This window comes from Microcaecilia unicolor, chromosome 7 (assembly GCF_901765095.1).
Source record: "Microcaecilia unicolor chromosome 7, aMicUni1.1, whole genome shotgun sequence".
NCBI lineage: Eukaryota > Metazoa > Chordata > Amphibia > Gymnophiona > Siphonopidae > Microcaecilia > Microcaecilia unicolor.
The window spans coordinates 82,466,575-82,527,522 of NC_044037.1; the positions used below are offsets into that span (position 1 = coordinate 82,466,575).

The 60,948-nt window shown below is 42.3% G+C and overlaps 2 protein-coding genes across 2 annotated transcripts; one reads left to right on the plus strand and one right to left on the minus strand.

Moving 5' to 3' along the window:
* The first annotated feature begins 3,344 nt into the window (after nt 1-3,344).
* Nucleotides 3,345-17,358, plus strand: LOC115474379 (probable alpha-ketoglutarate-dependent hypophosphite dioxygenase). The gene is made up of 6 exons (XM_030209825.1): nt 3,345-3,523; nt 7,954-8,170; nt 13,026-13,117; nt 14,003-14,142; nt 15,277-15,381; nt 17,113-17,358. The coding sequence occupies exons 1-6, from the start codon at nt 3,394-3,396 to the stop codon at nt 17,218-17,220; spliced, it is 792 nt and encodes a 263-aa protein (XP_030065685.1). The 5' UTR covers nt 3,345-3,393; the 3' UTR covers nt 17,221-17,358.
* Nucleotides 17,359-49,774: 32,416 nt separating this feature from the next.
* GLOD5 (glyoxalase domain containing 5) lies at nt 49,775-60,712 on the minus strand. Its single transcript, XM_030209176.1, has 4 exons — nt 60,529-60,712; nt 53,254-53,418; nt 51,063-51,218; nt 49,775-50,429 (listed from the first exon to the last, which is right to left on the minus strand). The coding sequence occupies exons 1-4, from the start codon at nt 60,592-60,594 to the stop codon at nt 50,283-50,285; spliced, it is 534 nt and encodes a 177-aa protein (XP_030065036.1). The 5' UTR covers nt 60,595-60,712; the 3' UTR covers nt 49,775-50,282.
* Nucleotides 60,713-60,948: the final 236 nt, after the last annotated feature.

Here is a 60,948-nt window from a genome sequence, read left to right on the forward strand (position 1 = left end):
TACTCTTTTCATAACTGAAACTGTGCATGCAATATTTATAAGACTACTGGCAAAGTGATGCCATAAGTATGTTTTCAGTTAGAAGTAATGTACTTCTTAAAACAGGGGGAAAAAACTATCTAACAATCTGAGGGTGGAATTTCTAGTTTCAGTTGTCACAAATATCTAGATTGTACAAGCTGTTTTCCTGCATTTCTTCTCACCTCTCTCCTACCTCTCCTTCTTTAGGCTATTTCTAGTATCATATTAGCTGTGTCTGAACTTGTTTTTGCTTTCAGATTTTCCTCAAAGTTAATTTGATCATTGCTTTTCATATAAAATCTAAAGATAGAAACCTTTCATCACTTTGAATGGGCTGTGTCAGCATTACCGCATTGGCCGCCACTAGTGCAGCTTTGTAAAAGGGGGCACATCTGTTTATTTTTCCTAATCTGTCGTGGAGGGGCATAATTGAACAAAAACGTCTATCTCCATGGGCATTTATCTCCGAGAACGGGTCCGTGAAGGGGCGGACCGAACCGTATTTTCGAGAAAAATAGACGTCCATGTTTTATTCGACAATTTGTGAGCTGGGCGTTTTTGTTTTTCAGTGATAATGGAAAATGAAAGCACCCAGCTCAAAAACGAATAAATCCAAGGCATTTGTTCGTGGGAGAGGCCAGGAGTCGTAGTGCACTGGTCCCCCTCACATGCCAGGACACCAACCGGGCACTCTAGGGGGCACTTTTACAAAAACAAAAAAAAAAGGTAAAAGAGCTCCCAGGTGCATAGCACCCTTCCCTTGTGTGTTGAGCCCCCCAAATCCCCCTCAAAACCCACTGCCCACAAGTCTACACCATTACTATAGCCCTAAGGGGTGAAGGGGGGCACCTACATGTGGGTACAGTGGGTTTGGGGGGGTTGGACGACTAAGCATTAAGCAGCACAATTGTAACAGGTAGGGGGGGATGGGCCTGGGTCCACCTGCCTGAAGTCCACTGCACCCCCTAACAACTGCTCCAGGGACCTGCATACTGCTGCCAGGGAGGTGGGTATGACATTTGAGGGTGAAAATAAAAAGTTGTGAAACATCATTTTTTGTGGTGGGAGGGGGTTAGTGACCACTGGGGGAGTCAGGGGAGGTCATCCCCGATTCCCTCTGGGGGTAATCTGGTCATTTAGGGCACTTTTGGGGGCCTTATTCGTGAAAAAACAGGGTCCAGGAAAAGTGCCCTAAATTCTAGCTACAAACGCATACTTTTTTTCCATTATCGGCGAAAGGCGCCCATCTCTCCTCGGCCGATAACCACGCCCCAGTTCCACCTTCGCCACGCCTCCGACACACCCCCGTCAACTTTGTACGCTTCCGCGATGGAGTGCAGTTGAAAACGTCCAAAATCGGCTTTCCATTATACCGATTTATTCGTTTTTGTGAGATAAACGTCTATCTCCCGATTTGGGTCAAAATCTAGGCGTTTTTCTCTTTCAATTATAAGGTGGATAGTGTTTGATGTCTTTTGTCAGTTTTGCATTCAGAGATGATATCAACTACTGGGGATTCAGGGGTCAGTTCCCCCTACTCTCTCCAGTGGTATGCTGCTCAGCGTGAGCATTTTTCTGAAACCTAGACAAACTGAGTAGCACGTGAAAATCCCAATGTAAGTATTATTGGACACAGATGTGCATTCCCCTTCTGAAATGGAGAATACATGTTTATATTTTAGGTCTACCATAGCTCCATCTAAAGACACAAGTCTAAAAGCCGATTAGAACGTCTGAAATAAGCACCATACTCCAGAGTTTCTTTTACAGACGGTCAGTAGGAATAAATTGCAGCGGAATGTGATGCTTAGATTAAATAATTTACCACAAAGCTCATCTTCAAAAAATCTACCATTGTTGGGAATGTTTTTTGTTAATTATTAGCCTTTTGAACTCTGAGCTCAAACTGAATTATCTAATGGTATGATAGATCCCCCACCCTTCCTTTTATGTACATTAATATAAGTTATGAGTTTCATTATTAAATAGACTGCATTAAGGATAATGAAGCTTACATTAAATAATGTGTTCTAACTCACAATAATGTGCATTCACACGGGATAGAAAATGATGCTATTAGTTTTGTATCTGAGCCAATAGAGAGTGAAGTGAAATGCCCCAGATCACAAGAAATGCCAGAAGGATTTGAACACTGGCTTTCCTAGTTCTGAGCCCAGCACTCTAACCACCAGGCTATTCCTTCACTAATAGATTCTACTAGCGAAAAGTTACACCGTTTACGAAGGAAAAAGGGCATGCTACTGTATTTTTATGACTGTTAGCTAAGTGATGCTGTAAATAGCTTTATGTTTCAACTTAAGTTTCAATTTAAAATAATTTACTTCTTAAAATGGGAAAAAAGAACCTCTATAAATCTGGGGGTGAAGTTACTTAAAAGTACAGTCTGCTGGCTTCAATTGTCATAATTCCTCAGGGCCCCTTTTACTAAGCTGAGTAGGCACCTATGCATGCCCAACGCACGCCAAATTGGAGTTACTGCCTGATTACCGCGTGGCCCTTGCGGTAATTTCAATTTTGGCGCATATCCACTACGCGTGTCTGAAAACTATTTTTTATTTTCTGGCGTGCATAGCGGACGCATGGCAAGTGGCATCTGGCAAGCATAGGACATTACCACCCAAATTCTTTACCGCTAGGTCTATGGCTGGCAGTAAGGTTTCAGACCCAAAATGGATGTGCGGCAATTTTGATTTTGCCGCATATCCATTTTCAGCAAAAAAAAGGCCTTTTTTACAGGTGTGCTGAAAAATGATTCTGCGCGCGCCCAAAACCCATGCCTACACTACCGTAAGCCAATTTTCAATGTGCCTTTGTACAGATTATACTCAGTGGAGTGATCTGCGTTTTCTCGCACCTCTCTCCCATCTCTCATTTTTTATGCTACTTTTAATATTACAGTAGCTTTTTCTAAAATGTTTTGTTTGTTTTCAGAATTTCCTCAAAGTTAATTCCATCATTGTTTTTTTCCTTATACTTAATTCCTCATTGCTTTTCACATCAAATCTAAAGATAGAAACTTTCCATCATGACATGTCTTTCAAGGTATTTTTGAATAATTTGACTTCCTGCTATAACGTCACAGCACGAGAAGTAGAACTCTTTAGGATTATGAAATGCAGGATTCAACGTCACCTTTGATCCATGTCAAGTAATCATGTATTTTGCATACCTGAAGAAAGGTTGAAATAAAAACAAAATTTCCAAGGAATTGAGTCACTGAAAAAGAGGCAGGGAAATTAGTGCTGAAGTGGTATAAAAGGTTCTTCATCAACAGGGAGAAAAACAGCAGAAGTAGCAGCGGCAGCAGCATAAACAGGCTTAAAGAGTCCATACTACATCTCATTCTGTACAATGAAGATCAGTTCTGAGCAGATGAAGTCACACTATGATACACAGGGTTTTCTTACAGAAATCTCTGTCCTAGACACCGAAGAGCTGGAGGAGGCAAAAAGAGCTTTCGAAAAACTGGAGGAGGAATTGGGTAAGTTTTTAAAGATATAATAACATAGAACTGAATCTTCAGCAATGCAATGACCACACAAGTTTAGATAGATAGATGTGGATTTTCAGTGATCCTAACTATGGTTCAGATCACTAAAAATATATGCATAACTTAGTATGAATAACTTATCCCTATGAAGTTATACCTGCCATTTCTGCAGTCCAGCGTTTACCCACAGGGGCTATTTTAGAAGTTATGTGCCATTTTCACATATATAAAAGGTATTTACATGCAAAAAAATCATCATGCATGCATAAGTAGAAAATATGATGCAGAATGCAACGTTTTAAAGGAGGTTTGTTCTGAGCATCCTTTAGGTGGTTCTCAAAGTGTACATGTATTCCATATTTTATAATTCAATACAGATTTATCCTCATAATTCTATATCAGCAATTACGTCTATTTAAAGGAACACATACACTGATTTTCAGTTAACTTCTCATTTGAACCTGGGGTTTGGATAAGTGATTGGGGGTGGGGGGAGTTATATTTACTTGCCTCAACTTGCAAAATGTGTTTCAGAAGCTATCAACATAATTAGCTCCTCGCAGATGTGCAGATTTCCAAAATTCATCACTTACACAGATAAGGGAAGATTCTATATATGGTGCCTAAAATTTCAGTGCTGACTAAGTCTAGATTTAGGCGCTGATTATAGAATATTCTTAGTTGATATTTCAATGCCTAAATCTAAGTAGATCCATTTACACCAATGAAAATGTGGCGTAAATCCCAGTGCATAGATTTAGGCACACTGGGCCATATTCTATAACTAGATGTGTAAATTTCAGAACGCCCATGAAATGCCTATTTCCCTGCCCATAACCATGCCCCTTCTTGCCTGCGCACGTTACAAGTTCGGTGCATGTCGTTACAGAAAATACTTAGTGAGCTGTGCACTTAAATTCTATTCAGTGCCAATTAGTGCTCATTATTGCTTGTTAAGTACTGTTATTAGCGCTCATTAGTTTTTTAAACTTGTTAAATTAAACGCATTGTTATAGAATCCATATCAATTCTGGTGCCAATCTGTTGGCTTACTATATAGAACCCGTGAGGATATGGGTCCTTTTTCTAAGGTGCGTGAGGGATAACATGCAGGTAGTGCATGCCAAATCAGGCTGGCGCTTGTGCCTGACGGTAATTCTGAGTTTGGTGCTCACCGAATCCCACTGTAGAAAATAATTTTTTATTTTCTACCACAGGGGCATTCCTGGCGGTAATCAGCAGTTGGCATGTGCTGCATGGTTACCGCACAGGTAGCACATGAGCCCTTAGCACTAGGTCAATGGGTGGTGGTAAGGGCTCAAGCCATAAATAGGCGGAAATTAGTTTTAATTTCACTGCACACCCATTTCCAGGCCCATTAAAAAAGCCCGTTTTCCCAGTTGCGGTATAAAAATGGCCTAGTGCGTGCCTAAAACACGTGCCCATACTACCACAGGCCACTTTTTACTGTGGCTTAGGAAAAGGACCCCATGAGTTGCAAAATGTCGGCTTCTAACTGTAGGTAATGCTGCATTCATGTGCAAACCCCATTAGTAATACTCCTAGGGGCCCTTTTACTAAGCTTCGTGTCTACGTGCACCCAATGTGCGCCAAAATGGAGTTACCGCCCGGCTACTGCATGGCTTTTGCGGTAAATTTCATTTTTGATGCACATCCGATACGCGTGTCCGAAAAATAATTTTTATTGTTAGATGCGCGTATCAGACATGTGCCAAGTGGCATTTGACGTGCCTAGGTCATTACTGCCCAGTTACCATATGAGACTTTACTGCTAGGTCAATGGCTGGTGGTCTCAGACCCAAAATGGATGCGTATCAATTTTCATTTTGCCGTATGTCTATTTTTGGCAAAAATTTTAAAAGGGCATTTTTTACAGGTTTGAGATGGTTGGCATCGGTTTTCACCGATAATGGAAACCGATGCCGGGAATCTCAAACACGGCCAAATCCAAGGCATTTGGTCATGGGAGGGGCCAGCATTTGTAGTGCACTGGTCCCCCTGACATGCCAGGACACCAACCGGGCACCCTAGGGGGCACTGCAGTGGACTTCATAAATTGCTCCCAGGTGCATACCTCCCTTACCTTGTGTGCTGAGCCTCCCAAAACCACCCCAAAACCCACTACCCACAACTCTATACCACTACCCTAGCCCTTATGGGTGAAGGGGGGCACCTACATGTGGGTACAGTGGGCTTTGGGGGGGGGTGGAGGGCTCCCACTTACCACCACAAGTGTAACAGGTAGGGGGGGGTGGGCTTGGGTCTACTTGCCTGAAGTGCACTGCACTGACAAAAAACTGCTCCAGGGACCCGTATACTGCTGTCATTGAGCTGGGTATGACATTGGAGGCTGGCATAGAGGCTGCCAAAAAAATATTTTTCTTTTTTTTGGGGGGTGGGAGGGGGTTGGTGACCACTGGGGGAGTAAGGGGAGGTCATCCCCGATTCCTTCCGGTGGTCATTTGGTCAGTTGGGGCACCTTTTTGAAGCTTGGTCCTGAAAAAAAAGGGACCAAATCACTCCTTATACCACCCAAATGCTTTAAAACACCCCTCACACGACCTTACCTAACACCTTCTAACTTATTCCTCTTCTACCTCCAGCTTATCACCGACTGTATCTAATATTATGTAATGACTATATCTTATTAACACCCTGTAAGCGACATTGGGCCTGCAAAAAGGTGGGATAATGTGGGGTACAAATGCAATAAATAAATAAAAATAATAAATAAATAATAAATAAATAAAATAAAATAAAAATAAATAAATAAATAATAAAATAAAGCCGGCGAAATGCTCGTCAAGGCCGGCTTTCTTTTTTCCATTATCGGGCGAAGCCAGCCATCTCGTACCACACCCCCATCCCGCTTTCGCTACCCTACCGACACGCCCCCTTGAAGTTTGGCCGGCTCCATGACGGAAAGCAGTTGGCGCCGGCCAAAATCGGCTTTTGATTATACAGATTTGGCCGGGTTCAGGAGATCGCCAGCCATCTCCTGATTTGTGTCCGAAGATGGCCGGCGATCTCCATCGAAAATAAGCTGGATAGGTACCTACTCGTGTCCTACTCACATTAATTTTGAACTGCCACCCAGCTACCACATGGCCCGGGCGGTAATTTAATTTTTACGTGCATCCACTAAACATGCCGGAAATGTTCCGGCACGTGGTGCTAACCGGGCGGTAATCGGCATTGTACGCACGTAGACCATTACCGCCTGGTTAACGTGTGAGACCTTACCGCTAGGTTAATGGGTGGCAGTAAGGTCTCAGGCCCAAAATGGATGCACGCTAATTTTTATTTTGCCACACGTCCATTTTCGGCCAAAAAAAGGCCTTTCTTGCAGGTGCGTTGAAAAATGGACCTGCACGTGTCCAATACACGTGTGTACACCAGCACAATCCATTTTTCAGTGCACCTTAGTAAAAGGAACCCTTAGCTTTTTCAAATTACATATATTCAGCAGTGCTACCTGCTTATAAGGTGCCATTGAAAACATTAATGTAACTTGAATTGTCCAAGTTAGAAAATGCAACTTCTACCTGTTCTTTGTGCAGCCTATTTAGCCATCTAATTTATGCATTTAAGGGCTGATCACCATTTAAGTTTTACATTTCAGTTGTACCTCCCATGGAATGCCCTTTTATTAAGCAGAGAATTTTGATCATGTAATAATTTATACATCCAAAGTTATCTGTTCATTGGGCCAGATGTTGTTTATGCCCATTGACCATATAAGTATCTTTCAATGGTTTTCTTGAACACTCAAACATAAACATCCATTTTCCAAGCTACATGACTTCTACAAAATTACTCTCTTTACCTATTTAGATAGTGACTATATATCACCATTACACTTAGAAATGTTGGTCCCATCACAAGAATGCTCTTGGCCTCTCCCATTTTAATTTGCACAAATATTGGTACAAAGGAGTCCTTTTACTAAGCTATGGCAAAACAATAATACTCTCAAAAATATTGAATAGAACCAATCCCAGAAACAACTGAGGCACTCCACTTATCACGAATCTTTCCACAGATGAATTCAATTTACCTCTTTTAGTCTATCATTAAACCAATTTCTAATCCAGTCATTTTAAATTTTATTGATAATAGAAGTCACAGTTGCATTACAAAAGTGAATCAACATTTTCTGGGTCATTTTTTATTTTAATCAGACTACAACCTATATGAATAAATTTTCATTAAAGGTCTATTCTGTCAGATGTTGCAATTTATATCAGAAAGATATTGTGATCTTATCTAGAAAAGAAGATGCCATTCATATGGTTTTAAAGTGATATAACATAGCAAACACATTATGGATTTTTTATTAATAAAAAGTTTTCTTTTTGCCTTATTAACAATAAATAATTTACTTAAATATTGTTTTGTAGGGAAGGAATACACTCAGTACAACCTACATAACAGTCATCTAGAGCATGAATGGGTTATGAACTTAGCAGCTCATCCTCGGGTACTGGAAACTATGACAGCCATCTTGGGACCCAATGTTATTCTCCTGGATTCCAGATTTATCTGTAAATACCCATTTTCTGAGGTTCCTCACACAGACAACGTAGCTCCTTATGTAGCCTGGCATCAGGATATCAAGTAAGAAAATGAATGATTTAATAATTATGTTCTTATGACTTCATCCATATTTTTGTACATACATTCAGAATAAAATGGTGTTTTGTTCTGGGGTTCAGAGACCCCTAGGTTCTGTCTGGTACTGGAGTTCAGCTGTCCAGTGGCAGGGAGAACCTCCAAGAAGGCTGGATTGACCTCAAATCTAACTTCATCTCTAAATAGAATAATTCACTAGTACTGAGGTAATCAAGAAGCTGTGAAGTTCTAAAAGGAATTGCCACTGAGAGAGACATTAGGTTTAAGGGACCCGCATTAGTCCGCCTCTCAGCACTGGCAAGGAAAAGATACCAGTCTCATGACAAACTGGATTTAGGCTACAGGTTATACAATGCGGTGAAAGAAAGCCTGATAGAGCAGAAACAATTATACTTACAGCCTTTGATCATTAAGTGAAGCCCACAGAACATCATTTGGGATGAGTTTATTTGCCAAGATACGAGTCAAATCAGTGATTGACAACAGGCATGTACAATCAATTAGTTATAGGAATATAATAATCCAGCTGCAAACAGGTGCTATCTGAATCTTAGTCTTTTATAATTTCTTTTACCAATCAAAAGGTTTTACATGGGAAAGCAATTAGGTAATTTGTCAATTCTGCTGGTCACATTGATTTCCCCTGGAGAGAGTGAGTGGCAACCCTTCTCTCTAGCTTAAACCAGGAAATACACTAACTTTTATAGGTTCATAAAGGATATCAGTAATATGACAGTAAGCCCATCTGATTGGATCTAATTTATGTCATGGTTGTCACTGATTGGCTTATGCTAATAAGTAGCTTCATCTCGTGAACATGTTCTCATCTTTAGCTTGCTTAACCACAAACTTAAGCACGACCTTACACCTAGTTTGAGGAGCCATCTGTATCCTGTTTATGAGGTTTTCTGCACCCTAACTTCTTCCTCATTCTGCTGCATGGTCCTTCCTCATTTAGCTCAGGAGCTTGCTGGAACTTCTCGGCTAAAGGCCTGTACTTTTCTTGTCATTTTTAGAGCCTGAACCTAAATCTCAGGTCTGGGCTTCCAAATAATTATACAATGGTCAAGACAGAGAAAATGTAAATGTAATTTTTCAATCTTGTTTCATTAAGTCTAGTGGTACAGGTTCAGCACACTAAGCTCCACTAAATGATACATGAGCAGACCAATTTCTAAACCACTGGAAAACTCGTACACTTGCAGGTACTATGTACCCAAGGGTCTGCCCACTAAATTTCAGTAGGAAACGTCCCAGGTAGTTCCCCTCTGAAAATCTGTTGGTTAGCTAGAACATGAATGACATAAGTACCCACTAGGTATATGCATCCCCCAAATTTTTGTTTTCTTTGGTTTTCCTGAGGGGCCCTTTTACAGAGCAGCAGTAAACCCAACGTGGGCTTACCACTCGCTCTTCCAGGACTACTGCCGACCCAACGCGGCCACCAGCAGTAGTCCCGCCCCAAGTGTGCACCATTTTCAGGAGAAAAAGAAAAAAAACCTCGAAAATGGCTTGTGCGGTGGTAACCCATGTACTAAAAAATATTTTGTAATTTTTCTGGGAGTGAGCTTGCCTGGAGCAGAGAGTGGGCATATCTGAGCTAGTCAGTTAGAACATCTACTTTATCGCGTGCTAACTATTAGCACAGGTTTAGCACATGAGCCCTTACTGTCTACAAATTAGGTGTTGGTAAGTGCTCATTCACTAATTTTTTAAGGGCCACACTCTAATGGCAAAATTAACACATTGCCATTAATTCAGAAAATAGGAAAATCAGCCATTTTTCAGCCGCAGTAAAAATGGCTTTAGCTCATGGGAAAGAGTCACATAAGAGTGCGCTGAGGCCCCAAAGTCAGTTTCTAAGACAAGAGATGGGGGCTACTGGCTGTTTAATTAAGGGGTCCTTTTACTAAGCTGCAGTATAAGACTGGCCTGCGGTAGTGTAGCCGCATATTTTTGGTGCACACAGTTTTTACCGCGGCTGGGGAAAAAGGCTATTTTACTGGCCGTGTGCTATAATTAAAAGTAGCTCACGGCTATATACTGCCTGAGCCCTTACCACCACCCATTGACCTTGCGGTAAGGGCTTACATGCTACACGCTCGGTACTCATGCAGCTCATGCCAATGTGGCCATGCTGCTGATTACCACTGAGAATGGCCCCCATGATAGAAAATAGAAACATATTTTCTACTGTGGGAAACAGCATGTGCCAACTTTGAAATTACCACTGGGTGGGCGCATTAACTAGGCGATAGTGTCAATTTGGCGCATGCTACACACACAGTAGCCCTACTGCTGCGTTGTAAAGTGGCCCCTAAGTATAGTACCTACTAAGCTCACTTATCCAGGATAGCATGTAACAAATGAGACGAAACCAAAAACTGATATGAATGAGAATATCCTACAAGGGATCAAGATTCTGTAGCTTGCAACTGGGGTATACCTTCAGTAATGGAGAACCAAATCATTGAGCAGAAATGATGGGTCATTTGGTCTCTTGATGAAGGCTTTGCTCTAATCTCTATCAGTGCATTACTTCACTTCCCTGCACTCTAATATTATGATTAATATTTCTAACCCTCAGGGCAAATGCTGAGAATTCTACGAAAGATTGCATCATGAGTATTCGTGGAGAAATTCATTTTGCAGTTGCAAATTGAACAATTATCTGAAGGAAGAAAAAGAAGCATTTAGAAAGCAAATTAAGATAGCTATTAGTTTAAAATGGAATGTGGTATAAATTTGGAAGTGCTATGGTTTACTACAGTCTGCTTCAGAAGCATTTTATATCTTTGAAATGAAATAGCTATTAAAGGACTGTAGCTTTGGGACGGAGTAACAGGAAAATGAAGAGAAAGGTAGATAAAGAGTGAAAATCTTGCTCTAAAATGAGTAAAAGTAGTACTTTAGAAGTCAAGTATAAAAACTGCATGCATACATTTATGTACATTATAAGAAGGTAGCAATATCTATGATGCAATTGTATTATCAAGCAATCTTACATAGAATGTTGAATGTCTTTTAAAATGCCAGTAGTTAATTTCCTAGTAGAAGGACTTCTTGGCATAAAGAAGTAAAACCATAGTACATAAGTATTGCCACACTGAGACAGACGTGGAGGGGCATAATCGAAAGGGACGTCCTCGTTCCGATTTGGTCGCCCTCGCAAAACGTCCCTATCCAGGGGCGGAGAAGCCCATATTTTCGAAACAAGATGGACGTCCATCTTTCGTTTTGATAATACGGTCAGGGACGCCCAAATCCTGAAATTTGGTCGTCCTTAGAGATGGTCGTCCCTAGACTTGGTCATTTCTGATTTTCGGCAATAATCGAAACCAAGGACATCCATCTCAGAAACGACCAATGCAAGCCATTTGGTTGTGGGAGGAGACAGCATTTGTAGTGCACTGGTCTCCCTGACATGCCAGGACACCAACCGGTCACCCTAGGGGGCACTGCAGTGGACTTAATAAATTGCTCCCAGGTACATAGCTCCCTTACCTTGTGTACTGAGCCCCCCAAAACCCACTCACCATAACTGTACACCACTACCATAGCCTTTATGGGTGAAGGGGGGCACCTAGATGTGGGTACAGTGGGTTTCTGGTGGGTTTTGGAGGACTCACTGTTTCCTCCACAAATGTAACAGATAGGGGGTATGGGCCTGGATCCGCCTGCCTGAAGTACACTGCACCCACTAAAACTGCTCCAGGTACCTGCATAGTGCTGTGATGGACCTGAGTATGACATCTGAGGCTGTCATAGAGGCTGCCAATCAATCTTTTTAAAGATGTTTTTTGAGGGTGGGAGGGGATTAGTGACCACTGGGGGAGTAAGGGGAGGTCATCCCCGATTCTCTCTGATGGTCATTTGGTCATTTCGGGCACCTTTTTGTGCCTTGGTTGTAAGAAAAACGCGTCCAAGAGTTTGTCATGGACATCCTTGTTTCTTTCGATTATGGGTTAGGCATGCTCAGGTTACGCCTTCGCTATGCCTCCAATATGCCCTCTTGAACTTTGGCTGTTCCTGCGACGGAAAGCAGTTGAGGACATCCAAAATTGGATTTCGATTATACCAATTTGGACGACCCTGTGAGAAGGACGCCCATCTTCCGATTTATGTTGAAAGATGGGCGTCCTTCTCTTTTGAAAATGAACCCACAAAGGTCCATCAAACCCAGCATCCTGTTTCCAACAATGGCCAATCCATGTCACAAATACCTGGCAAGATCCCGAAAAAGTTCAATACAATTTATGCTGGTTATCCCAGAAATAGGCAGTGTATTTTCTCCAAGTCATTTAATAATGGTCTATGGACTTTTCCTTTAGGAAGCCATCCAGACCCTTTTTAAACCCCTCTAAGCTAACCACCTTTACCACATTCTCTGGCAACGAATTCCAGAGTTTAATTACACGTTGAGTGAAGAAAATGTTTCTCTAATTCGTATTAATAATAATTAATAGTACTGACTTCAAAGTCAAGGACAGCACTACTAGGAATAAATTAATTTCTTAAGATGGTACACACTACAATGAAAAATAAGAACTTACAGTTCCACCAAACCATGAGCGCATAATCATCTTCTCTGACCTGCTAACCAAACAAGCTAAATACAACGATATAGGTAGCTGAAATGACCCACATCCTAAAGGAGTGAGATTTCAGATTTAGTGATGTTTTGGAATTACAATAGGCCATTCCTGAATCAGAACCTCTCCATTAAATGATATAGGGTGATAAGAACCATTTCTGTAGGTGGAAGTCCATAATCTTAATTTGCAGATCCAGATCCAGGGATTGATGCCTTTTCTTCTCTCTCTTCTTTCCTTCTTCCTAGGTATTGGGGATTTGAGGGAGGTCCTGTGGCCTCAGTATGGCTTGCCCTGGATGAAGTAAACACAGAAAATGGAGTGCTGCAGGTTATTCCAGGTACAATAGCTTTAAGAACATTATTACTTTTTTAGGAGAGACCCAATACTATGGATAGTTAGTAGATTTAAATTCTCTCTCTTACCCCCTGTTTACTAAGCTGTGCTTTGAATGGTCTGTGTCAGTATTGCCACGTGGCTTAATAAACAGGGAGATTAGTTCTGTATGGTTGTCTAGAAAATTGCCATTCGAACAGATGTAACTAAGGGGTCCTTTTACAAAGGCACACTGAAAAATGGCTTGCGGTAGTGTAGGAGCAGGTTTTGGGCGCACAGATCCACTTTTCAGCGCGCCTGCAAAAAATGCCTGTTTTGTTTTCTGCCAAAAATGGATGTGTGGCAAAATCAAAATTGCCACATGTCTATGTTGGGTCTGAGACCGTACCGCCAGCCATAAACCTAGCGGTAAAGAATTTGGGTGGTAATGACCTATGCGTGTCAGATGTCACTCGGCATGTGTCCGCTATGCGCGCCAGAAAATAAAAAATATTTTTCAGACGCACGCCAAAATTGAAATTACCGCCAGGGCCACATGGTAACTGGGTGTTACTCCAATTTGGCGCGTGTTTGGCGCACATAGGCGCCTATGCGGCTTAGTAAAAGGGGCCCTAAGTGAACCTAATCAACTTTACTTCTTTCAAAGGAAAAATACAATGAAATTCCTAACATTTTATGCATTTTGAATTGCATATATAACAATTGAATTCTCAGAATATCCATGGCTAATTTCCATAAGAATGTTACAAGAACAACAATTTTTATTCCCAGAGATTTTGGGAAGTTCATACATATATATCCCAGACATTGGTAAAACTGTTTTTGAAGGAATGCAGGACAAAGGAAACCAAAGTGTGAAAAATAAATCTGAATCTCTTTGTCTTTGTAGAAAGCCATAAGCAAGGCATTTTGGAACATCATACAGCAATCATCCCTGGGAACATGTTAACCGCAAACCAAGAGATACCACGGCACCTGGTTGAGGCAGAGAAGGCTGTTGAATGCCCGCTCAAAGCTGGGCAAATGTCGGTCAGTAAAACAGTTAACTATTAAAGCTAGAGAATGAGACCATATAGTAACATAGTAAATGACGGCAGATAAAGACCTGTATGGTCCATCCAGTCTGCCCAACAAGATAAACTCATTTTACATGGTATGTGATACTTTATATGTATATCCGAGTTTGATTTGTCCTTGCCTTTCTCAGGGCACAGACCGTAGAAGTCTGCCCAGTACTTCCTGACATTAGTCCTGAGTCTTCCCCCCTTCAACCTCAATTCACGTCCTCTAGTTCTACTGCCTTCCTGTCTCCGAAAAAGGTTCATTTGCGGATTAATACCTTTCAAATATTTGAATGTCTGTATCATGTCACCCCTGTTTCTCCTTTCCTCCAAGGTATACATGTTCAGGTCAGCAAGTCTCTCCTCGTACGGTTTGCAACGCAAATATGATAGAAGAGATAATAAATCAACAGACTACTGTAAAAAAAACAACTAAATTTACAATCATTATCAGAAAGCAACTAGAGATCACATTAGTCATGGTTACTGATCCCATCATAACAGATATGACTAAATAGTCTCCTGAATTTTCACTCATATTAAGGAGTTGCCAAACAATAGGATACATAATCTTCAATGGAAATTAACATCAGCCAATATTATACTGATTTAATGTAACAAGAAATGAATTTATATTTAGGGATCTTCATGGCCTGATGAACAGAATCACTATTGTAATAACCCAACAAATTCTTATGAGATGGTTGCAATTGTAATCATATCATTTCGATGAAATTCATTGCCAATGTAACTTGATTGATATGACCTTGCTGGAAAAAAAGAGTGTATCTTGAATATGAGAAGCAAATTATCAATTAAATTAAGCTAATTAGAATCATGATTAGCCAAATTAATTGATAATTACCATTTAATGTTCAAGTTTATTCCAATTTGACATGACGGATGTGTACTAAAAACAGAACCATATCCATCTGTAACCCAGCATACAGAATGGAAGTGGGTTTCTCAGTAGAAAGGGGAAAGAGTTTGCTTTGATAACCTTCCTATAGACAACTGAAATCTTATCTTTCTCATAAATAAAAAAATATATATTATTCCCCACCAACATTTTACCACATAATGTTCCCTTTCTTTTTTTCAGATCCATGATGGACTGACAGTCCACGCCAGTGAGCCAAATATGTCTGACAGGAGGAGATGTGGTTTTGTCATTCGTTACGTACCCACTACTGCCTACCCTATAGAGGTTTGTTTTTAATTCATTATCATTAATAAAAAGGACAATTTTTGCCTTCATATAGTGCTTTCTGGACTGTGGGTACAAAGTAGCATGCGGTTTATTTGGGACACAGCAGAATAAAGCATGTCTTTAAGGGCCAGATTTACTAAATGTTTCTTCCCCATTGATACAGTAAGAAAAAAATAGTCTGAATAAATCAGGCTGTAATGGGGACTTTTACAAAGGCATGCTGGCATTTTGGCATGCACTAAAAATTCACATGCATTAAATGCTAAGATGTCCATAGGAATATAATGGGCGTCTTAGCATTTAGAACATGCTAATTTTTAGTGTGCATTAAAAACTCTAGTGTGCCTTCACAAAAGGGACCCTAAAATAGATACTGTGGATTCAGGCATGGTACTTCTTAGCTTCTAAGGGAGTCTTTTACTTAGGTGCGCTGGCTAAACGCTAAAGACGCCCATAGAAATACATTGGCATCTTTAGTGTTTAGCGCACATCTATTTTTAGTGCGTGCAAAAAACACCAGCGTGCCTTAGTTCAAGACCCCCCAAGTCTCAGGTCCATGTGCTTGTTTCATTAGTAGATCCATTCATTGGCAAAATCTAACAAAAGAAAAAGATCTCCAAAATAGAATTCATGAAGACAATTACAAGTTCCTCCAACACACACATCCAACCCAGCTATATCCCCTCTCTCCTACGAAAAGCAAATGTTATTTAACCAACAAGCCATATAGATTTACGTAAAGATATGCCAGAAAACTGTAGTATGAGATTATGATCTAAACCTCTGTTTATAATCTGGGTATTTATTGTACAGCGAGATTCAACAAATCCCAGTCTGAAATCAAGGAGAGATAGTCCAATAAAATCAGAAAAGAAATAACAAGATCTCCAACATGAGACCTGTTAGAGATGAAGATAAAAAGTTCAAGTGACTATTAACTGAACCAAGCATAACCTGGAAAGGCAGAAATGCCTTTTTAATCCTGATTCCTTCTGCTTTATAGACCAACTTTTACAAAGTAGACATTACAAATCCCAGAAAGCAAACCCACAACAATTAAGAAGAAAGTATTGGAAGAGTGAGGGAAGCCATCATTACACCTCTTCCCTCTTTCTCATCTACATTTTTAGAAATAAATCTAAACTAGTTAACAAATATTCTGCCTAAGGGGCCCTTTTACTAAAGTATGCTGAAAAATGGCCTGCGCTAGGGTAGGTGCATGTTTTGGGCGCATGCAGATCCATTTTTCAGCACGCCTGCAAAAAGGGCCTTTTAAATTTTTTTGTCGAAAATGGACGTCCGGCAAAATAAAAATTGGCACACGTCCATTTTGGGTCTGAGACCTTACCGCCAGCCATTGACTTAGCGGTGAGGTTTCACACGGTAACCGTGTGGTAATCATCTACACACATAGAATGACGATTACTGCCCAGTTTCTGCCGCACGCCAGAAAATAAAAATTATTTTCCTGCGTGCATAGCAGGCATGTGTCAAAAATGAAATTACATCAAAGGTCACGCGGTAGCCGGGTGGTAACTCCAAATTGCTGCGCTTTGGGTGTGCATAGGCACCTACACGGCTTGGTAAGAGGGCCTCTAAAAGTCTTGTTACTGTTGCTCAGCATTAAAAAACAAAAAAAACAAGCAAACACATTTTCATCAACAGATCAAGCATCTTTACTCCATTGTTAAGGTTTCTCATGTTATTCATTCCTTTTTTCAATGTCAGGACCCTGAACGCCCTCGTACTTTCCCAGCCACTGTGCTGGTTGCCGGGACAGACGAGTTTCAGTATTTTGCAGACCATGCCCCAAGCTTCTTCACCAAGATGTTCTGAGCCAGGACAGTGGCAACGGCCTTTCAGTCCTCACCACAACTCAGAGTCAAGGCTCAACACCCAGGGCACAACGTGTCAGAGTTATTTCCTGCCTATGTACTGCACTTTATTGTAAATATACCATGCTATTAAAGAATGTTATGTGTCACTTTAATTGTTTAATAATATATTTAAGAGCAATAAAATCTCTATACAAACCTTATACATTGTCATGCTTTTCTCTACAGAGTATTACAATGAGTTTAAAATTATAGAAGGGCATTTTTTTATATGATGTCTAAGTCTGAATTGAGACGTTTTGCTAAAAAAAAGTCTCAAAGAAACATATAGCTCACAGCCATAACCAAACCAGAAAACATCTACATTTCTGGTTTAGTTATGGCTTAGAGCTAGGAAGTTTTCATGCTCAACATGTCCAGCTGAGTGGACTTCACATAAAGAAACCCAGGTACAAATCCCACCTAAATGCCTTCATATTGTATGGTGAGCTCTCCAGGAACAGAGAAAACCTACTATAGCTAAAGGTCTACTACTACAATAGACCCTCAGGCTTGCAGGTCACTTATAAATTTAAGTACAGGAGGTATTTCTGTTGTTCCAAGAGGGCTTACATATTTTTACTGAAATGAAAGAGTTACAGTGGGAATTGAACCTGGATCTCATTGTTCACTGTCCTGACCGCTACTGTCCTCTTGCTTGCTGCTTTCTTAGGAATGGCCATAATATCTGGAGCTATCATACAGCTTGATATCTACTGTCACTGTCACATCTTTGGGGGATGGGAGGGGGGTCAGTGATCATTGGGGAATTAAGAGGGGGTCATGGCTTAATTCCTCCAGTGGTCAGCTAGTCAGTTAGGGTACCCTTTTCTGACTTAGTTGTGAATGAAACAGGAATAGATAAAAATGTACTTCTTTTTTTTCCTGGACCTTTTTTTCTTTTCCATTATCTCTCAAAAATGTCCAGATTGCAAGTCCACCAAAGGCCCAGCCAAATCATGCCTCCAACATGCCCTATCTATTTGGATGAACTTGGTGAAAAAAGTCCCATTTCTACCTTTTTGCAAATCACAATTTAGACATATTGAGAAGAAAACCATCCATCTGCCACTTTGTGCTGCTTTTGAGAGAGTTTTCTCTTTTGAAAATGAGATCCACAGGCAGTCCAATGGCATTACACATTTTCATATTTAGAGAATAAAACATTGCAAAATATATAGAACTGGATTTTCAGTCAGAACAGTGACTTTGGGGCTCATTTTTGAAAGAGAAAAACATTTAAAAAGTGGCATAAAGCAGCATGTGGACGTTTTGTTCACCAAAACGTTCAAATCACTATTTTGAAACCTATTTTCTAAATGTTTTCTTTAATGCTGTTAATCCGCAGTGCATTCAGATCACAAGGGGGCATGTAGGGGGCCGGTTAAGGGTGGGATTTGGGCAAAACAAAAACTTTCAGCACTAAAACTAAGACAGTTTGATCTAGACTAGTTTTAATATCGAATAAGCCACAAAGAATGCCCTAAATAACCAGATGTCCACTGGAGGAATAAATTACCTCCATTACCCCACTAGTGGTCACTGACCCTCTCCCACTCCCCAAAGATATGAAAGAAACAGTACATACCAGCCTCTATGACAGCTTCTGATGTTATGGCCAGTCCTATTAGAGCAGCAAGCAGGTCCCTGGAGTAACCTAGTGGTTGGTGCAGTTCACTGTGGAGAAGGGGACCCAGGCCCATAATCCACTCTAACTGTTAAACTTGTTGTGGAAAGTGTCAGCCACCCCAAACCAATCAAAACTCTACTGTACGCACATATAAGTACATAAGTAATGCCATACTGGGAAAAGACCAAGGGTCCATCGAGCCCAGCATCTTGTCCACGACAGCGGCCAATCCAGGCCAAGGGCACCTGGCAAGCTTCCCAAACGTACAAACATTCTATACATGTTATTCCTGGGATTTTGGATTTTTCCAAGTCCGTTTAGTAGCGGTTTATGGACTTGTCCTTTAGGAAACCGTCCAACCCCTTTTTAAACTCTGCTAAGCTAACTGCCGTCACCACATTTTCCGGCAATGAATTCCAGAGTTTAATTACACGTTGGGTGAAGAAAACTTTTCTCCGATTTGTTTTAAATTTACTACACTGTAATTTAATCGCATGCCCCCTAGTCTTAGTATTTTTGGAAAGCGTGAACAGACGCTTCACATCCACCTGTTCCACTCCACTCATTATTTTATATACCTCTATCATGTCTCCCCTCAGCCGTCTCTTCTCCAAGCTGAATAGCCCTAGCCTCCTTAGTCTTTCTTCATAGGGAAGTCGTCCCATCCCCGCTATCATTTTAGTTGCCCTTCGCTGCACCTTTTCCAATTCTACTATATCTTTCTTGAGATGTGGCGACCAGAATTGAACACAATACTCAAGGTGCGGTCGCACCATGGAGCGATACAACGGCATTATAACATCGTCACACCTGTTTTCCATACCTTTCCTAATAATACCCAACATTTCATTCACTTTCCTAGCCGCAGCAGCACACTGAGCAGAAGGTTTCAGTGTGTTATCGACGACGACACCCAGATCCCTTTCTTGGTCCGTAACTCCTAACGTGGAACCTTGCATGACGTAGCTATAATTCGGGTTCTTTTTTCACACATGCATCACCTTGCACTTGCTCACATTAAACGTCATCTGCCATTTAGCCGCCCAGTCTCCCAGTCTCGTAAGGTCCTCTTGTAATTTTTCACAATCCTGTCGCGAGTTAACAACTTTGAATAACTTTGTGTCATCAGCAATTTAATTACCTCGCTAGTTACTCCCATCTCTAAATCATTTATAAATATATTAAAAAGCAGCGGTCCTAGCACAGACCCCTGAGGAACCCCACTAACTACCCTTCTCCATTGTGAATACTGCCCATTTAACCCCACTCTCTGTTTCCTATCCTTCAACCAGTTTTTAATCCACAATAGGACATTTCCTCCTATCCCATGACCCTCCAATTTCCTCTGTAGCCTTTCATGAGGTACCTTGTCAAACGCCATTTGAAAATCCAGATACACAATATCAACCGGCTCCCCTTTGTCCACATGTTTGTTTACTCCTTCAAAGAATTGAAGTAAATTGGTTAGGCAAGATTTCCCCACACAAAAGCCGTGCTGACTCGGTCTCAGTAATCCATGTCCTCGGATGTGCTCTGTAATTTTGTTTTTAATAATAGCCTCTACCATTTTCCCCGGCACCGACGTCAGACTCACCAGTCTATAATTTCCCGGATCTCCCCTGGAGCCTTTTTTAAAAATGGGCGTTACATTGGCCACCCTCCAATCTTCCGGTACCAAGCTCGATTTTAAGGATATAGGTGACACCTGCAGTCATAAGGGCTATTGAAGTGGTGTACGGTTGGGTACAGTAAGTTTTTAGTGGGTTTTGGAGGGCTCATCAAACAATATAAGGGGGTTAGGGTAAGATGTGTACCTGGAACCATTTATATGAAGTCCACTGCAGTGCCCCTTGGGTGCCCTATTTCTCTGCTGGGATGTCTATGTGGCCAGTCTACTAAGAATGCCGGCTCCTCCTACATCCCAATGGTTTGATTTTGTGTGTTTTTCACTTGGAAGTGTTTTCTTCTTTTTTCAAAATTGGTCCAAAAAGAGATGCATGAAGGACCACAATGTCTAGCAAATGACCATTTTCAAAACAAAAAGATAAATGTTTTGATGTTTAGAAAATCGCTATAGTCACCACTTGAATTTTGAGCCTTTTGAGCAAAATGTCCAAAGTCGGATTTAAATGTCATATTGAAAATGTCCCTCTATATTAATTTTAGTTCCGGCACAAATATTTAAATTAATATGTCTATGTCATAGACTCAGGGGATGGCGAGTCACTTGGGCTAAGCACAGCATTAGGCAAACTACTAGGCAAGGCAGGCTCAGCCTGAAGATGGGCACAGCAGGCAAGGCTTGAACTGAAGACAAGGCAGGCAGGACTTGAATTGGAGACAAGGTAGGAAGGGCTTGGCTGTAGACAGAGCTAGGCAGGACTAGACAGGCAAGGCAAGAACTGGATCCAGACAAGGCAGACAGGACAAGACAAGAAATGGATCCAGATAAGGCAAGGCAGGGCAAAGCAGGGTAGGCAAGAACTGGATTCAGATTAGACCAAACAGAACAAGAAAGGACTGGAGCAGGAGACAAAGCTGGGCTGGAGCTGGAAACAAGGCTGGGCTGGAGCTGGAGACAAGGCTGGGCTGGAGCTGGAGACAAGGCTGGGCTGGAATAGGCAAGGCTGGAACATGGAAACACAAGAGGCAAGGCAAGACAAGGCACAGCTCCTGGGGACCTGTTGCGAAGGCACCGGTGAAGAGTTCTAAGGTCCCTTTTAAGAACCCCCAACAGATGAGGTCATCAACAGGCATGCCATCCAGTTCCCACCATAGGATCTTTAAAAGAAGACCCCATGTGTGGGCATGTGCTTTGGGGGTGCCAATGCCAGAAGCAGCAGAGGACTGTGCTCTTGCGGCCCGCCAGACCGATGGGATGCTCCAGCAAGTGGGAGCTGCAGCACCGGCAGTCCACCACATCAGGGAGCCAGTCCGGTGCCCTGAAGCCACGGAGGATGACTGTACTGTGGGAAGAGGGTGAATCAGGCGCAGGGCATAGCAGAGCCATGACAGTCTATTCAGTGTTGCTTTCCATATACAGTAGGTAATGGAACTGAACATATGGATAGTGTGGTCACCATGCAGGCACTATCCACACAACTTAATTGGTTAATGAATGACAATAATTAGGCACTAACAATTATTGATGTTAGTTGTCACCAATTAGGATTTGCATGTGCATCTGACTGCACACTATTCTATAACAGTGAGTGCCCAAATCCCATAGCATGCAAACCAAAAAGGGGCATGGCCATAGGAGGAGGGCATGGATGAGTCAGGGGCATTCCAAAAATTCACGTGCAGTGTTATAGAATACCAGAGATGCACACCCAAATTGGGCACCAGGAATTACACCTAGTTTCAGTAGGTGCCAGTCCAGTTGCCCAATTTTGACATGTGTAAATAAGTGTGTTGTCATGGTAAAATCATTTAAACAAAGATTTCAAATTAAAATCACTAAGTACAAAGGGCCAAATTCTATAAATGACACCTTAAAAATCAGCGTCGAAAAACCACACGCTTAGTGCAATTCTATAAATTATGCCTAAAGTTAGGCGTAGTTTATAGAATATGCTCATGTGCTGTTCTTGTGACTAAACTTTAGGTGTACCCATCAAGATGTCAAGGGACAGGATTATAGACTCATTTGTCAATATTGATACATGAATGTGCAAATTACAAGTCCATATATGGCAAGAATTAATATATAAATAGGGTTTATGGTCTTTGGTAGGTTAGGCTTCAGTTTAGACCTCACCGATTTTATTGGCCATCACAGTACTAAATCCATGAATTCTATAATTGAATCAACATCCATCAACAAATAATTTTTGATAGAATACACGTGATTTTGAATATGTGATTTCAAACCTGAAATCAAAATCAGGGTAAAAGAGTGCTTTCAAATAAAAATCAAAAAATCATACAACATGATTTTAAATCATAATGTCAACTTACTTGATTTGAAATCATACCCAACACTGAATACTGCCACAGTAATGGCAGTGTGCTAACAGCATGTGTAATTCACATAGTAACTGTTTAGCACACTTTAGTCAAAATACATCTCAGTTCTGATATCTGGCAGATCTGTTCCATCCAGGCACCAGGCAATGACCTCACCCTCTTGTGTGCCTGCTTGTCAACAAAAAATGATCCCAGGATGTTAGACTCTTAGAAATTAAAGATTACAACAGGAGAAGATCACCCTCTTCCTTATACACCAAAATAGTAACAAAAAATCTTAAGGGAATCTATGAAAAGCATGATAGTGTCTATATTAAAGAGAGGAAAATGCCTCAAGAAGCTCCCAGCGAATTTTTAAGCTGTTAGGGGCTGGACTTCTTCATCATCGGCATAGAAAAACCTCTCTTTCTAATAACAGTGTTGTTCCTTCATATTTTAAAGATTATTTTTTATATATTTTACATTCAAACTTTGTCTCACTCAAAACTCAAAACCGAGTTGCACTTAACTTTAAGCCAACATCACATCGTGCAGATCCTTGCTAACACATCGGCCATGACCAACGATGGCCGCCGTTTCGTGGACCTGCTTTAGGGTCAATGGTCCGCGTGTTGCCTGCAAAAATAAAAATATATATTTTTTTAAATCAACAAACTAAAAAGTTCTTATTAGCAGGCAAACAAAAGATCTCAAAGTACCTCCGCTCAAATACTACTTCTTGACGTTTATGAGAGTGAAAAAAATGGCCGCCCTTAAAAGCGAGAAACACAGGAGGCTGGTATATACATCCAGGACAGCTCTCTTGGGTCCTAAAGAACATTATATTGGGAACTAATGTCTAAATAGTCACTGCCGGGATACATGGAAAATAATTTGAACAAAAGGTAAAATCAGAAAGATCAGAAAAAATCAGGAAAAAAATCAGAAAAAGTGACACCATTCAATTCTACCATTCAGACCTTTTGGAGCTAGGGTATTCAAACGAAAAATCCATCTTTGCTCATTTTGAAGAAGCAGCTGTTTTCTATTAGTCCCAATATGGGTAGGGATCTCCTCAATCTGCTGAAGAACTACACATCTCAATTGTTCAAATAGCTCCAAAAGGTCTGAATGGTAGAATTGAATGGTGTCACCTTTTCTGATTTTTTCCTGATCTTTCTGATTTTACCTTTTGTTCAAATTATTTTCCATGTATCCCTGTAGTGACTATTTAGACATTGGTTCCCAATATAATGTTCTTTAGGACCCAAGAGAGCTGTCCTGGATGTATATATTAGCCTCCTGTGTTTCTCCATGCTGATTGGCCATCATTGAAGCATGGCGTCTGACGTGGCTCGCTTTTAAGGGCGGCCATTTTTTTCACTCTCATAAACGTCAAGAAGTAGTATTGGAGCGGAGGTACTTTGAGATCTTTTGTTTGCCTGCTCATAAGAACTTTTTAGTTTGTTGATTTAAAAAAATATATATTTTTTTTGCAGGCAACACGCGGACCATTGACCCTGAAGCAGGTCCATGAAATGGCGGCCATCGTTGGTCGTGGCCGACGTGTTAGCAAGGATCCGCACGATGTGATGTTGGCTTAAAGTTAAGTGCAACTCAGTTTTGAGTTTTGAATGTAAAATATATAAAAAATAATCTTTAAAATACGAAGGAACAACACTGTTATTATAAAGAGAGGTTTTTCTATGCCAATGATGAAGAAGTCCAGCCCCTAACAGCTTAAAAATTCGCTGGGGGCTTCTTGAGGCATTTTCCTCTCTTTAATATAGACACTATCATGCTTTTCATAGATCCCCTTCAGACTCTTAGAAATTACAAGCTGATATGAGTGAGAAAGTGGACATGGTCATTGAGGTTGAAAGTAGAAGGGGCTAAGAAGGCGGGTGAGGGAGACTCACCAAATGTGAAGGAAGGTGGTTTAGGTATGTGGTGACAAGTCTTTATAATGACATGACTTCTCAGGTAGATCATAAAATCAGGATCTGCAGATACATGCAAAGTACTGCTGCTTCCCTAAAAACTCATATTAAAGCCTTCCCAGCCAGAGTTATGTCCTGAATAATAGTAATAATAAAAAGTCTCAGATGTTAATCAATTTGAGTCATTTGACCTTTCTTTCAACCAGTTGAGATGGCTTGAACTTAGTACTTAGATTTTGCCTTTAATATGTGAAAGAAAAACAAACAAGACATTAATATTGTCATGTGTAATGTATTTTTTTCCATTTGCCTTTGACTCTTCCTGAGTTAAATCAAAGGCCTATAATACAGTCTCAGCCTGGTCAACCCTTCGGTAACCTCTCTGTCAAGGAGTACTAATCGGTGCCTTCTCGTCTGTGATTGAAAAATCACACATTTCCTCACGTTTTTGCCTGTGGACCCTGGCAAAACCAGTGCTCTGCAAGAATCATATTTATTTTTGTTTCAGTGACTTTTCCCGTTCCAGATTAACACCACCTGTCTGAAACAGAGTTAATGAACAGAGCATTTTATTTTCTTATGCCATCTGCAGAGGCTCCATGTACTGCAGTAGAAAGCATTGCTTTGAAGGGAGAAAACTTGAAATCGTGACTAAGAGAGGGTAGAGATTTGTGATGGAAAAAACATAAACCAATGGCTGAGAGGTAAAATATAGTAACATAGTAGATGACGGCAGATAAAGACCTGTACAGTCCTTCCAGTCTGCTCAACAAGATAAACTCATTACATATGGTATGATGTGATACTTCATATGTATAGCTGATCTTGATTTGTCCTTGCCATATTCAGGGCACAGACTGTAGAGGTCTGCCCTGCACTGTCCTTGTTCTAGTTCTAAATTTCTGAAGTTGTCAAAGCCAATTGTTTACTTCAATTTTTCTTTAACTTTATGCCTGTGGAGGTAAAATCATATATTGACCAGAATGTAGTCAAAATGCACATACATGTACTTAGGGTTACTATATTTGCCCTCCAAATATGTCCCTCCACCCACATGACTCCATTCACTACCCCTCCCCTCACTTCCCTAACCTAACGAGTATGGTGCACTGGTGGTCTAGTGACCTCTTCAGGGCAGGAAAGAGTCCCCTCTTTCCTGCCTGACGCATCTGCAGATTGTCTTTCTCCCAGCACCGATTCAAAATGGCTGCCGAGAGTTCAAGCAGTGACCTTGCAAGAACTCTCGGTAGCCCTTTTGAATCAGTGCCGGGAGAAAGACAGTGTGCAGACGCACTGGACAGGAAAAAGGGGGCTCCCTGCCCCAAAGAGGCCACTAGCCAACCGGGGCACACACTAAGGTAAAGGAGGGGAGGGGAGGGAAGAATAGGATACAAAATAGAACTGTTCCAGTCAATTAAATATATCGGTGCAATACTCAATAGATGGGAATAGAGAAAAAGCCCTCAGAAACCTCCAGTGTGATACTGGTGGTTTAGTGCGAGGTTATATGAAATTTATTTGCGATATAACTCAGGCAACGGTTCTATCATAGGGCAAAAAACTCTCTATTTCCCGGACTGTTGTTTAAGTCTCAAGTTCTACACAAAATATAAATGCAGTAGTTTTTATGTATTCTCTATGTTAAAGCAACACACAGAATAAAGTAGCACTTAGCTTTGTATTTCAAATCAGCACTTTTCTGTAACCGTTCGACGGGGACCGCCGTTTCACCTAAAAATGGCTTCGTCAGGAACGGAGTGCTTTCTGTGATGTTGAGTCAAAGATCTGAAACAAACAGATTATATATTAAATGCCATTCGCTGTGCAGAAAAACCTTGTTGAAAACACCTCTAAAGCAATCATTCCATGGAAAAACATACTTAAGCTGAAGGCATGAATTTAAAATGGCGCCTCAGCGTTCACGTAGGGACAACTGTCAAATATACTCGCGTAAGAATGACGTAAAACACATCAATAGAAGTTGAACCAATCAATGGAGCTGTTAAGCCCATTGGGTACTAGAGTGTCCAGTTCAAAGATCCACCTTGCTTCCTTCCTGGCTAACTTAAGCTTGCGATCGCCGCCCCTATTGAGCGGCGCGATCCAGTCAATGACAGAACATTGTAAATCTTCAAATTTATGCTTCTGAGTGACACAATGTTCAACGATGGGTTCTTTTATTGCAGACCTTCGGATATTTGATCTGTGCTCCAAAATTCTGACTTTCAGGGATCTCGTTGTCATCCCAATATATGTTTTGTTGCAAGGGCAGCGTAAGGAGTTTGAAAAATGTGTTAACTTGTGCACTCTATTGGTGTGTGGATTTACAAACTGCTTGATTTGTTTGGTGATACCACAAATTTGACAGTGGCCACATTTGAAGTGACCTACTGTTTTTGGTTTGTTGATATGAAGTTGAATGTCAGCTGGACTAATCGCTTCTTTTTGATGTTGTTGGATCTGGCAAACGCTATACGAAGATTGGTATTTTTAAATGTGTTTGTAGATCTCATAATGTCCCACCTATTTCGAATCATGTTGGCTAGAAAAGAACCATGTTCATTATATTGCATGACCATGGTGAGCATATTATCTTCAATTTTATGTTTCATGGGCTTAGACAGCAAAAGCTGTCTGTCATTGTATTTGGCTCTTTGATATGCATGTTTTAGGACGGCCCTTGAATAGCCTCTATCCAAAAGATTTGTCATCAGATCTTCAGCTTGTTCCTTAAAGGTGGCTAGGTCTGAACAAATGCGTCTCAACCTCAACATTTGTGAGAAGGGGAGACTGTCCACCCACCAGCCTGCCCGTTCATACGCAAATCAGGAAAAATGGACAGGCTGGCAAAACCCGCCCATTTGTCTAGCTGTGTCCTCAAAAAGAGGACATGTCCAGGTAAAATTGGAAGTATGATAACCCTACATTTACTAATTGTTGAAGTATGTTTAATAGTGTTAAAAGGTGATGCACTGGAGAAAATGCAAGCAAAAGAGAGGGATCAGAGCACAACAAAATGAGTCAACTAGTGGAAAAAAACATAAAGGGCCTACAAGAACAGATAAGCATTGAGATGTGGCTTTATTACAAGACTTGACACGGTCTGTGTTTCAGCAACCCACCTGAGTCAGGGATCTGATCAAAAAACAATAAATATTACACAAATTAACAATATAAAAATATCATGATATAAATCAGAAACATAAATAATTAAATAAAATTAAGAACATTAAAATATGACTTTACCATTAAGTATATAAAACATACATAATATCAGCAAAGATGGCAAACAACCAATAAATCACCTCAATATTCATATTGATGTTATACAGTATCAATATAACATTAAATAAAACATAAATAATAAATGGATAATGAGGTGATTTATTGGGTTTTTTTATTGTCTCTGCTGACATTATCAGGCTTATTTTGGAAAGAGAAGGGCGCCCATCTTTCGACACAAATCGGCATAATCGAAAGTCAATTTTGGGCGTCCCCAACTGCTTCCCGTCGCGGGGATGACCAAAGTTCCCGGGGGCATGTCGGAGGCGTAGCGAAGGTGGTACTGGGGCGTGCCTAACAGATGGGCGTCCTCAAATAATAATGGAAAAAAGAAGGGGGTCTTGCTCCATTTTTTCTTATGACCAAGCCTCAAAAAGGTGCACGAGCTGACCAGATGAGCACTGGAGGGAATCGGGGATGACCTCCCCTGACTCCCCCAGTGGTCACTAACCCCCCTCCCACCCTGAAAAAAACAACTTTAAAAACTTTTTTTGCCAGCCTAAAATGTCATACTCAGGTCCATCGCAGCAGTATGCAGGTCCCCAGGAGGGGAGGTATGTGTGTGTCAGTGGAGGCATAGCGAAGGCATGAACATCCTTCTTTCAAACATTTTGGACTTCCTGAACTGCCCCCCCCCCCCCCCAGTGACAGCCAAATTTCAAGGGAGTGGAGTGACATGGAGTGGAGAGGAGTGGCCTAGTGGTTAGAGCACTGGTCTTGCAATCCAGATGTGGCTGGTTCAAATCCCACTGCTGCTACTTGTGATCCAAAATCCAAATAAATAAAGGGGGTGTCAGAAACATAGTAGGCATGGGCGTCCTTCTCACAGAAACATCCACACCTTGGACATCCTCAACTGCCATCACAGGGACAGAGGCATAGCAAAGGACATCCTCAACTGCCATCACAGGGACGGAGTCATAGCAAAGGACATCCTCAACTGCCAATGCAGGCATAGCTAAGGACATCCTTCACCCATACTCTTAAAAAAAACATCCCTGACAAGCACTTGGACTTGTATTTTTCTAAGGTAGACGGCTATTATATACACAGCTTGTCTGCATGTATGAAGCCGTCTTTGGCATGCGCAGAGCAGCCATGCATAATGCTTGGCTGCTCTGCACTGGCTTCCCCTCCTTAGGAAGGAAATCATGCATGCGTGCAATTTCCTTCATGCATGTCCGTTCCTTTCTGAATCGATAAGAGATCGGTAAAGGAAGGGCTTTTTCCGTTCAGTTATTGCATCAGTTAGTTCACTACAGTGCCCCCTAGGGTGCCTGGTTGGTGTCCTGGCATGTCAGGGGGACCAGTGCACTATGAATGCTGGCATCTCCCATGACCAAATGAGTTGGATTTGGTCATTTTTGAGATGGGCATCATTGGTTTCCATTATGGCTGAAAACCGGGGACAACCATCTCTAAGGTCGACCATCTCAACATTTAGGTCGACCATCTCTAAGGTCGACCTAAATGTGGAGATTTGGGCGTCCCTGACCGTATTATCGAAATGAAAGATGGACACCCATCTTGTTTTGATAATATGGGTTTCCCTGCCCCTTCGCGGGGACATCCTGCGAGGATGCCCTCAGGAAAACTTGGGTGCCCCTCCATGTAAGTCTTATATGCTTAATGGTAAATGTCATATTTTTAATGCTCTTAATTGTATTTAATTATTTATGTTTCTGATTTTATATAATGATATGTTTTTTTATAATATTTCAGTCTGTTGCCATTTGCAGGACACAAACCGTAGAAGTCTGTCTGGCATCAGCCTTAGTTCCCACTCTCATGTCCAAGATAACACCTCTGTGCTGGAGAAAACACCTCATTCGTATCCCTTAGAAAGTCAGAAGCTCATAAGAACATAAGAAAAGCCATACTGACTCAAACCAAGGTCCATCAATCCCAGCATCCGATTGTGGTCAGTCCAGAACACAAGTACCCAGTAACTCATTTCCAGGCATGAACAATGACTCTCCCAAGTCTTCTTAGCTAAATCTTTTCATAGTCCTTTTCCTCATAGAACTTGTGCAAACCTCTTTTGAACTCTGCTATGTTGGTTGCCTTGAACACATCCTCTAGCATAGGTTGATTATGCACTGTATGAAAAAAAACCTTTCTACAATTTATTTTCAATCTGTTGGTCATTAGTTTCATGAACCATCCTCTTGTTTTGGTGTTGTTTGAAAGGTTAAGCAACTGTTCCCTATTTAACTCTTCTACTCTACTCATGATTTTGTAAACTTCTGTTATATGCCCTCTGAAGAACCCTTACCAGTTTATCCTTTCTTCATAAGGGAGGTGTTCTATTTTCTTTCTCATTTGTGTCACCTTCTCTAAACCGTTTCTATTTCTTCTGTACTTTTTTTTTTTAATGTGGTCACACTAGGGACCTATACAGAGGTATAATGATATTCTCAGTTTGGTTCACTTCCTTTTAAACAATCCCTAACATTTTCTTTGTTTCTTTATGAACTGTGGCACACTGGACTGAAAATGTCAGGGGTTCTTTTACTAAGTTGCACCAAAAAATGGCCTGCGCTGTTGTAGACGTGTGTATATTTTGGCCGAAAATAATCGTGCAGCAAAATAAAAATTGGCCCATGTCCATTTTGGGCCTGAGACCTTACTGCCAGCCATTGATTTAATAGTAAGTTCTCACATGTTAACTGGGCAGTAATTGTCAGCATGCTGTGGCTTAGTCACCCTTCCAGGACCCAGATGGGGCCAACCCTGCTGCTTAGCTTCCTTTCAAGCACAGTGACTGCTTGGTTCCACACCTCAATGGGCTACTCCCTGATCCAGCCTCACGCCCAGGGAGTCCTCTGTTTTATTTTATTTAGTTATTTATTGCATTTTTATCCCACATTTTCCCACCTTTTTGCGGGTTCAGTGTGGCTTACAATACGTTATGAAAGATGGAAATACAGTTTGTTACAACTCGGTTATGGATTACATTGTAAGGAGTTATGTGAGACAAAGTCAAGTATCATTAAGCAATATAACAATGGAAAAGAGCATTGAAACATTGGAAAGGAAACAATGGGAAACTAAAAGGGGCAATATATAATGACAGGAAAGCATTTGGTATACATTTTCTGTGAGTAAAGGTATGAGTGTGCTGAGATTACGGGGGATGAGAAGGTGAGATTACAGGGAATGAGAAATTCAGAGTGGCTGTAATGATGCATTATTGAATAGTGAGTGTGGGCTTTATGTGTTTTGGTTCTTTACGTAAATTTTCTCAAAAAGATGGGTCTTCAGTAGTTTGCGGAACGTGGTTTGCTCATAAATCGTTTTCAGGTTGCGCGGCAGTGAATTCCAGAACTGCGTGCTCATGTTAGAAAAGGTTGACGCGTGCAGCGCCTTGTATTTCAAGCCCTTGCAATTAGGGGAGTGGAGGTTTGCCAGCTCCTTTCTTGTTCTATTCAAAAATGCTGACCAAAAACCAGACTTCTTATAAATAAAAGTTCTTTTATTTTTTTCCTCAATTCAACATAATCTTCCTCTCTTATTCTTCCTTTTATTCAAACACAACTCAAAAGCATTTGCTTTGTGTCTTCCAGTCAAACACTTTTCAGGTCCAGAGCAGTTCATACAGCTTCTTTCATTTCCCTCCCCTTCCCCTCGCCGGGGTGTTCTCAAATGGTCACAGTACAAAACAGCAAAAGAAAGAAAAAACAGTTTTCTTTCACATCCCCCACAATTCTGATGCTTAAACTGGGCAGCATTCCTTTCTAGTCTCAAAGGCCAGTGTACCTGTCATATTTTAAACAGAGTCCTTCCCCACGGCCTCAATTTTTCTCCTCCAGTCTTCCACCACCGTTTTAATGGAGCTGCTAGAAAACCTCTCACTGTATTTTCCTCCGTCTGGGCCAGAGCAGCAATTTCCATGCTCTCCTCCTCCAGTCCCTCAGTTACTTCCATTTTATCCTCATCACCAGCCTCCTCCTCCCCAGGCCTCCTCAGCTGTCCCTCATTACCCTCATCAGAAATCATCTCCCAATCCTCTACTCCGTCTCCTAGCTTTTGCATAGCTCGTCTGGGAAGAGAGGGTTCCTGGGATTGATAGTTCCTTCCTCGCTTCACTACTTCAGTTGGCCTTTTGGCCACCAGAGGGCGAGCTCTCCATATACTGGGAACTTGGTATTGAAACTTTCTCTGTCGGTACTCCCCTGCTCTCTGCAACCCTTGTTCACGTGGTTTCCTTGTCCCCCTATCACCTGCCCCCTCACAGCACGTACACTGCCAATTATTGCCCGGTTAGCGCCACACGGTAGAAAGTAAAACATATTTTGGGATGAACGTAAAAAATGGAATTACCATCCGGGGCTTGCAGTAGCTGTGAAGTAGTTCCAAATTGAGGTGTGTTGGATGCGTAGGACCCGCGTAGGCACCTACGCACCTTACTAAAAGGGCCCCCCCCCCAGTGTATTGTCCACAAAAAAAACTCCAGGAGGCCGATATTCCAAGTGATTTAATCAGACAGGAACCTCTCTTGCCTGCTTAAATAGCTTCCTGCTGCCTAGCTGGGGATATTCAGTGGCACTTAACTGGACAGTGCCACTGAATATCTCCCTGAGACCACCCAAACAGAAAATGGGCAGGTCAGGAGTGGCACTGGGGACAGCACTGTGGGAAAGCTATTACATGAGACAGTGTAAAAGAAATCAGTGATAGAAATCCACTGATGGTGACATCAAAGGGATCCCTGGAGATGAAGGAGATGACCATGGCAAATGGTGGCAATGATTTGTCTGCAGAAGCGAGATCTGAGTTGGCCCCAGTAGGATAATCAAGTTCTACAGTGCCCAACTGGTTAGTTTTGAGCTGCTCTCTAGTGGTCATTTGATTGAATAGCAGAAGTCCTTTGGTAAGACCTGTAGATGTGACCCTCAAAACAATTTTGGTTGGTTTGGCCTCTGTGGAAAACTTTTCCTTGCTAGCTCATTCATCTTCTGATATCTGTTTATGTTGAGAGGTGAAGAGATTATCATAACCAGAAAGGAAACATGGGGAGCTTGAGAAACAGGTATAGCAAGTTTCAGCTACTCTGGCAACTCTTGTACAATGTAAGTACTTACCTCATCATAACACAGAGAGAGTATGAAGAACTATTCCTTAGTGCTGAAACAATAATTGGTTGAGTTCACTATTACCCCTCTGATTTCAGCATTTGATATTGCTAAATAATAAATGAATTTCTGAATATTCCTAAAGAGGCATAGAGAAGGAACAGGGAAGGGCAGAAACAAAGGAAGAGGAGGTTAGAGGATTGTACTGAGATATGAACATAAGAACATAAGAACAGCCATATTGGGTCAGACTAATGGTCCATCTAGCCCAGTATCCTGCTTCCAACAGTGGCCAATCCAGTTCATAGGTACCTGTAAGCAGTGGTGTACCAAGGGCGGGGCGGTGGGGGCGGTCCGCCCCGGATGTCAGCAGGTGTGCGTGGGGGGTGCTCCGCCGGCGCCCCAGTCCCCACCTGCCTGACAGCTCCATGGACAGACGATCCTCTTCTCCTGCCACCCGGCACCTGACCCAGCCTTTTAAAAAAATCTGTGAAGCGGCAGCACAGCGCCTCACGTCTGTCTGCTCTGCGTGTAAAGGAAGCAAATCGCCTCATCGGCCAGCCTTCCCTCACTGTGTCCCACCCTCGCGGAAATAGGAAGTTACATCAGAAGGCAGGACACAGTGAGGGAAGGCCGGCCAACGAGGCGATTTGCATCCTTTACACGCAGAGCAGACAGACGTGAGGCACTGCACTGCACCAGCACCTTCACAGATTTTTTAAAAAAGGCTGGGTCAGGTGCAGGGTGGCAAGAGAACAGAGTCGTCTGTCCACAGAGCTGGTAGGCAGGTGGGGAATGGGTCGGAGAGGGGGGCTCAGATGGGAGAAGCGGAGGGCTCATATGGGAGAAGGGGACTGGGTCAGGGAGGGGGGGCTCAAATGGGAGAAGAGGCCTGGAACTGGAGTTTGAGAAGGGGGCAGGAGGGAGAATGGGGCCATGCCTGGGGCAGGAGGGAGAATGGGTCTGGGGCTAAAAAGGGGGGCCTTAATGCAATGCATGTGGATAAAGGGGACTGGAACTGGGGGCTGAAAGGGGGCAGGGGCTGAAACTATGGGGACTGGGGGCTGAAAAGGGGACAGGGAAAAGTGGCTGGGGCTGAAGCTCGGCACTGGTGGGAGAAAAGGGCTTGGGCTGGAACTAGGGGCAGGTGGGATAATGGGGCTGGAACTTGGGGCCGAAAAGAGGGGGCAGAGAGAGAGGGGACAGATCCTGGATGGAAGGGGGAGTGAGAGGGAGGGCAGACCCTGGATGGATGGGAGAGGGAGGACAAATGTTAAATTGAAGGGGCAGAGAGAAAGGGCAGACAGTGGATGGAAGGCATAGAAAGGTCAGACAGTGGATGGAAGGGGGAGAGAGAGAGGGTAGACAGGCAGATGGTGGATGGAAGGGGCTGCGATAGAGGGCAGATGGTGGATGGAAGGGGCAGAGATAGGGCAGATGTGGATGGAAGAGAGAGATAGGGCAGATGTAGATGGAAGGAAGAGAGAGATAGGGCAGATGTAGATGGAAGGAAGAGAGAGGGCAGACATTGGATGGAGGGGAGCAGAGAGAGAGAGAGAGAGCGAAAGATGCTGGATGGAAGGAAGACAGTGAAAAGAAGATGAGGAAAACAGAAACCAGAGACAACAAACTGTAAATAAAATATATATTTTATTTTTTTTGCTTTAGGATAAAGTAGTATTGTGTTAATAAATGTTTATAAATAGAACATTTAAATAAGGTAATCTTTTTATTGGACTAATTTTATTACATTTTGACTAATTTTCAGAGATCAAAACCCCCTTCCTCAGGTCAGGATAGGATACTGTAACAGCACTATACTGTATTGACCTGAGGAAGGAGATTTTGGCCTCTGGAAGCTTAATGTATTAGTCCAATAAAATGGTATTATTTTATTTTCTATACTTGTTTTATTTCTATTTGTTAATTTGTAAAGTGGTGATTGGTATTTGTTAGTTTTTTCAAATTTACATTTTCTGTTTCTGTGGTGTTGCATTACATGCAGAATCTAGGATCTTGGGGTTTCAGTTTAATTTTTGTCTAAATAGAAAGTTTACGATTACTTATTCTATAGTGGATTAGGGTATATCTGTGTTTGTGAAAAAGACATGGCTTTCAGTTGGCATTGACTGTGCAGGATCGACGATCTGTACTATTCTACTACTACTACTACTTAACATTTCTAGAGCGCTACTAGGGTTACGCAGCGCTGTACAGTTTAACAAAGAAGGACAGTCCCTGCTCAAAGGAGCTTACAATCTAAAGGACGAAATGTCAAGTTGGGGCAGTCTAGATTTCCTGAATAGAGGTATGGTGGTTAGGTGCTGAAGGTGACATTGAAGAGGTGGGCTTTGAGCAAGGATTTGAAGATGGGCAGGGAGGGGGCCTGGCGAATGGGCTCAGGGAGTTTATTCCAAGTATGGGGTGAGGCGAGGCAGAAAGGGCGGAGCCTGGAGTTGGCGGTGGTGGAGAAGGGTACTGAAAGGAGGGATTTGTCTTGAGAGCAGAGGTTACAGGTAGGAACATAGGGGGAGATGAGGGTAGAGAGGTAGGGAGGGGCTGCAGATCGAGTGCATTTGTAGGTTAGTAGGAGAAGCTTGAACTGCTTGCGGTACCTAATCGGAAGCCAGTGCAGTGACTTGAGGAGAGCGGTGATATGAGTATATCGGTCCAGGCGGAAGATAAGACGTGCAGCAGAGTTCTGAATGGACTGAAGGGGGGATAGATGGCTAAGTGGGAGGCCAGTTTCATTTTACAATAGGTGAATTGATGTTCTAGTGCTCACTGTAGTGTTTAAGATGCAGTGGCGTTCCTAGAGGCGCTGACACCCGGGGCGGTTGCCGATGCGCCCTGCCCCCTGAGTGCAGCGCCCCGCCCCCCCCCCCCCCCCGGTGCAGCGCGAACCCCCTCATCACCCCCCCACCCCAGTGAAAGACCCCCCCCCGGGTGCACACTGCTGGGGGGGGGGTGCCGCACGCCGGTCAGCTTCGTTGTTTCCATGCTCCCTCTGCCTCGGAACAGGAAGTAACCTGTTCTGGGGCAGAGGGAGCATGGAAACAATGAAGCTGACCGGCGCACGGCACCCCTCCCAGCGGCGTGCACCCGGGGCGGGCCGCAACCACCGCCCCCCCCTTAGTACGCCACTGTTAAGATGATTCCTTTTCCTTGTGTGACTCATAGAAATTACTGCTTATGGTATGCTAGAATTGCTCTATAGGTCCTGAGTGTTTTATATTCTCTGAATGCCTAGTACTAGATTTTGGAGAGGGGTGTTAAAGAATGACTGGCCCTGGGTGTTAACTACCCTAGGTATGCCACTACCTGTAAGAAAACCAATAATAGCAACATTCCATGCTACCAATTCCAGGGCAAGCAGTGGCTTCCCCATGTCCGTCTCAATAACAAGGACTATGGACTTTCCTTCAGGAACTTGTATAAACATTTTTTTAACCCAGATAATCTAACTGCTGTTATCTTCGGCAACGAATTCCTGAGCTTAACTATTCACTGAGTGAAAAATTATTTCCTGCTATTTTTTTTAAAGTATTTCCATGTAACTTAATTAAGTGTCCCCTACTCTTTGTACTTTTTGAAAGAGTAAAAAATCCCATGATTCTTTAATTTTCTCAGGAGTCTCTCATGAAGAACTTTGTCAAAAGCTTTCCGAAAATCTAGATATGCTATATCAAACAGCTCACCACTATCCTTGTGTTTATTCACGTCTTCAAAGAAATGAAGAAAATTGGTGAGGCAATACTTGCACTGTCTAAATGCATTCTGGTTGTGTTCCAGTAAACCATTTGTATCTGTGGAAAGAGGAAGATATAGACAGGGAAAAATGAAAGTAGACAGGGAAGAAAAGGTGATGGACAGATGAGAAAGGGAAACAGAACTGAACGAGGTAGTTAGACAGAAAGATTGAAAGGTACATTAAGATGGGTAAGGAAATGATAGTGGGATAGAGACAAACTGAAGAGTTAAGAAGAACGGAAAGTATGCCCACATTAGCTTCGAGCCTTTAAACTTCCATCTCTGTGAATGAAATGCAGCAAGAGTAGGAATACAGTGATTGGCAGAAAGAAGATGAAAACAGAGGTATGTAGAACAAGGGATGGAGAAAAAGGAGCAAGTAGAAGGTGGTGAGAGATAACAAGAAAACCAATTGTGTTGGGAGGTGGGAGAGACAGAGACATAAATAAAGACAACAAGTTGTGAACTGAGAGAAGGATGTGAATGAAGAGAAAAATTGGAGAAGGCCCGGAAAAGAGGAATGGGAGTAGACAATAAGGAAGGGAGAATGGATGTATATAAGAAACTGTCACAAAGACAACAATAAGGAAGAAATGAGAAAATAAAGAAGAGACAAAAGAGCCCAATATAGAAAGACGAGAAAACTATTTATGCATTTTTAGTGTGTGTGTGTATGTTGGGGGGGGGGGGGGGGGGAGAGAAACTGCTACACAAAACTTTCTGGACCAGCAAAGAGTGCTACACAAACAATGTAATGTAACATGGTTCTTGTGTCCTGCTAAGTCCCATAAAACAGTGGTTCAAAGTGGATCACAAAAAAACTGGTAATAAAAAAAAGAAGAAAAAGAAAAGCAGTTCCAACAAACAGTTAAACAAGATTATTTTTAAATAAATAAGTTTTAAAGATTTTACAAAAAGAATAATAAGGGGAAGTTCAATATATTGTTAAGTATTACCTACAAGGATGAAAGATTTATTATAGCCTTAGCCAGCAGTCAGTTGTCCCTCCTGTCACCTCTCTTACCCCCTTGTTTACTATGCCGCTCAGCAATGCCAACACAGCCCATTCAAAGTGAATGGGCTGCGTCGGCATTAGCGCACTGGCAGCTGCTAGCATAGCTTAGTAAACAGGAGGGTTAGTCTCTTCTCAGTGTGTACAACTTTTTTTTTGTCTTACAAGGCCTTTCCATGCAGTTCTTTCTCTTGATAATATCAGCACACTGGATATTATGAAAATTATATTACCTAACACAGACTTTGAGCTTTATCGTGCTTCTAAAGATTAGAATGGCTTCACAGCCTTGCAATGGGTTGCCTGAGATAGATCTTAAATAAGCTTTTGATATAGCCTTCCGAGGATATTGCAATTAGCAATGTCCCCAGATGTGCCTCCTGTGCAGGGAAATAAAAAATATCTTCCAGTGTGGGATTAGTTCATGCTAAGCAGAACACTACAGTGGAATACTGCATCCCATGTTAGTATTCTTTTAGCGTGCCGTAGGTCTATCATGCCTAGAGAATTGCTTTTGATGGACAAACCCCGGTCATCAGATATGGATGTGTTGACATGCATTTTGCCATTTTCAAAGATGATATATTTATTTGTCACATTTTGAGGACCCATTGGAACGTTTTAGAACTGCATCCTTGTTTGGAAATATTTCCCATTATTGCTTAGAAAAGAGGGTGCACGATTGGCGAGTTACTATCCAGGCAACGTTATGAGGAAGATGTCATCTGATTGAATAGAATGCCATTCAAATTTTGGACATTGTCAATGGTATTTGCTATTACTGGTCCAAAATGGATGGATCATAAAATGAGATGTATGATACAATCACGTTTCAACACAGACTGTAAAAGTGCTAATGTGGTATATATGGTAGAATGTCCATACCAGTTAATCTATACAGGAAGGAGAAGTAGACCAGTACGTATACGATTGACAGAACATAAATCACTATCAATAACATGGAGATGCCTTTAGCTCCCCATTGGAGGGAGAAACAACATACTGTGAAGGATATTCACTGGCAAATTTTAGATCAAGTAAAAGAGAGCTGGAAGGGTGGAAATCATGAGAGTACTCTTAATTTTAAAGAACGGTGGATATTTTTGTTATAGACGGTAATACCAACCAGTCTGAATAGTGAGATTGAATGGACTTCCTTAATATGGTATCATCAGAATAGGAGTGTTTGATTGGTGGGCTTGGTGAGCTGATTATTTAAATACCTCAAGTAAAATGCCAGTGCCATGTTATCATGTCATCGCCGGTCGGCAAGTAGAAGAGTCTAAATATTTATTTCCTTGTTCTTTTTTTCTTTGCCCTAAAATAATCTATTAAATGATGAAAACCCCTCAAACCCCTTTCTTAAAGAGAGGTATATCACCATTGTTATTTTAAGGCAGAAAGTGGAAGACAATCAGGCTTATTTTCGAAAGGGATCGCCGGCCATCTTCTGACACAAATCGGGAGATCGCCGGCGATCTCTCAATCCCGGCCAAATCGGTATTATCGAAAGCCGATTTTGGCCAGCCCCAATTGCATTTTCGTTGCGGCGCCGGCCAACCTTCAAGTGGGCATGTTGGTAGGGTAGCAAAGGCGGGAAGGGGCGGGCCAGGGCGGGGTTACGAGATGGCCGGCTTCCCCTTATTATGAAAAAAAAAGGCCGGCTCGAACGAGCATTTCACTGGCCGGACTTGGTCTATGTATTGTTAGGACCAAGTCCCAAAAAAAAGCCCCAACTGACCAGATGACCACCAGAGGGAAGCAGGGATCACTTTCCCTTACTCCCCCAGTGGTCACCAACCCCCTCCCACAAAAAACAAAACAAAACATTTTTTGCCAGCCTGTATGCCAGCCTCAAATGTCATACCCAGCTCCCTGACAGCAGTATGCAGGTCCCTGGAGCAGCTTTTAGTGGGTGCACTGCACAGGTGGACCCAGGCCCATCCCCCCCTACCTGTTCCACTTGTGTGGTTAATGTTGAGCCCCCTAAAACCCACTGTACCCACATGTAGGTGCCCCCTTCACCCCTTAGGTCTATGGTAATGGTGTAGACATGTGGGCAGTGGGTTTTGGGTGGATTTGGGGGGCTCAGCACACAAGGGAAGGGTGCTATGCACCTGGAAGCTAATTTTGTATTTTTTTAAAGATTTTTAAGTGCCCCCTAGGGTGCCCGGTTGGTGTCCTGACATGTCAGGGGGGCCAGTGCACTACAAATGCTGGCTCCTCCCACGACCAAATGCCTTGCATTTCACCGGGTTTGAGATGGCCGGGTCTGGTTTCCATTATGGCTGAAAATCGGAGCCAGCCATCTCATCTAAACCCGGTGATGTGCCGGCAATCCTGTTTGAAAACCGGCGAGCGATTTGGCCGGCACCAAGCGTATTTTGAAAATATGCTTGGCTCCGCCTGCTCGTGGAGCCGGCCCTGAAGATGGCCGGCCATCGATTTGGCTGGCGCCGTTCGATAATGCCCCTCAATATCTGTTTGTTTTGATTTTTTTTCAGGGGATCTGTCCTTGAAATGGCGTTAAGCTAAATATGTGCCATGTCAGACTGTTTGCCCCTGAGCCAACAAAAGCTGATAAAGCTAAGTTTCTGCATTTAATCACTAGTATCTTAAAGATTTAAGAGAAAATCATAAATAAGCATTTTTATATCAAAATTACAAAGAGACCAATGAAGAACTGGGTGCATGATTCTTGAAGCTGTAAAAAAACCTCTTCCTCAGCTCCAAGCTGCACTAGAGATCTATTTAAAGAAATAACAATACATTTCAATTATAACTATTTGTTTGGACTCTAGTGTATAATTACACATTCGGGGATGGAATGTAGGCAATACCTGTGCTAATCGGGTAGCATGGGCACAGAACCGCATGCTACCCGATTAGCGAGTGAGTAGCACCAGAGCCCTTCCTGCCTCCTAATAGGTGATGGTAAGGGCTCCTGGCATTAATGGCCATGTGCAAATTGGAGAAATGAGCACATGGCCATTATTAAAAAAACCCAAAAAATGCGGCCATTTTACTGTCAAGCTAAAACTGTCTGTAGAGCGCAGGAAACCATGTGCTGATAGCAGGGCCGGCCACTCCTACTGCAGCTTAATAAAAGGATCCCTAAATAAATTCACACCTATTACAACAGTAGCAGCATACATTACAGTTCTGTGCACTAACTGCAATGTGCAGGCATCCATTTCCCATCCCATAACATGTTTTGCATTTAGCACATGAATTGTGCTCATGCCAACTGCTTAGCGCACTTTATTAAAAGGGTCCCTAATTTGCAACCGAGGCATTTGAGGGATAAGGGGGTAATTATGTTTATGTTTATTAAATTTTATATACTGCTTAACTTATTCAGTACAAAGTGGTTTACGATATACATTAAAAAGAAAAAGAAAATACTATTTCTTTGACAGGAAAGACTAAATCAATCAGCAGAAAAAGCATTCACCACATAATCCAGGCTTAATATCTCATCTTCTCAATGTGTTTTGCAGCATCTCCTAATATAGTTACTCTTTTTCAAATGAATGCCTGTGTAAATAAAAATGTTTTTAATAAAACTTATTTTTTTTTTAATCAGCTTCATCTTGAATTGCTTTAGGCAGATCGTTCCACAGGTAGGGTGCTAACCAAAGACAAGACATTTTCCGGGTCCATTCCTGTGAGACATAAGCTTTCTGTGGTCTTGTAGTGACTTTAGAACCCTACTTGGTGTGTAGGGGAGTACTAGATAATTTAAAATATGGTGGTTCATGTTGATAATATGCAATGACGCTCATCTTCAAAGCACACAGACTTACAAAGTTACATATATTACTATGGAACTTTGTAAGTCTATGTGCTTTGAAAATGAGCACCAATATGTGCCAATTTTAATACTTTATTATTTGTGCTATTAATAACCAATGGAGTGGAGGAGGAATAGCCCCTAGTGGTTAGTGCAGTGGGCTTTAATCCTAGTGAACTGAGTTCAGTTCCCACTGTAGTTCCTTATGACTCTGGCCAAGTCACTTAACCCTCCATTGCCCCAGGTACAAAATAAGTGCATCACTTTGGTTGTACCCTCATAATGGTAGGATACCAAATTATTTTCCCCTTTCCCTAAGAAAAGCAAGGGTACAAGTCCCTGCATGCAATAGAGAAAACCCAGGGCTGGATCAACCCTGTTGAGCAAATCTGGATCCAGTTGGCAACCTTAATCCACTTGTATCTTGCTTCATCTTTATGAAAAATTCCACAGTAAATCTGTGTGTTAGCTATATATGTTTTATCAGTTTTTACTCCAAGGTCCCGTGATTCATTTTTATTGGTCCACCCGTTCTTTCTTGTCTTTTAGCTACATAAAAAAAGTTTTCTGTTGGAGACAAATGCTGCTCTTAGCCACCGACCTGAGACAGATACAACCTCATGATACTCACCTGCCTTTATGCTTTACTAGGACAAATGTAAGCCTGAAACAAACAAAAAAAAGACACATTGCTGCTACTGTTTCTGCACAGTGCAGGAAAAGCTATTTTGCTGTCTGGTGAATGCTATCATTCCTTAGTCTTGCACATCTGAGCACAAAATAGTTCTCCAACCTAGAACAATGCTGCTCTCTAGTGGTCATTCATTTGTCAGCCCAACAAATGTTGATTCCAGAAAGACCAAAAGAACAAAATACACTGGAGGGTAATAGTTAACAGGGAAGTCATCATTTAAAGATAAGTTATCTGCCTATCTTTAAGCAGTTTTCAATCTCACAATAGGCTAGATTTAGTAGAATGTACAACTACATATAGTAATACTAACTGGGTCCCATTCCATAAATTGCAGTTTGAAAAGCTATATAGAAGAGATTCCTTGTCCTCCTTAAGTCTAGTCTACCTTAACAAAGCCACACCTGGGAGCCTGAGGCAAAGGTGGGGCTCCAAAAAGGAAGCCATGGATGTTAACCTGGCAGTGCTTAACACCTGCAACTTTGTAGCTGTCCCGCACCCTGGAATTCATCATTACATGATTCAAGTTGAGTTAGACAGATCTCCCACTCAAGCCATTGTAGACTTTGAGCGTGTTAAAACCCTTATTCAAAGGGAGGTGTTTATAAGAGCTCAGATCAATTATGAACAAAGAGTGACTTTGACTTATGTCTATGGCGATCAGAGGCAATATCTTACTGCCCAGGTCTCAATAAGGCAACACCGGAGCATGTCAACCTCAAAGTAGGAGTACTACCCTGGCTTCCATACCTTGCCATTCTTGGATGTGACTACGTGGCTTTTGGGATTCTTGTAGCCCAACTGACCATCAGAATGGCAAGTTCTGAAGAAAAGTAATTTCCAGATGTCTTCCCCGTAGAGGACTCAAATGCATATGCTAAGGAGTCCAGTATGCCTAAGCCCCACTGGCAACATTGACTGGAGAAATCCTAGTATGCTAAGAATCTATGGGCTGTAATAAACAGCTGCTCAGAGATGGTACAAGAAGCCAAAATGCTTCAAGAATCCTTACCTGTTACATCTAAATGGGTTACAGAGAGTAACAAAGGCAATTTTAGGTGGGCCCAGATTGAGGATGAGTCCCTTGTACTTGCATGGGAACAAGTTTAAATGATAGGTGGTAAGCCAGTCCTTAGCCTAGGAATCCAGAGACTATCTCTACTCTTTTTCATAGTAAGAAAGGACCTGGTGTCTTGGATAGCACAGTGAAACTTAGAAAGGAAAGTGGCTCAGCAGCTCCTACTACCCTGACCCCATTGCCAAAAAAAAAAAAAAAAACCACACACACACAAGTGCTTCAGTTGGCTCATAGCCATTTGCTAGGAGGCCATTTAGGTGAAAATGAAATTCATGAGCAAATATTAATACAATTTTATTTGCTACAACTATAAAATTCTATCAGTCATGCTCTACCTGTCAGTTAGCTAAAGCTGCTGAGATCTGACCTGCCTTTTTAGTACCAATTCCTATTGTGCAAACATCCTTTGAGAGAGATGCCATGGATTTAGTTGGACCTTTGAAGTGGACCACCAGACGCAACTACTACAACTACATACCATCTGATATCTGGAAGCTGTACAATTGTGAAATATGGAGACTGCAACAGTGGTAATGGTAACCACCCTAATTGAGATCTTCTCAAGAACTGGTTTGTCCAAGGAATTATTACCGGACCAAGGGACCATATTTGTGACTCTGGTAATGTAGCAAGTTTATGTATTGTTGAAAGTGAAAACTCTTTGTACTTCAGTGTATCAGATTACATCACCACATTGATGGTTCAACAGCCTGGATCACCAACCCTTACTGAAGAAATCTGAGATAGATGTGAAAACATAGAAGAGGATTGTGTGTACATGTGGATTCACTATGGATTATTCAAAATATCCACAGCAAATTTCCAGCTCCTGTTCAGAGTGTTTAAAATTTATTTTGAATATTTTCCAAAAATCATCTCCTAAAAAAAAATCCACAGATTTTACCAGTGGATCCACAGAAAATTTGAAGATTCCATCAAACAAACTCAGTGCATTAATTCTCTCTATATGTGAAGCTACTAACAGAGCAATAACTGGTAATACCCAGAAAGGCTTAGTTCCCAATCACGTTTCACTTGACTCAGCTAGCAGAAATAATCAGATAAAGTTTCATAGGTACATCTCATCCACTCCCTTTATTCTTGTTTAAAACCTCCTACACCCTACTTCTTTTGCTAGGGATGTGTAAGGTAAAAATATTCAATTCAACTCATGGTCATTTCATAACTCATTTGGTTCATTTTCAGATGCTAAATCATTTGTCACCTTGATTTCATTCATTCCCATTAAAGTTAACAGGGCAGCCATTTTATATGACAATGGGAATTTTCTTGGCTTCTAAGCAAGTTTATTTGAAAATTGATGGAAGTTGTTGATAGGCACCTGTCAGAGAGGCAACAACACTACAAGATATCAAGGGGACAAATCTATACTGGTGAGCACAAGTTAGGAACCCAGATGCAGAGCGTTGAGCGTGAATTTTACATTGTTATCTAAGTGCCCAGGATCTGTTATAAAATTACTAGTGTTAAGTCGGCATCTACCTACCTAAATTTAGGCGCACCCACTTACACCATGTCAGTACCAAGCTGCTTATGCCATTTCAGTACCAAGCATAGATACACTTGCCTAAATGTGGCACTTTAAGGCATAACTTACAGTATTCTAACCGGCCAATATTCAGCACTATTTAACCGGCCAGAAATGACTCCTAAACAGTTAAACAACACTTAACTGGCAAAGTGCTAATATTCAGCGTACGCCACTTGGTTATATCTGCTGAATATTAGCACTTAGAGCATAGCAGCTAAATGGCTATACCGTGCGATATAACTGAGGGGGACAGGAAGAGATGGGGCATAGGGGAAGACAAGGCAATACTAGATGGTTGGGTGGAGGAGAGATAGGACAATGAGGGATGATAGTTTTTTGTGGTAGTGGGGAGGGAAGGAGAGACAGAGTGATGCTAGATGGCTAGGCTGTAGGACCAAGAGACAGGACAATATTGAATGGTGATGGTGTGGAAGAGATAAGTGATAGTGGATGATGGGGGAAGAGATAGAGGTGATTCTGGTTGATCAGGGGGAAGAGGGGGAGATGGGTCCATAGGAGCTGGCTTTGTGAGTGCTTGAGCACCCCCAATATTGAGAGAATTCATTGTATGTGTCCAGGGAGGGGTTATTTCCATTGGGCTTAGCACCCCCAATAATTCTGAAAAGTTGGCTCCTATGGATGGGTTGATGCTGGAGAGGAGAAATGCTGGATGGTTGGGGAAGCGAGAGAAAAAGGGGTGATGCTGGATGGCAGGGAATGAAGAAGCATGGAAGAGAAGAAAGAATTAGTGAATTGACAAGAGGCCCTGGAAACAGAATTCAGAGCACAGAGAGAGGGAAGCAGAAGCAGAGATAGAGAACAAGATGATTAGAAAAATAAAATCACCAGGCAATAAAGGTAAGAAAAATTATTTTCATTTTAGGAAATGAAACGTCAGTTCTGAGAATTTAATTCTGCTGTCTATATTTTGCAGTATACAAGAGGAAATGTGAGGGAGGACACTTTATGCGATGAATCATGATATAAAATTTTGTAATCGCGATTGTGTGATTATAATTTTTAATTCATGTGCAGCCCTAGTCTAAATCAAATGTTTCTGGAACACTGAGCCAGTTTAAGATGCATGAATGAGTATCTGATTGTTTTCATAGACAGGCTTTACCAGGAAGAATTTGACCCAGTCAACCCATTCACTTGGTCAGTCAGCCCATTCAAACATTCAGTCAAGCCAGATACTCAGTCAGCAGCCCAGTCAACCCATTCAATCAATCTTGCCAGTCAGCCAAGACAACCCATTCAGTCAACTCAGTCACGTGGACGGTCATTTTCGATAGAACGTCTAAATCAGAATTTGGACATTTTACAAAAAATGTCCAAATTCTGAACACGAAAGGTCATTTCTGAAAAAAATAGACGTCTATCTTTTGTATTCAAAAATGCTTTGGACGTCCTTTTTTTTTTTTGGTCCATTTTCGAACAAAAGACATCCAAAACAGAGGAGTGACTTAATGGTTAGAGCAGCGGGCCTTGATCCTGGCAACATGGGTTCAGTGCCCACTGCTGCTCCTTGTGACTTTGGGCAATTCAAATGCACAAGGGTAATTTTTGGATATGACATCTAAGTCTGAATTTGGACATTTTTTGTAAAATGTCCAAAATCAAAACAGGAAAGATCATTTTCTACAAAAAAAGGTCTATCTTTTTCTTTTGAAAATGCTGTTTGGAAAAATGTTTTGTGATTTGAGGGAGTAAGGGGAGGTGATCCCTGATTCACTCCAGTGGTCATCTGGTCATTTGGGGCACCTCTTGTGTGGAGTAGTCTAGTGGGTAGTACAGCAGACTTTGATCCTGGGGAAGTGGGTTCAATTCCCACTACAGCTATTTTTTATAAAAACAGGTCTAGCTCAAAACGTCTAAGTTTTAGTCTTGGATGTTTTTGTTTTGTTCCATTATGGCTGAAATACATCTAAGTCTTAGGAACACCCAAGTCCCGCGTTGAACACACCCCCTTGAGATTTAGACGTCCTTCTGACGGACTTCAGAGAGACGTCTAAAAATAGGTTTTGAAAATACTGATTTGGATGTCTTTGTGAGATAAACGTCCAAATGCAGACTTACGTCACGGTTTCAACGTTTTTCTCTTTTGAAAATGAGCCTGTCAGTCAGCCCATTCACTTAGAGGGGCATTTTCAAAAGAAACGTCTAAGTCAGAATTTGGACATTTTAAAAAGACGTCCAAATTCTGAGGCGGGGAGAAGGTCATTTTCAAAAAAGATGGACGTCCATATGTTGTGTTTGAAAATACCATGGACGTCCTTGATTTTCGGCCATTTTCGAAACAAAGACAAAGGAGCCAGCATTTTTAGCATTTTCAGGGGGGCCAGTCATGCCAGGAAAGCAATCGGGCACCCTAGGGGGCACTGCATTGAACTTCATAAAATGCTCCCAGGTACACAGCTCCCTTACCTTGTGTGCTGAGCCGCCCAAAACCCACTACCCCGAACTGTACACCACTATCCTAGCCCTTATGGGTGAAGGAGGCACCTATATGTGGCTACAGTGGGTTTCTGGTGGGTTTTGGAGGGCTCACAGTTTCCTGCACAAGTGTAACAGGTAGTGGGGGGATGGGCCTGGGTCCACCTGTCTGAAGTGCACTAAACTACTCCAGTGACCTGCATACTGCTGTCATGGACCTGAATATGACATCTGAGGCTGGCAAGTAATGTTCTTCACCACACTTTTTGGGGGTGGGAGGGGGTTAGTAACCACTGGTGGCATAAGGGGAGGTCACCCCTGATTCCCTCCAGTGGTCAGCTGGTCATTTGGGGCACCTTTTTGTGCCTTATTCATAACAGAAACAGGTCCAGCTCAAAACGTCCAAGTTTTAGTGCTGGATGTTTTTGCTTTGCTCCATTATGGCTCAATAGACGTCCAAGTCTTAGGAACGCCCAAGTCCCAACTTGAACATGTCTCCAATATGCCCCTTTGAGATTTGGACGTCCTTTCGACGGACTTCCGAGAAAGACGTCCAAAATGTGGTTTTGATTATACCGATTTGGACGTTTCTGTGAGATGGATGTCCAAATGCCGATTTATGTCACTTTTTGGATGTCCATCTCTTTTGAAAATGAACCTGATAGTCAGTTTGCAGCCCAGTCACCCCAGTCCTTTAGTCAGTCAGCAGCCCAGTCTACCCAGTTAGTCAACCCAGTCCCACCAGTCAGCCCAATCAACAAAGTCAATCCAATCAGTTAACCCAGTCGATCCAGTTAGTCAGCCCAAAGAACCCTTTCAGTCACCCAATGTGCACAGATGAAAAATCACACAATACAACTGGAAGGTATGGGGGTAAATTGCACATGGCAGTTACAATCTAATCAAAGGAATGGGGTAAACTATATGGAGCAGCACTTACACCCCCAACTTCTTTTGTGGGCAGAATAACTGGACTATGTCAATCTTTATTCTACATGAACACTTAAAAATACTTTGCTTTCTCTTGCTCCTGTCACCTGACACGTGCATCTAACAAGCCCAACTCAGAAGAAGGCTCACCGTGCTCCAGAGCAAAGAAGCTAGAGTGTGTCCGACGTGAGGGGAAGAGAGAGCAGGGCAGGCAATGTGGTGGTGCCGCCGCAGACCAGCACTGAATGAAGTCTTCAGCTGGGGGGGTGGGGGTGGGGGTTGAGGACCCCCACCAGCCAACCAGGGGCCCAGAGCAAATGGGGGGACCAGGCCCCCGTGGCCCCACCTAGCTACGCCACTGGTCTATACTGCCCTGCAATGGCAAAGGGAAGCACGGGCTTCAGTAAAAATAGGCACTTGCTTCCTTTTGCCATTGCAGGGCAGTACAGCAATGTTTCTAGGACATACAAAGAGAGGAAACTGCTACTCCTTGGGATAGAGGGTGACATGGTGAGAAAGAGGCAAAATTGGAATGTATGGAAGTACAGGAAATTTTATTTTATTTTTTGTTAGAAGAAACAGTTTTGAGATGTAACAACTGTGGAGGAAGAGATCACACACCAGATTCCACACCCTCCCCCTAGCTAGTAGCCCCATCCTCCATACCAAGCAGCAATCACCAAGATCCTTTTTGCCAAACCAACCAAATAAATTAACCAGACACATAGAAAATGTCATAAACAGTTTTATAAAATATAAAACAGTGAACAATGTTTGCAAATGTGGAAGTAAGAACAGTCCTTGCCCATCCGCTGCCCAACCACACCCCTTCCCCAGTCCTCGGCTTTGAGAGGGGGGTGCATCATAGTCTGTGGAAAAGTTGGCAACCCTAATTGCAATCTAAAATTATCCATAATTCAGGTATTTCTCAATAGGTGGGATTAACTGACTTTTGAATGTAAAAATAAAACCCCAGAAAGTCAGAGACTAAACGGCAAGGTGACCAGTTAATTATATCTTACTATTCATTTTGGTGCTTATTTTAGAAGCTCTAGTCATGTTTTGGACAGCTGAAAACCAACATTTAGACATCCATATTGAATAGACATCCAAATACCGATTTTAAAAATTCAGAATATGGATGTCTAAAACTGCTCCACATCCATATGGCAAAGGGCATGGTTTGGGCAGGACTAGGGAGGGGACAAAAGATGGATGTCCAACTCCAACTGCAGAAGAGGAAGAGAAATCCATGTTCAAAAAGATGGATGTCCATATTTATACCTGGTACTTGGCACATCCAGATTACAGTAAGGTGCTCTAATTGCCACTGAATGGAGTAAGGGAAGTTACAGGAGGTATTTCTTTGTCCTTGGAAGGCTCACAATTAAAACATAAAATGAAAATAAAGTTACAAAAAGCTGCAGTAGGACTTGAATCGGCAACCTCTGGATCTCTGCCCTGGTTCTCAACAGACTGGTCTAACCATTAGGCTACTCCTTCAACTCAATGCCTCGGGGGCCATTTTATAATATGGCTGGTTCTCTGCTGCCACCTAGATGTCCACGCCCCTTGTTTTGCCCCATTTATAGTTTGGACGTTTCAGTTTGTAAAATGGATGTTCATACTGGACGTAGACAGAATTTAGACATCCATTTCTCATGTATTTTAGAAGAGGCTGTATGTAAGCAAATCCTGTTCTAAAATACATGAGGCATGGATGTCCACATCTGACGTACAGACTTAGATGTCCATATTCCGAGCTGCACATCCTCTCTCAAATTCTGCTCTTTATTGCTTAAAACCCTTGTGCATTTTGCAAGCTTCACTTCCCAGTCATTTGCCCATCATTTTCTACAGACAGACAGCAGTTTGAGAGGAATGCAGAGGAACCCTGGTCAATTTCTTCATTTTTTAGTTCTATCTCCCTGCTCCGAGTTATAGTTGGAAACCTCAATCAGGTTATTGTCAGGGTCCCGGAAGTAGACAGATGTTATGTCTCCCATAGCGCCTGTTCGAGTTACTGGGCCTTCCTCTACCATCACATCACAAGCCTGCAGTGAAGAAAGATCATCAGAATTGTGTACTTTTATTCCATTTAAAAAAACAAAATAATCTCGACAGTCTATTAAAAGAGCCTAATTTAATTGGGGGGGGGGGGGGGTGACGGGACATTTTTATCAATACATCAGTATATGTTTTTGAAAAGCTAATGACCCCACAGTGTGATATAAATTGTCCTGAACTTTCTTGAACAGCTGGGTAAAGGAAAGCAATTAGAATCCAATTTGATCTCACAATTAGAATGATATTAGAGCTAGTGTACTCCATTAATGTTTCACTTGTTGGCATTTGTTGGATATACACACAGCATAATTCTTGGTTTAACTGCCACATAATGCATTAAGGCCATCTCCATTCCACATGGCAGACTAAACAGCTATATCCACAGTAAGCCAGAAAAGGAATTAAAACCTATTATTAAATTTAAACAAAATTTACACTCAAGTAGTTCTGAATACCTGCCTCTTTCATATTCAGGCAAGAAACAAAATAGAATGCTTTCCAATGATTTCTGGGAGTGAATAAAGATGTTTTTTCATCACTTTCTTAGCTATAATATATGGCAGAGCTGGCCCAGCAGTACTGGCAAACTACGGAACTGGAGCAGGAAACTTTTGACAAACCTTCAGATGGTCCACAACAGCTGTCAAGGGTGTTTTGGTGACCAGACAAAGGTCTATAGAACCAGGGGTGGGTCTGTGAGCCTTGGGTTCAAACTCCTTGCCAGCCTCATGGAGGTTGAATTTTTGGTTTCCAAAATTTAATGCTTTTCGATTCCCCTGTCAAGGAAAACAAACCACTGGTGAACTTGGGTTTTACACTTAATCATTTGCCTTTCCAAATCTGAGCTAGAGTGTGATCTTAACAGGTAGATAAGGGAAAAGGAAATGGGACTTAATGTACCGCCTTTCTGTGGTATTTTGCAACTACATTCAAAGCATAAGGAGATGGCAAAGTCAGAAAGGTTCTTGGATGTAAAGGGAGAGGAACAAGGAGGCTACAGTGCCACTATGTGTCTCTGGTCACATCTCATTTGGGGGGCCCTTTTACTAAGCTGCAGTAAAAGGAGCCCTGCGCTAGCGGCGGCGGCCATTTCTCCAATGTGCCAGGGCCCCTTTTACCACAGAGGGTGAAAATAGGCAAAAATGAAATGGCTGTGCAGTAAGTTTGCACTTGCCGTGTTGCCATTTTGGGGAGGAGTACTTACTGCCACCCACTGAGGTGACCCACCGGCAACTGGGCAGCACGTGATGCCTGCCCAATTACCGCTGGGTAATCCCCTACAGAAATATTTTTTCAATGTTTCTGCTAGCAACGGAAATGGAGTGCGCTGGGAGGCGCAACTACCGCCGGCACCCGCGATGGAGTAGTTCTGGGTTGCCACATGGCAACCCTTTAGTAAAAGGGCCCCTTGGAGTACTGTGTGCAGTTCTAGAGACTGCACTTGAAAAAGGAAACAGATCGGATGGAGTCAATCCAGAAGGGTGCCATTAAAATGGTCAATAGTCTTTGTCATAAAGAATGTGTGGCGAGACTTAAATAAAAATCTATATACATGCACTTCAGAAGAAGGGAAGGTGAGACAGGGGAGATATAATAGAGCCATTTAAATACCAAAAGAAAGATAAAAAAAAAAATAATAACCTATGTAAAACAAAAGCAGAAGTAGGGGTGCCACCTTTACTTTTGCTGCTTAAATACCACCATGATATAAATGTATAGTAGGCAGACTTTTTTCAATGGAAAGGAGGCTCTGGAATGAGAAATCATAGAATAAGGATGAATGAGGGTAGACTCCAGAGTATTTTAAGAAAATATTTCTTTACATAAAAAGTAACAGATGTGTGGAACAGGCATCCAGTACAGGTGGTAGAGATAAAAGCAAAATCTGAATTCAGGAAACCGTGGAAAAAGCACCATGGGTCTCTCAGGGAGGAGAAGGGATTGTACAGCTGAGCACTAGTGTGGATGGGCCGACTGGATGAGCCCCATAGTTTGTTTCTCCTGCCATGTTTGTGTTTCTAAATTTAAACGCAATTGGCAGATCCCTGCCTGAGAGAAATTACATTCTACATACCTATTTGCTAAGCTGCATTAACATTTTATCACAGGTTAATTCACACCAATGTGCATTAATTGGAGCTAAGCTCATAGTTAATAAATAGACCCCATTGAGAATAACTGGGCTTCGGTTATTTAATATGTGTTAAATTATATTTACGCACATTAACGTGAGCTAACAGAGGTTAGTAAATGAGAACCTAAGTTTATATCTGAAGCACTGGAAGGTGAACTGACTTGCCCAAGGTCACAAGCCCTTACACATATAGGTTTGTAACATGGGGCAGCTAAAGGTAGAAGTGACACCACTCATGTTTGGCCATTATGAAGTCGACACCTCCACGTATAAAAAAGTAGTTCCAAATGGAAGCTGCCAGGTTGGTGTCATTTAGTTTTTCAACATGATTATTTATAAAATGGATGCTCCTGTTGCACATGTCAGCAGATACAAGTGATCTGCAGAATAACTGAAAAGGCTATGTGTCGCAGATTCTTTTCTAATTCCACCAGAACTCAGCACACCCTAAATTGGACATCTCCATTTTCATCTTTATGTTCTGTGTAAAATGTGTGTTTAAATATCTGGTTAAAGACAGCCAGATAAGCTGCCATTGAATCTATATTTTTTTAATTTATTTTTGTTACATTTGTACCCCGCGCTTTCCCAGTGAAGGAACTGAGCTAGGGTTTCACAATTCTGACCAACCAATACAAAAAAGGGCAAGTCGCCACCTGAGTCATCTTGAACATTACCTTGAAAGTCACCACTTCCATGCCGAGGACTTTGGAGTAAAAGGCTGCAGTGTCCTCAATGCTCTTCACAGTAAGCACAAGGTGGTCCAGTTGATCAATGACAAAAGGAGAGGGGCCTTTACTGTAATCCTGCCAGGACCGTACCAGTGAGCCAGGAAGGAAAGGCTAAAACAATAAAAATAAGGATAAAGGGGAAAACAAGATTAAGGGTATGAAGCTTACATTTTTAACAGAGCTATTTTTAATAGAGCTAAATATTACACACACACATACACACACACACATATATATAGATACACAGTGCACTCCATTTAAGTGCACGTCAGATAAGCGCATGCTCTGTTTAACTGCATGCCGTACTTCGGTCCTGTTTTTGGCACCATCAATTCCTATGGGAACAAACTTCGGTTTAGTACACCACTGATAAGTGCCAGATTCGCTTATATGCATGGTTTAAGACCGCTCCTCTGCAAGAAAGACTCTGCATAAGTGCACACATGGAATACGGAAGCCGATTGGCACATGACAAACGGGCGGTAAATTTGAAATCTCGTTGGTTAACTGCCACAGGCAGAATAAGCGAAAGAATGTTGTTGGAGTGTACACTGGAGTCATCGTTGTCATCGCACAACTGTAAGACTTTAACACTGGTTGAACGAACAGAAGTTCTTAAAAAATTAGAAAGCAAACAAAGTCAGGCATCTATTGCTGAAGAATATGGTGTCAATCCCAGTCAAATTTCACGTATCTTGAAGCAGAAAGACCAGCTTCTGGAAGACTGGCAAAGCAATACAAATCCACACCGTAAACGGGCGGGAAAAGCTGAGGATGTAGAAGATGCTCTTCTTCGGTGGTTTTCTCAAGTCAGGAGCAGACAGTTTCCTGTCAGCGGTCCACTGCTTATGGAGAAAGCTAATCAGCTAGCTGAAAGTCTTGGACTAACTGAATTCAAAGCCACTGTTGGATGGTTGGAAAGATAGAAGGAGAGGAACAACATAAAATTCAAGAAACAGCATGGTGAAAAACAAGACGCTGATGACTTTGGTGCTGAAAATTGGGTTGTTTCAGTTCTTCCTATCATCTTGAATGAGTTTGCACCTCGTGACATTTTCAATGCTGATGAAAACAGTCTCTATTGGCGAGCGATTCCTGATGGAACACTTGCATTCAAAAAAGCCGAAACTACAGGAAGTAAAACGTCGAAGGACCGACTGACGATCCTCCTTTGCTGCAATATGGATGGGAGTGAGAAGTTGGAACCCCTCGTCATTGGAAAGAGCAAACAACCCCGTTACTTCAAGAATATTAAGCGACTTCCTGTGTCATACGAGGCTAACGCAAATTCAAGGATGACTGGGGAAATCTGGAAGCAGTTGCTAAAGAAGTTAGACACTAGAATGCAGGCACAAAAGCGTCAGATTTTGTTGCTTTGTGATAATTGTGCTGCACACAGTGATGATGTCAGGCTGTCTAATGTCAAGGTGGTCTTCCTGCCACCAAACACTACCTCTCTGATCCAACCTATGGATCAGGGTATAATAGCCAATTTCAAACAACATTATCGGCCTCTTGTGCTACGTGGTCTGATGAGCATTACGGATGACCAGACTGGCAAGGATAAACATGCTGTTGAACTGGCTTGTAATCTATCACTGTTGGATTCCCTACATATGCAGAAAGAAGCCTGGAATCATGTTACACAGGCAACCAGTGGGCAAGCTTTGTTAGGGATGTGGAGAGGGACAAAACAAATGCAGCTGTGGCAAACGCGTCAGATGAACAGGCTATTGATATCCCAGCCAGTGTTACTGAATAGAAGTTTCATCACTACGTAGCTGTTGATTACGATCTACAAACAGCTGACTACAGCACTGATGTTGAAATATGCGCCTACACGCAGGCAACGGCTGATGATGAAACAGACAAAATTCAACAACCTCCTGTCACTTTTGCAAGAGCGCTGGAGAGTCTCAACACTGTGCGGGCCTATCTGGAGGCCACTGGATGTCAGTGCTACGACAGTTTTTCCCGTCTGGCAGACGTAGTCTATGGAACTCACAGACACAAGAGTGTACAGAGGACTATGACTGATTACTTCAAGTAAGCCTAACGTCAGTTAACGGAGACTGTATACTGTACGTATAATAAACAATACTGTACATATGTTTGTCAGATGTCAAGCTTCTTTGGGTCACAATGGTTACGTGCACGCTCCGGTTAACTGCATGTATTTCTTTGGTCCCAGACCCTTGCACTTAAGTGGATTGCACTGTATGTATATATATATATATATATATATATATATATATATATATATATATATATATATATATAACCGGATCGTGCACTTAAACGTTGTGACCCAAAGAAGCTTGACATCTGATAAACATATGCACAGTACTGTTTATTATTATATATACAGTATACAGTCTCCGTTAACTGACGATAGGCTTACTTGAAGTAATCAGTTATAGTCCTCTGTACACTATTGGGTCTGTGAGTTCCATAGACTACATCTGCCAGACAGTAAAAACTGTCATAGCACTGACATCCAGTGGCCTCCAGATAGGCCCAAACGGTGTTGAGACTCTCCAGCGCTCTTGCAAAAATGACAGGAGGTTGCTGAATTTCGTTGGTTGTCACGTGCCAATCGGCTTCCATATTCCGTGCGTGCGCTTATGCGGAGTCTTTCCTGCAGAGTCGCAGTCTTAAACCATGCATATAAGCAAATCTTGCACTTATCAGTGGTGCGCTAAACCAAAGTTTGTCCCCATAGAAATTGATGGTGTCAAAAACGGGACTGAAGTACGGCATGCAGTTAAACAGAGCATGTGCTTATCCAACGTACACTTAAATGGAGTGCACTGTGTGTGTGTATATATATATATATATATACACACACACACACACACATGCATACAGATTATTTTGAAAAAGCAAATAAAGATGATTGTAACACAAAAATAAAAGGCAACCAGAGAGGGTAAAGCAGTATACACAGATAAACAGAAAAAAAGCACAACTGGGCCTTCAAGACTGGGACAGCAGGAGTCCTTTATTGGTATGTGACCCGACACGGGCCATGTTTCGGCGTACACAACGCCTGCCTCAGGGGTCCAAGTGTAAACTCAAGGTGGGAAACTCCGTGGAATCAGCGTTACATAGGAGTTACAGCTCTATCGTTGGTGGGGAATTATACACAAGACCTTATATCTGCTTCCACGGAGTTCCCCACCTTGATTTTACCCTCGGACTCCTGAGGCAGGTGTTGTGTATGCCGAAACACGGCCCGTGTCGGGTCACATACCAATAAAGGACTCCTGCTGTCCCAGTCTTGAAGGCCCAGTTGTGCTTTTTTCTGTTTTTTTAACACAAAAATAAAAAAATAAGAGAGTATCTGTCTGGGGAAAAAAGGCAATACCAGAAGGGAGCAGGGAGAGGTGAAATGTTATGAGATGATTACCAGTGTGGCAATTTTATGCTCATCCTGGTACCTGCTAGAAGGGTCCGAGTGGATTAGAAACTGATGCTACCAAATAAGAGAACTGTAGTAACCAAAAAATAAAACCTGAAATAGAGAAGAGGTAACAGCCACCATTTTCCTCCTCAGGCCTGCTGACAGCGCCAGACACAAGCAGGGGGCAGGAAATACTGCTGGGTGTCTAGCAGAAAATGACAACTGTCAGAAAAAGTGTTTTTCTCTCAGAAGCTTTCTTCTGCTTCTATAGGCTTCCAGCTGAATCAGAATCAGAAACAAATACAGAGAGAGTGATACAAGAAACCTCGGGCTTCCCCTCATTTTTATCCCTCTCATGTAATCCTGCCATCTCAGTGACAGCTCTAAGCTATAGCTCCAGACTTGTAACCCAGTATGCATCCTAAGAATAGCCAGTAGGTGTCACTCTTGCACAATGACTGGGATTTACTCTCTCCCAGAAATAGAAAATAGAAATTGTAGAAACATGGAAAGCTGAATATAAAACAACTGCATGACTTGGATTATGTTTTGGTCAGGACTAGGGAGGGGGCAAAGATGGACATCCAGCTCCAACTGCAGACCTATTTGCTTTCTAGCTGTACGCATAGGTGAAACTTTTATATATTCTACTGTGGAATCCTATTCACTGGAGAGAAAAGAGATGTGCAACAGGGCACATACAGCCCTCAAAATCAGCTCAGAAGCAAAACACCCTTCCTCCAATCCTTTGCTTCAGTACGTGGATGAGAAGCTGCCTCACTCACACCCATGTGCTTATAAAAACCTCTTTGTGGGGGATTTTTTTTACCATTATAGAGGAAGCCAATATATTCCTATCCCTAGGATGGTGTACCTTGAGCCATTTTTTTCTGTCAGCTGATCTTACTAAATTGCGTTAAGAAAGTAACACGCCGTAAACTAAACTATGCAGTAACTGCTAGCACACAACCGTGTTAAGGGGTTATACTTTATTACAGCAGTTATCGTGTAGTAAACCACACATTTAGGAGTAAATTTTATAAATGGTGCATAAAAAAATTGGCACCAAAACCCCCCACTTAAGCGGTATTCTATAAGCCGCACCTAAAGTTCAACGTGGTTTATAGAATACATGAGAGTCATGCATAAATTTAGGCATGGACATTTGGACCAACGAAAACGTGGTTCAAATGCCCGTGCCTAAATTTACAGGTGGAGCACCATTACTCTGTAATTACATGCATAACTCAAAGCCACGTCTCCATTCCACCCTGAATCATCCAGGACCCTCCCATTTCCGAGCTCCCTTTTTTGGAGCGCGTGTAGATTTTAGGCACGGATCCCGCACCTAACTTTAGGCACATTAGACCCAATTAAATCTAATTAGTGCCAATAATTACTTGTTAAAAAGCTAATTGGCACTAATTGGCTTGCTATTCAATTAAATTTCACGCCCAAATTGAGAACACACTTAAATTTGCACATGCAATTGTTGGTGACCTTTACAGAAACAGAGGGGTATGTGCTTTTCGTGTTAGGGGCGGTGACATGGGCGTGGAAGCGTTAACCAGCTAGCACACTACATTTACCATGCCATGTGACAGGAACACTTACCTCTTCCTACAAAGGAGGCACTAAGGGATCCTTTTACCAAGCTGCGGTAAAAAGGGCCCTGAGGTAGCGGTGGGGGCCATTTTTGCAGCAGTTGCTAAAAAGCCCCTAAAAAAAGACATGGCCATGCGGTAAGATTATTCTTACCATGTGGCTATGCAGGGTGGAGCAGTTACCACCACCCACTGAAGTGGCGATAAGGGCTCCCGCAGTAACTGGGCAGTGCCGATTATTGTTGGGTTAGTGCTGCACTAGAAATTACGAAATGTAGCGCGCTCGAGGCAGAACTACTGCTGGTGGCCAGGTTGGGCCGGCGGTAGTTCCAGGTTGCAACATGGCAAACCTTTAGTAAAAAGGCCCCCTGGTGCTCTCGTGTTACTTGCAGCCAGGTACCACACACTAATTTGCATTTCAATGCCGACCAGAATTTTAAAAATGCTAGTTCCGCCCCCTCCCCAGTCACTGTATAAAATTTCCAGCTTCTGCATGGTATATTCTCACCTTAAGTACTGGTAGCTACAAATTTTACTACAGTTTAGTGAAAGGGCCCCTAAATTTCATGACCCCTGTTCAAATTTCCATGGTCCTATCAAGCCCCTCTTCTCTGGGAATTTGAGGGGGTTTTGTTCACTCCGAGATTTGTGTTGAAGGTATTTTTTCTCTGTTTTAAAATACAAGGTACAGTGACACAGATAGGCAGCAGTAATCCTTTGACTTAGGTACTGAAAACCACCACACACCCATCCTGCTGGCATTACTGGAATCTCGTTGTAGATCAGCTTACCTTCTGGCCATCTATCTACATGTGAAGAGCACCCGAACCTGCTCAGCGACTGGAGCTACTTATAGGTGCACTAGAAAAGGATGAGAAACCTCACTGTTCTTCCTTGTTGGCCTGGGTGTTCCTCTTCCTCCTCTTTTCTTTTTCACTTCCTCTTCCAATCCCCCTTCTTTCTCTATCTAGGTTCCACAAGCTCTACTCACCTCACTCAGGTGTATGTGGGGCTCCATTAGCTCACTCAGGGCATGATTAACCCTTGGCAAATAAGTGCATTGGGACCCCACCCTCACTATAATACAAATATATTTTAAAGCTCTCACAGGTAGGGTCCCAGAAATGGATCCAACTGCAGAAGACTACTAGAAAGGGAGAAAGCAGTAAGTAAGAAGCACTGCTCACAGAAACCTCCTGCCTGCTGGCAGATAATGCACAGGAGGTAGGCTGAGAGAAAAGTCAGGACTCTGTGATTCAGTGGTGTAGCCATGGGTGGGCCGGGGCCCACCCAACAGTGGCACACGTTTAGCGGTAGCTGGTGGGGATCCCGAGCTTGGCAAGCTAAAGGCTTCCCCCCATGGTAACGAAAATGCTACTCTCCACGATACCGGCACCTGTGCATGCTCAATTTTCAGTGCATACCTGTTGCAGACTGCCAAGCTGGAAAGAAGCATTTTCCTGCCAGCTGGGTGGGGGTGGGGACACTTGGTGCCCACACACTTCTTGCCTAGGCCCACCCAAACTCTGTTGTCTGGCTAAGCCCCTGCTGTGATTGTGGTTAATTGCCCCCCCACCAGCCAATTTTTCAAAGTTATTGGGGATGCTAAAACAAAGAGAAATCACCTCTCCCTGGATACAGTAAAGGAGTTTGTTCAATATTTAGGGGTGCTCAAGCATCCATACAGCTGGCTCTTATACACACACACACTTTCCTGTCAGCTGACTTCTTGCCAGGCAAAAATTTGTGGGGGCTCCTCCTAAACATATAGGCTTTAGGCGTGTGCCTAGTTTGTTTATTATTTAACCCTATGAGTTCATTGCTGCCATAATTCTGCTTCTGCTCCTAGCCCCTCTTAAGCGGCAAGCACGGAACTTCTCAGGTGGGACCAACACCAGATCAATGGAAGAAACCCCTGCCTAACCTACAGAGGACACCCAGGGGACCACTCTGCTAGGAAGAAAACGAAAAGGTACAGAAAACGTACTTACCAAGTAGTAGGCGCTTTATCGCTTTCATTTGCTTGCTACTTCAAGAGTTTGCATGTGTAATATTTCAGTTTAACTTCAAGCAATTCCTCTGTCTGCTACAAAAACTGAGGTAAGGGGGATGATGAGGCCCCAGCTCCAAGCCCTACGTTTTTTCCACCCCAGATACAAAATCTGCCCCTTCGACTAGAAATGAACAGGTGTGGATCAGAGGTGCTAGTCTCACCTTACTGCCTCGGATCAGCCCCTGCAACCGCAGCCCATGGCACAACAAGCTCCTTACAGCCATCATTTCCCCGGCACACTGACTGGGAGGTTAAACAGGAGGATCACACACACACTTGCTGTAGAGAGTTTCAGCTCACATCTTTTTTTTTTTTTCTTTCTACACTTCCTGAATCCTGATAGAGGTGGAAACACCATATGTTCCAGAGTAGTAGGGCTATAACCGTAATATCTGGTATAGAGGTACCTCCACATTTTGTGGCAGAGGTTCAAATTAGGGCAACCAGCTGTTCATTATTAATTATTATGTTGTTGTTGTTGCCCGGTGTGGCATCACCACCGCCAAATTTGGCCGGTTTAGCTCCATTAATTCAGACCCTATTCAAAGACCAGACAGTCAGAGAGATTTGGGCATGGTGCA

Excerpts from the sequence above, each read along its gene's own strand:
- GLOD5 (XM_030209176.1), bottom strand. The coding sequence starts at position 60,594 with ATGATGGCTGTAAGGAGCTTGTTGTGCCATGGGCTGCGGTTGCAGGGG. Across the intron at positions 53,419-60,528 it reads GGCTGATCCGAGGCAGTAAG|CCTTTCCTTCCTGGCTCACT; the intron begins GTGAGACTAGCA and ends TTATTGTTTTAG. Across the intron at positions 50,430-51,062 it reads CTGTTGTGGACCATCTGAAG|GCTTGTGATGTGATGGTAGA; the intron begins GTTTGTCAAAAG and ends TCTTCACTGCAG.
- LOC115474379 (XM_030209825.1), top strand. The coding sequence starts at position 3,394 with ATGAAGATCAGTTCTGAGCAGATGAAGTCACACTATGATACACAGGGT. Across the intron at positions 14,143-15,276 it reads TCAAAGCTGGGCAAATGTCG|ATCCATGATGGACTGACAGT; the intron begins GTCAGTAAAACA and ends TCTTTTTTTCAG. Across the intron at positions 15,382-17,112 it reads CTACTGCCTACCCTATAGAG|GACCCTGAACGCCCTCGTAC; the intron begins GTTTGTTTTTAA and ends TTTCAATGTCAG.